The sequence below is a fragment of the Glandiceps talaboti genome, chromosome 2 (assembly GCF_964340395.1).
Source record: "Glandiceps talaboti chromosome 2, keGlaTala1.1, whole genome shotgun sequence".
NCBI classification, from domain to species: Eukaryota; Metazoa; Hemichordata; class Enteropneusta; family Spengelidae; genus Glandiceps; species Glandiceps talaboti.
Window position 1 is genome coordinate 29,998,588 of NC_135550.1, and position 72,089 is coordinate 30,070,676.

At 34.4% G+C, this 72,089-nt stretch overlaps 3 protein-coding genes across 3 annotated transcripts in view; 2 read left to right on the forward strand and 1 right to left on the reverse strand.

Moving 5' to 3' along the window:
- Positions 1-1,887: 1,887 nt before the first annotated feature.
- On the forward strand, positions 1,888-40,031 carry LOC144447450 (BCL11 transcription factor A-like). The gene is made up of 3 exons (XM_078137484.1): positions 1,888-1,984; positions 16,790-17,182; positions 34,634-40,031. Exons 1-3 carry the CDS (start codon positions 1,933-1,935, stop codon positions 37,021-37,023), a joined length of 2,835 nt encoding a protein of 944 aa, XP_077993610.1. The 5' UTR covers positions 1,888-1,932; the 3' UTR covers positions 37,024-40,031.
- Positions 40,032-44,811: 4,780 nt separating this feature from the next.
- LOC144453800 (transmembrane protein 160-like) lies at positions 44,812-49,538 on the forward strand. The gene is made up of 4 exons (XM_078145161.1): positions 44,812-45,188; positions 47,628-47,652; positions 48,046-48,144; positions 49,174-49,538. The coding sequence occupies exons 1-4, from the start codon at positions 45,039-45,041 to the stop codon at positions 49,407-49,409; spliced, it is 510 nt and encodes a 169-aa protein (XP_078001287.1). The 5' UTR covers positions 44,812-45,038; the 3' UTR covers positions 49,410-49,538.
- A 16,990-nt stretch (positions 49,539-66,528) lies between these two features.
- LOC144446507 (photoreceptor outer segment membrane glycoprotein 2-like) overlaps positions 66,529-72,089 on the reverse strand; it is a 5,906-nt gene continuing 345 nt past the window's right edge. Inside the window, exons 1-3 of the mRNA XM_078136284.1 lie at positions 71,869-72,089; positions 68,341-68,575; positions 66,529-66,732 (exon numbers count right to left, since the gene is read on the reverse strand). The exon at positions 71,869-72,089 is cut by the window's right edge and continues 345 nt beyond it. Coding sequence (XP_077992410.1) covers positions 66,529-66,732; positions 68,341-68,575; positions 71,869-72,089 — 660 coding nt within the window. The remainder of the gene's footprint in view (positions 66,733-68,340; positions 68,576-71,868) is intronic.

Here is a 72,089-nt window from a genome sequence, read left to right on the forward strand (position 1 = left end):
AATAGCTGATAACTATTAGATTATCAATGTGATCTGGATTACCAAGTTAACAGGTTAGTAGAGATGATCTGGATTATCAAGGTATATAGAAATGATCTGGATTATCAAGGTATAGAGACATGATCTGAATTATCAAGGTAAATAGAAATGATCTAGATTATCAAGGAATATAGAAATCTGAATTATCAATGTAAATATAGAAATGGTCTGGATTATCAAGGTGACTAGCTGGTATTTGGTAATCAAATTATCAAGTTAAATGGAAAAATCTGGATTATCAAGATAAGTAGATGTTATCAAGGTCAATAAATAAATAGGAATTATTATACGGAATTCCACTATTTTTTGAAAGAAGATATGTTTATATTAAGTATTTATTCTGTTTTCTCCTTTCAGAAACATGTGTTTTGGGCCATCTTAGAAAGAAAGTACATTTAAGCCAGTAAATATTTATGATAGATTTCTCTCCTTTTTTTGTATGAATGGTTTGGATTTATCGTAGTCATCCATTTTTAATAGTTTATGAAAAAAAGATATTTCTTTGTCCCCTCACATATACTATTGGGTTGTTTGGGCATTGTTGTTTTTTGGGGTTTTTTTTGTTTGTTTTTTTTTTGGGGGGGGGGGTTGGATTGGTTGATTGGGTTCTGTAATATTTAAAAGACAAAAATAAGTTTGAAAATCCTAGAGAAATGTTGTGCAACTATTTCTTCTTTTCTCAGTTCTTGAAAAAAGCTGAAATAAAGAATTGAAAAAAGTCTTGAAAATGATCACGTTGTTGTTTGCTGGTGTCTGCCAGAAAAGAATATTGATGACCTCTGTGTGCATCAGGGAAGAAAAATTTCATCCAGGTATAAAAAAGCTCATGTTGTATCAATAGTACACTACAAGCAATTGGACATGTCGGTAGATTATGTAAAATACTTTGAAGGCAGTGCAATGGATGTACTCAAGCAATGAACATATAACAACAAAGATTACTTGGTTTTATAGAAATAATCAGCTGATGTTTGTCTGATGTATTATTGCTGATGTTCTGATGGACAGTACCTGTACCTTTCATGATTTATTCAGCAAGGCTGAGAGGAATGTCCTTCCCCAAGTGAGCTGATATAATGGTCTGCTTTACCATTTTCTGCAACCCTGGAACACATATTTAATGTCAAACCTCAGTGTAGACCTGTGCAGTCAACAAAAAAGACAAGATGCATGACTTTCCAGCCAGATATTGGCAATTAATTGATGCATAGAATCCCATCTTCTTTAGTAGTACTATCACAGAAGGACGTAATGTGTACGCACAAAGGTGTTTTAGCCTTGGTACACACATCACACACACAATAGACTGTCTTCCTCAATAGCTAGCTGTACACAGCTATACTGTATGTGTATGTGCAAATACGAGCGAATCACATTGGTTTAAAATATCAGTCTAACTAGTATAATCATTTATGTTGCCTGGCAACCATTTAAACAATACATCCAACCCCCAAATTTGTGTTTGGAACTTGCCAACTTTTTCTGACTCAACTTCTAGCATTTCCCACAGAGAATAAGTGTGCACAATGAGAAAGTAAATGCACATTTACTGACCAAGCAAATGATTTACTTCTGTACATGTCATATAAAAGCTGTTGATTTATTAAATCAACACTTGCTGTTATTGGGGAAAATAACATTTTTCCTATTTCAAATGGATCACGTGATTGTCGCAATTTACCTTTTTTTTATTTTTCCCCTCCCGGGGGTATCCATTTGCATTTCTCGACTAAGCTAAGGACGTCACCGTGTCCCTATTTTAGCCAAGCTGGGGACTTCAGACAGTCTGCGTGATCTATCCCATCAACCTCAGCATATAGCCGCCATTTTTATTATTGTATTTCTTTGTTCATATTTTCTTGCAAAATATCCATCTTCACCCGGCGTTTCAAAATGTCGCGCCGAAAGCAGGACAAACCACAGCAAGTCAAGAGAGCGCTAGCAGGTAATGTATGACAATTCGAAAATCTTCTAAAATCTACGCAGCGACGGAAAGTGAGAGCGAAATTACGAGGTCTCAGGACGTTGGACAAAAACGAGTGGTCAAGTGGTGTACAGTGGTGTGGGCATAATGGCGTGTACCGTGTCTTACATGATCGTATTTCTTTGTCTACCTGAAACGACACAATTTTCCAGATGGAACTGAATTTTAACAGTTATTTTAAATTTAATTTTACACATATTTTCAGCAAGTAAATGGAAGGGTGATTTAAAAACATCGCCGAGTCAGTGCCCTTCAAAACCACATTTTGGGAAAATATTTCGCTGGGAATATGAGAGTTGTTGTTGTACATCGCTGATGTTATAGCCAATAGCCATTGGACATTTTATGAATGTGTATGACAAATGGAAATTAATTTAGCAAGCGATACATCGCCGTAGCTCGAAAAACTAGTAACGCGAATAACTTTTGCTTACGGTGGAAAAATATGAACGAAGGCTAAACGTGTTCGAGTTATGTAATAACGTTTAGTGATGTATTTTGACAGCGAACGAGCGAAAGCGTAATGGGGAGCATTCCCAGCCTTGACCTCCAAGGTCAAAATAAAGAGTGCTGTTTGGAGAAAATACCAACAAATGGCACTTTTTGTAAGTCTATCGATACACTGTGCTGTCAACAAGATGTAAACATTGCGTGATATGCTCGTGCGATGTGCTCAACGTGGTCAGTAGTATCGTATACGGGTATTTTACTAGAAGTTGGATAGACGGAGTAGAGCGCTAGCGACGGATCAACTGTCAATGCCTGTGACCTTTTGTCAACATAATAACGCATGTTATAAGCATTCAACTTTAGCCATTCAATGAGTAATTTCCTGTCTTGTGTGTCCGAGGCATGTTTTTTTTCTCGGAGCCATTGTGACCTTAGATGACCCCTGGCGTTGTCCAGAAACAAAGGTCGGAACGTTGTTGATTTGCTTGATAAATTATTAATGACGTTGTTGGGTTGTTTAATAATAATGGTATTAAGGTCCTTAGATCAGTAAATTTATAACTTGTATCAAGAAAATATAGCACAATATCCCTGGTTCCATACTAGTGATGTTTGAAAGAGTGGAGTAGAAATAGTGTCCATAGAAAGAAAACGACTCTAATTGCTGACCTTTCCTGTCTGTCACTTTTTGAAAAATAAATTTGAAGTAAATTTGTTGTGTCTGACTGCAGTTTGGGTTTACATGACAATTGTCATAGCTAATTTCTTCATTCTATTGACCTGTGTTGGCTATTCTGTGTTCTATACAGTAGGAGGCTTGAATATGTGCTGAAGGGATGGAATACCTCACACTTCCTTCAATACATTTGTAGAATTACAAAGAAAAGAAAGGCAAATAGTTATTTCTCTTATTGCATTGATTGTGTATATAATGGTGTAGGCAGACATTGTTCAGTCATGTGCAATTTGTCACCAAATTTTAACATTAGTGGTACAAGTGGTCTGTATATAATAAGATGTATTGTTTCACTGGTCCATTCATCTAGTTCATGCTTACCAGCCAGTGTTTGTTCAATAATTGTATTTGCTTAGTACTGCCAGTTACGGTAGGTTTCTGTTTATTTTCCAGTTTCATTGTACAGTTTTATTTCATTTTTATTTTTAACCTTGTCTTTACTAATTTATTTTAGATAATTCACGTAGGTTGATAATATATTTTTAAAATGGGAGATTTAGTCTACAGATAAATATGAATTTATATTTTTACAAAAATATGTGAAAGCTATATGGAAGACTGGTATTCCGTTGAAAGGCAAAATGTGATAAGGCTTGGCCCTTTTGTAAGAATCTGGCTGAAAGCAATGATTTTCCCTCACCAATAGATCATTCTGAGTCATCAAATATCACCTTCCACCATTTTGTTCAATACCGTCATGAATGTTCGACTGAAATTCTAGCATTCTTTAACTAAAATAAATAAAGATCGCTTGCAAGACAGTGGCTTCAAAAGCAATAGCTAAAACAGCAAAAATATCTGACCTGTCAACATGCCAGTTATAGAGTATAGGTCAGTATGAAAAAGCTTGTGCTTCTAAATTACGCATCAAATACAGCCAAGTTTGCTTCCTGCAATATATTTTATTTGAAATATCAGAATGACAAAATGAACAAGAATTAAAATTTGATTATTGCGTATAGTTTTATCTCGGTTGTGTATGCTGCAGCATTTGTAAGCTCTGATTTTGCAATACATTATTAGGCAAGCGTAATGGCAAATGGGGTTTTTGTTTGACTTGCCATCACTCATGGTAGGGAGAAATTTATAGTGCAGTGGTATTATGAACAATGGTCTTTTATGGGGTCATCATTTTCAACATACACGCCAGCAATCAAGAAAGTCTCAGAGATGATGGTAGGATCTATCACTAGAAAGGAGGGAATTGGATGTGATGAATGTCATGATAAGTACAGGCATGATATTAAAATTCACCCACGTAACAGGAGTAAGGTGTATCCGCTGGTCTGCATCGACAAATAACAAAAAATGCTGCAGTGAATACACAATAGCTACAGGGGGGGACACCCACTCCATTTCTTTGGAATTAATTGTAATATCTAACTCAGATGGAGGTGATGACGAATCATTTATCTTCTTCGCTCAACTGACCACTGTAGTATTTTCGTCACTATTTACTAAGTCAATGTAACCATAACGGTTGCAGCTTCATGTAAGAGGGATCCTGTACTACAGCAAGCAAGCCTTGACATTTTTCACCATGTTGCCTTGGCCCCTTCCAACAATCGCCACTCTCCCTTTGCAGAATTATCCTGGCCTTGAGGCTAGCCACTACGGTTACCATGGCTACTGCTATTCACTGGAAAGCAGTATTAAAATGAAAATGCTCTTCCCTTTACAAAACACTGGTCTGCCAATTTATCCACATCCATCACTAGCCATTGTTCGCATCATATTGCTATCTTCAATAGTCCTTTTCATTCAGCCTATATGGCTGTGGGGGTCATATATTGAAAGAAAAAAAAAGTTGCACAGACAAAATATATGAATACTGCTACTTGTAGTCAGTCTAACTATCTGAATCTGTTTAATATTTATGGTGGTAGATGGGTTGCTGTTTGCTCATTTACACTGAATCACTGATAATGAGAATGCATGAGAAGGGAAACTGTAGCAGTGTTATTGATTGCAGTTTCACCCATCAAGTATTCTAAATTATCCAAACAAAGGCAGCTCTTTTTTTTTAAATTTATTTTTTATAACTGTTTCATAATGAAATCAAATTTTGGCAATTTATTTATTATCTGTATCAAAATTGAATAATGAAAATATGAAAGCAACGTGTGCCACCACAGCCGGGGCAGGAGATCAGCTTGACAACTGAAATGATACATATATAGTTGGTCCATTTTACTCAAGCCTGAAGGTAAACTGTGTAAGGTCATATAAATATCAAAACTAGTTTGCAGTACAACTAAGGTGCATGAACTTGTTTCTTTTAACCCATTCCCTTGACCACAGTTAAACAATCCAAGGAAGAGTATGTCAACATGTACCTTAGCACATCCTATAATTCAAAATCAAAGTTATGAGACTCAGTACAATCACTTTATAGCACCAAAATGTGATGATAGCTTTGTAATAATATAAATACTGCATTGTACAATATCTACCCCCCAAAAAAAAATTACCTATACATATATATATATATATATATATATATATATATATATATATATATATATATATATATATATATTTCTATATATATATATATATACATACATACATACATACATACATACATACATACATACATACATACATACATACATACATACATACATACATACATACATACATACATACATACATACATATCGAGCACTGTTTACTCCAGTATTGACATATTACATATACTGAGTTATATATATATATATATATATATATATATATATATATATATATATATATATATATATATATATATATATATATATATATATATATATATATATATATATATATATATATATATATATATATGTATATATATATATATGTACATATATATAAGTTATGCAATTTTTGACAAATATAGATTCAAAACAGTCTGAAATATCCATACTCTCATTGATTTAATCTCGACTTATATTTGCATCACTCAGCTCCCTGTACAGTTATACACTGGCACACACAGATATACACACATTTACCAATACACATGTCGTAAAATAATCACACAGAAATTTGTTGTTGAAGTAGCATTCTGAGATTGCATTTATTTTCTTTATATCAATATCCATGAAAATTAATAATAAACCTGTATTAAAATCTCTGATGGCTTTGGGACTATAAATCCGTCAAAATGTATACTGAGGATTTTGAAAGATTAACAGGACCTTTTGCTACTGATAACAGCAGTTGTGTCTACTGATTCATCCTCTTCTAACATGCACAAATCTTCTTTTCTGTTTTCCTTTGTTTGCTACTTAGTCCACATTGACAATATTTTGTATAATACCACCTAACTGATATTGTAATGATTGTAAACTTTAACCAAAATCAAACTCTCTATTTTCTCCCATTTTCAACATAGAAAATGTCTGTAGCTCAACTCGTTTCTGCATTCAAATCAGTCGGAATGAAATTTTGCTATTCAGTATAATACTCTAATCATGTATAATTTTCCTGCACCCCTTGTTTTCCAAGGAGCTTGCTTTCTATTGGGGTAGCTGCATTTGAAAGCATTATTTGTAGGATCGTGATAATAAAGCCAGTCATTGTGGTGTATAACTGGACAGACATGCTACAGTCAGTACATTTATTTATTTTTTTATTTATTGCACCCCTTTTGTAACAGGGGTTCACTATTAAGCATGATAGGAGCAGCACTAACAGAAAATTAAAATACATACACTACTAAAAAATTAGAGAAGATATGACTAGTATAATCATATACAGAAACAAACAAAACAAAGGGAGGTAAGAAGAGTGAGAGAAATAAAACTAAATATATAAATACGGTTAGTTTATGCAGTTCTCATAGCAAACCGCAATTTCATCTGGAATTAACATCCACACAGGTGCCTTAAATTTGCTTCCTTTATTGAAATGAATTTGTCAAGAGTGTTTGTTCATTGATCAGTGACAAAAGCTGTATCAAATTCTGTAGCTTCCACTACAGTGATTGTGACAGTGTCACTACCTTTGGCAAGCCATGCACCATGGCTGTCTCTCGTAATTGAAATTAACAGCTTAATCAAATGATCAGCCAAAGGTTTGAGAATTTCCCTCTTTCTTGACTACCAGCAGTTAAGAATTTCAATTTAATGAATCGACTAGTCTATATTGTGCTAGTATTTGGCAAATGTATTCACAGAGATGCAGTTCCATCAAAATCCTCAAAAAAAAAAGGAAATTTATCTGGTTATGTTTACGTAATGTTTCCTAACACTTGTATGAAAGTGAAAACGGTTATGAAGCATGTAGTGCTTTCATTCCTTGATATGTTTAATAGCGAAATCATAATTCAGTGTATTCAGTCAAGAAGCAGGTATGATATAAACGTTACGAAACAAAAAATCAAGTATTGATGTAGAATTGACAAATCCTAAACAGATGCATGTAGTAGACGTCCCTTGAGAGACAAACTGTCTTGAGGTGACAATTTTTGCCATACCCAATAATTACAAGAGAAGTGATGTCATGCTTGGGAAATGCATTAAGATTTGAAGTGAAAATGATTGAAAGGGTCACTTGGGATAAGAATGGTTGTGGAGAGAGCATGCCTGCTGATATGCTTTGTTGCTTATTCTGAGGACTGGCATAAAATCCCAGACACACAAAAAAAGTGTTCAGCATCCGTCCTTGAGGGTTGGACTTACTACAGGGTTCTGTTAATGTGAATGGCAGTGAAAATTAGACTGCCACAGATGGTCAGTACAGGTGTACCATTAGTTGCCATAAATGGCCATGATCATAAAAACAACAACTTTGCATTATATACTTTCAGAGAGCGTGTGTGTGACAGTTGTGCATGCCTGCTTGCCTCACACTACTGTGTCCTTTGTTTACTTGGGGTTTGAGGGATTTAGTCTTATATATGGCTAGTAGACATGCACTGGCCCAAAGAGAGGCACCAGGTGCATGGCTGCCAGACAAAAGCACTCATGGCCCTCAATGCATGTGGTCACATTGTGCCCTTTGATGACATGTGACCAGTGGACCATAACTAGCATAAAGCCCCATGAGATGGTGTTTTCATGCAGTATGCTCTTCTCAAAGATGCATGTTTGACATTTAAGCTTGCTAGTAGTATATAAACCATATATTTACTTTCATTGTAACATATAAATTATTTTCACACTCATTCTGAAATGTAGTTCTTAATTTTGGGGGAAAACAGTTGTCAGAGTGGATTCCTTAGTGAGATTATCAAGTAAAGTGTGCATACAACCTATTTACCTTGTACAAGGTTTCAAACAAAGTTTTCATCCTTATTGTTAAAACCACGTACTTCCATGAATGCTTTTTTCAACCTTTCATGTTCTCTATATGCTACCCATGCATATAGAGAACAATAGAGGTATATTTTTATAGTATAGAAGTATATAAGTGAGTGAATTCTTAAAAAATAAGATAAGTGCATAATCGTCCATCTTACTTTCTAGTTTGACAACTTTTATCACCACCAGGAAAAGTAAGTTATGCAATATGAATAGTTACTGATGGGGAGGGGGGAGGGTTAAGTAAAATACTGGGAAACGATTACCAGAGATATGTATTTCCGTGTATGAGGCATAGCAGATATCAACCAGTATTTTCAAAAAAAGTTTTGAGTAGTAGTCAAAGTGTACATTAAGAATGAATCGTACCAATCTGTAGTATAGATATCTATCATTAGTCTATGTGAACTTGACCACCATCAGCTGGACATTATTTATTTACTTTGATAGATAATTGGTATAGTCATAATTTCATATTACAATTTATGTAACTACTACATATTACATTTTAAAGTATATATTTACAAAGCCAATGACATTCTGGCTTTTTGAAAAATGGAGGAAAAACTGGAATTGATATAGATGAAGATTCACATCCTGATGATAGATATTCTTAATGGCAAATAAATACCCATGCAAGTATAGTTTTTAGTTCAGTGTTGCCATCAAAATATATAACAAGCAGTATTTTGCTTTTTCATGTGATGAGCCTTTACTGATTCTGCAAACTGACATTGCCCCCCCAAAAAAGACAGTTGACCTTTCAGGACGAATGAGCTGTGTATAAAGAAAAGTCACTAAAATCTTTATCTTAAGGGTTTGTCATATACCTTAGCACTGAGGAAAATAATATTTGGTAACAAAATTGAAGAAAAAAGGAAGATTTATGATTGAAGTTATGTTTTTCATGTAGAGCAGTTGACTTAACAAACAAACAAACAAGCAGACAGACCACACATGGTATTGATATCATCAAATATGTAATAGTTCTATTTGGACAAAGTGTGTCTGGACATATTGAATTATTGCCCGCTGTGGAATACATTCTTTCTGTAGTTTTCAATGATACATGGCTTGACTCGAAGTGTATTAGACACTTTGATACCCCAAACTTGTTTTCGTATTTGTTGCAAGGTAAACAAAACTTTGCAGTGTTTCATCAAATGAAAATCTATGAAGTTGGTAGAGATGTTCCAACCATTGCCTTCACTCAGAATCCATGTCTGTGATGTACAGAAGTCATTCATAACTTAGTATTATAAAGCATTCAATTTACTAAAAGACTTATACATAGCAGCAGATGATCAATTGTAATAGTTGAGATCCAAAGCTATGCAGATTCAAAGATCTGTATTGTCCATTTACAATTTTCAGTCATCATCTCAAAAAACCGTGAGTGTCCTTGTTGTTTTCAATTCAGGAACAGTAGAGATACTTTATCTTGTCAGACTAACAGCAAGGGTCATTGCTAGTCCAGTCCATGGAAACTGACTTGGCCTGTTGCCCTGTCGGGCCAAAGTAAGCTTGACTGGCTTATTACACACCCTGGATATTCTCATCACAATTAGCGTGTTTTATAGCATACATACCACCTAAGCATGTAATGAACTTCACACTATGTCAAATACTACAACACTAAAATGATGGGATTGTTACCTAAAAAACCATCAGTAACAGAAACAAAAACATGCAATTATTTTACAGTTTTGAAGAAAAATTTGAAATGAACTATGAACTGTTTTTGCCATGGTCTTTGGGGGAGTTGCAGCCAGTTCCATTAGCTATGATCATAGCAGTCGTGTATGTTGAATATTGATATGACGGGAGCTGTGTTTTTCTCTCTCTACTACACTAGGGACAACTGATAATCACCACCAAAGATTAAGTGAAATTCTTTGAGGGGAATATTAAGCTCTTGTCATTTACGTCAGCCTTCCTTTTGGTAGTTTGATGATTTTCAGAGCATAGAACATTAAATATTTACCGCTGTAATTACATTCAATGCAACAAAACAATCACCTACATTCAAACAATGCTGTTGAGTTAGTGAAAAGTAAGTCTTTTTTGACCAATGTTAAACCACAATCAAGATGTAGAGTAATATTTAATAAAAATGTTGTTTATGTAATCAGGAATTTATTTTATAAACTTTTATTTGAAAAGTCTAACAACACTTTGTCCCTAATATGTAAACTTTGTCATTTCATAGTGTAAAATTCTGAGAAAGTCATGTAGATCTAAAACAACATAGTCACTGAAAATTGTCACAAAACATGGTCTAAAGTTTATGTGGAATATTCAAGGTAATGAAAGGGTCTCAAGATTTTAGTGCTGAAAATTTACTGTATGTGCACGACATTGCTGTGTCAAATGTTTGAAATGAAATGTCAGTGAAACAACCAAGTTGTGGTGGGCGACTTTCAAGGATAGAATATCGTGATTGTCATAACACTTAAAGGATGATCTGTCTTTGTAGTACCCAGGAAATATAATGTATCACCAGGGAACTTGACTAGCACTGATAAGTACAACAGTAATCCCACGTCCAACTTTTAGCTTAAATAGTTGTTTCTGCAAGATATTCATGATAAGAAATGGAAATACCTCCATCAGAGACTGTTGTAAGGTGTGAAATGCTGTCCTTCTGTTTTGATCCATTGCTTTATACTTGATCCGACAATTTGATGCCAAAGGTGTCACTTACTATTTGCATATTCTGTGTTTCCAGCATAGGTGTGATGAAAGGCTGAGCAAACAAACAAACAAGTGAACTGTCCTGTAATGCGTATTTTGTATGATGAGATCAAATTATTCCAATTTGATAAAGTCCCATGGTACTGTCACACACCAAGTGGCAATAACAATATTCATATAACTGACAAAATACTGCAACTTTCACATGCATGTAGATGATTGAAAGTCCTCAGTGGCTGAACACACACAATATTTGTTGGACCTGTTTACATTTCATTAGTTATGAATTACAACTGAGTATAGTATTATGGCAGTGATAATAAAACATGTGTCTGTATTGTGTGTATATCTATGTAACACCTATAGTAACTATTTATGCCAAAGTCTTGCGTCATTTCAAATCACAATTTGTACAATTATCATATTTGTACAGTTATGACTTGTTATTATCACAAACTTAGAACTGTGCATACACTAAATGCCAATTTTCTATGTTTTTCAATGTTTAAATTTTTTCATTCATTCATTCATCCTTCCATTTGTCTAAGTCATTCATTCATTCATTCATCCATCCATCCATTCACTTGTTTGTTTGTTCATTTATTCACTCACTCACTCATTCATTCATTCATTCATTCATTCATTCATTCACCCATTTTGCCTGGCACTGACAAAAACACAATTTGTGATACCATGAAAAAATAAGAACTCAAAATATGAATATTTGCAATGCATGAGGGCAAGCTTTCATCTGCCATTATCATACAGATTATGCTACAGATAAGTAAGTGTATGAATACAACTATTTAGTAGTTTGTTGAATGATACAATTTATCATTATCACCCATGGCGTATTTCAAATTAAAACAATGTCATGCATAAGTGAGCTATATTTTCAACAACAACAAAATTAATGGGTGGTTTGCAAGGCATATAAAGTTGGCAGTATTTTTTCTTCCAAGTGTATGTTAGAGCATTGTGAAAACCAGACACAGCAATAGAATTGAACCTCAAAATTTCATACTATACTAAAAAGAATCCCAAAAGCACTTCCTGTAGTCTTTAGATTCCTGCAATGTGAATATGTTACTAGGCTTTATTGATTCTTACATGGTCAATTGTTCTCTGGTCAAATTTGACCTTGCACATATATTTAGTATTGAATGTTGGAGGGTCAATAGCCTCATTTCGTAAAAAATAATCATGTTTTTTTTAACCATAGAGTTCAAGGTTATTATGTATGTGACAGTGTTGGTTGGAGACTTTGGTTGTCATAATAATGTTTATTATCAAATCATTATATGTTCTAAGACGGTATGCATATGTTAATTTTATATATTCAAAGCACAATATATATTGCAGCATATACATTGGGATATACCACTCTCTGATACTTGCACAAAATATTTCATTTATTGCCACAAAAAAGGATAATCATCTTATAGCTGTGTATTACATTGTAAAAGTCACAAACTGAAAGAAAGACAGTCATACACATACGTACGTACATACATACATGCATGCATGCATGCATACATACATACATACATACATACATACATACATACATACATACATACATACATACATACATACATACATACATACATACAGAACTGAAGAGCCTCTAAGGTAAAATGTCTTGTGTGCCTACTTTTGGCTAAATGGGCCAATTTTACAGCAGTTACGAAACAGTGAAATTATTCCCAAATTGTAGAATTGCAATAAAAGTATACAGTAAATGGTTTGTTTTGGTGAAAAATTGAAACTATAATCTTGAAAGAGATAGGGAAATGGGATAAAATCCATTTTCTTTACCATAGTTTTGGAGGAGTTCAACCCAATCATAAGTAGACTTCATCAACTTATCACAGTGCCTGTGGTGAAAACATTCAGTGATTCTCTGTGTGTTTTGGATGAAGAAAATTTCAAACTCAAATGGTAATGCAAGGTAGTGAAAGTCCATATACCTGGATCATATTGAGGGTTTTCTGGCCATGGCATGTATAGTTACTTTTGAGGGGATTGGAAGAAAAGTCAAAAGTACTGTCATGATACCACCAATGTGACCTGGTTTGAATGGGAATATGGCTGTATATGTATACATAAGAGATGAGGATGGAGTGTGGTATAATGAATATCATCAAGTCATCACAACAAAGGAAGTCATTGCAGTAGTAGGAACTACAGCATTGGTGGTAACAATTAACATGCCTCCTTGTATTTACTATACCTAAATTGTCTAATAATGAGGGGGGGGGGGGGAGAAGTTCAAATGACACCTGTGTGTTTATATTTATTTGATTCTTTTGTTGTTCCTCCAGCATCACTCCAGCTAGATAAATTCCACCACTAGAAACAGAAGTAAAGTGCCAAGAGACACATTAAGTTGACAGTAATGATTTCACTGTAAGTCTCATCACAATTTATCATTGGTAATCCTAGCGACTGAGGTACATGGATTTTCTGGTGATTGGTCTCACTATAAAACCATATTTCATTGTGTGTTGGATTATATTGTGTATTTTCTCCAAAGTGCTGTCTCCAGTTGGATTAGTCTTCCTGTAAGTTGCAGTATTTGGGAAATGGAAGAAAATAGACAAAAGCTTGGAATATAACAGGATTTGGTATTCCTTTTATCTTGTCATCACAAAACACCACTCGTCCCTCCTTCTCCATCCTTTTATTCCACACCAAACTGTAGAAAAAAGGTTACTAAGTGAAACCTTGAGCATAGAGTTTTCAACTGTGGTATTGTCAAGAGGTAATTCCCAGTGGTGTTGAAATCTCTGTTTCTTTGCAGCAAAGTAAAACGATAACTGGCCCATCCACATAATTGATAGCTATCATGCTGCAAACTGAGATAAGAATTCATCAATGATACAAAACAGTCTCTCACAAAAATTTCACTCGCCCACAAATTCAGCTGGAACATCATAGCCAGTATCGAAGACTTGCATTTCAAACATCAATCCTTTTTTTCGTGCAACCTTTTTTGTCATGATGCATAGACAGTTTCATGCATTCCTCAGGGAAAGGGGTGTGTTATATCTGTTCCCAGATGTATTGCCACTGACAAATACAGAGAAAATATCCAGATTGTGACTGAAAGCAGTATTTTAATATCTGAGACACCAGTGTCTGTGAACTCCGCATAATGCCATATCACAAATGGAAGCTCATCTCTGAAATGATACAGTCATTGAAGCATTTAAGTACTCTACCATGATATGAAAGGATGTATGAGGCAAAATAATAACAGCCAAGATGAATTTTTCACCATCATGATTGTTCACTGAATGCACCCCAATTGTTGGTTGCAGGCAATTTTTTATCTGAGTGTATGTGTCTTTCACGGTTAAATGATCCGAGAACTAGCATGATAGCTAACCCAGGCAGGGCACAACCATGCATCATATTTTCAACTTTTTCTTTGTTATTTTAACTGAGCAATTTTTTTTTGTTATCTATTTGAAACAAATTATTAAAGAAAAGAATTTAGCTGAAAGTACTCGTATAACAGCTTTCCAGGCTCAGAAAATCCTGCTAAATATTACATCACCTTTACCCACCCTTAGGCATATCATGATCATGTATCAGCCATCCCATTGCTACAGAAACGCTAACTGGCTCTACGCTTATCATACATTTAAATCGTAGGTTTTCAGCTTAGATATGCCTACGTTGTTTCTCAATGTTACCAGCATAATAACAGTGTCGTTGAAGAGAGTCATAAATTTGAGGGATAATTTCAGATAAGCTCACATCACTGGACGTGCATGCTTGTTGTAAGATGTATCCTGACATTAAATTTCCATCAACGTGTAATTACAAAGCCATGGAGTTTGGATGTACCAGGCAAAGAATCTCAATTGGCTGAGTTTCGATTTTGTTGGTCGATTGGTTCTTCCATGCCAGTGGTTTTATTAAGCCTCCCAAGATAAACCTAGCAGGTCATCTTTGCTAATATTGAGGAAGCTGAGGGATAAAAAAACCTCTTTGAGTGCCCTTATAAACGATGTTTATCTACTGGAATAAAAGTACTGTACATTAATTAGACATCTTTGTATGTATAAAATCAATGTCATTTGTTGTACTACTTACTGTATTAGTACAAATTTCAATCGGGGTAATTTTCAGTCAAGTAAACTTGAAATTGTATTTATATTTCTTTTTTGTTGTTTGTTCTAATTTTTGAATAACAGGGAAGAGAAGTAGACAGAAGCAAACAAAAAAATCACTTTACTGAGAAAAATTGTATTGACTGATATTATCTGAATGAGTGCAGAGTGAAATGTGTCTACTCTGGATACTTTTCCATCCAGTAAAGAAGATAGTTTAGAATTTCAATCAGTTTCAATATTCAAAGGTGATGTCTGGTCTGCGTTCTCATCCTAGTCATTTTACCCTGTGCCCTGTTGTTTGCAGCTGATGATCTGCCTTGTTCTTTCTAACAAACCCCAGTGGGCCAGTAATGTTGAATTCTATTTATCTGCATATTCTTTCATGCACATTCTCATATGACATCACTTTGTAGTCTGCCAGAACCATTTAATTATAACAACAAATAATTCATACTTAAATAACACAAGTGATGGCCAATATTGTCTTTTGTTTTGGCATATAAAATGTTGCCTTTACTATTGCAGTTGGTAATTTATTGATTAACACAACATAAAAATATGTATAATATAATATTTACATATTTTGATACGGATATATTGTTGGAAGTTGTTTTATTGGCAAGGTTGCATTGCATTGTTTGTTCAGTGTTTTGAAAGTTTTGACATGATTTCCATCACCTTAGTACTTCATAGTGCTCTTTGAAACTATAAAAGAATAAACAATAATTCAGCAGGCAAAAAAGATTAGTCTGTGAGTATAATTTCTATAATGGGAAGTTTGTCTTATTTTCCAGTATCTTTTGTTCCAACACTTCTCTTTTGTCATTTCTGTATGCCATGTGAATTTCTAGCACACTGCCCTCATTTCTAGTAACCACATTTTTCTCATTTATTGAAGTAGCACAACAGGCATATATCAGAAGTCTGACATTATTGACATGATTAAGTGATACAGTGTACAGATATTGCAAGCTTTGCAGAATAAAAATCAATGTTGTCATTTAGAAACTTGTGGTATATTACTTTAAAAACAGTTTTAAAAAAATCTCTTGCTAAAAAGTGTTGGGTTTCTGTGTTGTAACTGCATCACATACAGTATTAATTGTGGTATTCCCTGTTGAATATGAAACAGGATCTGTAAAGATGCCTTCTGAAGATAAACGTCACCCGGTTATTAGACACATATAAGTTTTTTATTACACGTGTATGTGCTAAAATAAGCCCAAAGGTGTTATGCAAATCGTAACTTTGGTTGAACTTTTACTACTGTAGTTGCAATTTTCTATTCAAATCAATACTTTGAACTGATTCAAATTTTAATTTGTGAATTATTATTCAAATTTAGGACTGATTCACACTTTATCTATATATGCAAATTTATAATTTATTTATAATGTATACCACTGATTCAAACTTTAATTTGTGAATTTAAATGCAGTGATTAAAACTTTAACTTGTGATTTTCTCTTTGCAGTGGATGAGGATGAATCCACAGGTATTTTCACATCACCAGAAGCCTTGGAGGACGACGAGGAGGAAGACGATGACATTGATAGAGAACGTTACACACCTAAGCTGCCAAAACTAGACATGCTAAAATGTGGAGAGTGCCAAATGGATTTTGCTCTAGCTGACATTGTTATATTCATAGAGCACAAACGAAAGGGTTGTAAAGGAGGCATAGAAATTATGGGTGAAGATGGAAGTCTGCCAGATGATGAAGTCATGGTCCTGCGTACAGAGAAAACAGCGATAACCACGCCAATCAAAAACAGAACACCAAGTAACAGCAATTTTAACAGAGAAACTAAGGAAACTACATCTTTAAAGTCACAAAATTCACCCAAGACAAGTGATGCAGAAACAGGTATGGTAGCAAGACAAGGGAAATTAGTTGTAGAAAATATATTAAAAAAGAAAGTATACATCTTCAAATTGCCAGGTTTGGAATGTGTTTGGACGTTATTTTGATTTTGTTTAGTTTGTCATTTTTTAACATACAATATATGGTAACCTGGCATAGACATTAAATATAATAATTAGCCATAATTGAGCAAGAATATAGTCCTAAATCCAGCATATTTTAGAGTTTCATTCACGTGTATAAACATTTAATACCATCATTATGGATTCACTTTTACTTTTGATGTACAACTCACATTATTGCCAACCTCTTTCGTAATAATTCACATTGGAATAGAAATAAGAAGAGAAAGTGCACATACAAGTTCAAACAAAAATAATCCAGGGTAAATATTTTTGTAGATTATAGGAGTGAAAATCATATTTGGAGCCTACGTCAATTTCATAACCATGGCAATTGATGCAACAACATCTTCACCAAAATATAACATGTACAGTTATATCAAATGTCATGATGAGCTTGTGTAAAATCTTTGTTCATATTTACCTCATGTCAATGAACACCTGGATTTAAAGTCTATGGTCTCAGAGGTTATGAATATACAATTATCTGTACTATTTTGGTTCTCCATTTTAATATAACAATTACAATATTTTTTTCTGTTTTTAGTGACCATATACATATCAAATTTATCGAGAAAGGAAGAGATTCAAATACTAAGGGAGGGCATGGGCCATACACATTAAGTTGGTTTGAAAAAATAATTAATAAGTGAATGAAGTCGATGTATGAGTATTAAATTTCCTTGTGTAGGTCAATGCTGTATGTCAACCAATGTGATTGGATAGCATCCCTATATGTACACCGTACTGTGTTAGTGTACACATGACTGTCCTGTACTTGTTCTGAGTGTCAAATAATTACATTAATCAATAGCAGTGCTGTCATCAATAACAGACCTATCAAAAGATGTTGAAATGATGTATCATATATAACACTAAGTAACAAGCTGAAAAAATGTGGTCTATACTAGTAGAGCCATGGTCCAGTCAGCATAATGTACCATATGTTTGAACATAATACATTGTATGCATTACATTACCGCTGGACCACCAATACATGAAATGTAAGGTGATGAAACAGCTATGTGAACTGTGAAATGTCAATTTTGCAACATAACACAACAAAAATCGAGGTTTGGCCCTGTTTTTGCACTTTGAACCATGATCAAAACTGTACCTTGCATTTGAAAGGTCATAGGTCACCATATTTGTAATATTCGTTTCTCCAGAGGGAAGCGAGTGTAGCTGTATCATTTACAAACAACCAAAAATAATGTGTAGTTGTATGAAAGAATGAGAAATGAAGAATGGTAGTTTCATTACATGTCATCAAACAGACAACTCCTTGTGCGTCAACACTTGGATAGGTTATCTGCGTGACAGTGATTAACTTTATTTCTGACATGAGAGTGAAATTAACATGCATCAGAGACACGTACGTGTAGTTTGCTTCATTACAGCTCATTCATTTCATGGTATCACTCAAACCTGATAGTTGCTCATGGCAATAAGACGACAGTATTTGCATACTATGCTGGCATGTGTCTAGCTATAGTGTACACTGATGAAGAAACCAGAATATAATCATACCATGCATGTATACAGTATTATCAATATCTGTACTGAACTTCATACACAAGTGTACATGTAGTCGGTCAGTCTGTTTTCTAAAAGCAAGAAACCAGAGTGTAGTGAAGGGAAAAGTATGCATATATGTACCAAACTTCTTTTGCCCAGCTATCGTGAACATGTCCTTGTAATGCAGTATGTTCTGTATTGTGCTGAAGAAACCAGATTAATGTGAAATAGTCAACAAATATTATTTATTCCATATCAATATAGTGCATAATTTGTTTCTGATTAAAACATTTACACACAAAAAACCCCCACTATATTGTGATGTCCAAAAATATTTCTACCACACATCAATATCAACATATATTTACTGATTTCCATTTGTCCAACTATAGTGTACATATGTAACAGGGTACTTGTATATTCTTTATTCTGATGAAACCAGGACATTATGAAATAAACACATTTGTATTCATACTATAGATATACAATATATTACAAATATTAATCATTTATACTAATCTGTCTTGACATGGTGTACTTGTATTATAATATTCTGTTTCTAGTGAATGAAAACAGAATATTCATACTGTGTATTATCAATATCAATATACATACTGTGTGTGTAGCTTGTCATTAATATTGTACTACAATGTATATATCTGGTATTGTCATTTCTGGACATTTCTTCCAAAGCTTTCCTTCTTTGTATAATTCATCATGTGCAATCCAAGGACATTAAGTGATGATGCAAATAAAAACGTGTATTAGAGTAGACAAAATGAATTAGAAGTCTATATGGCTAGATGAGATCCTAATTAGATTATGTACACTGACCATAGAAATAGCAAATAGACCAAAATTGAAGTAAATATGATGTTTTCCACCACTACATAGATTAGTCAAGTTTTCACCGTGGGCAGTGACTAGACAGTTCAATGTGAGTCAGGTGTTCACCCATTCATACTGGAATTCAGATGTTGTGAAAACCTGTGACAGCACTTATTTGTCATTTGAAACTTACCAATGTGTGAGCTATGTACAATCACAATATCAACATGTTACTACCATTAACAGAATCATTATAAACAACAATAAGAAAACAGAGTACCTTTCATCAAAATTATCAACATTTTGTGTTATAATTTTCATGAAACATGCAAAAGTCTATGATGATGATGATGATGATGATGATGAATATTTCAGAAAACAAGATATTTTTTTATGTTTTCAACATATTGTTAAACATAAAAAGAAAAGGAGGCTATAGATCAACAAATCTCTGTTCTTCCTTTGGTAGTTATTATTCCTCATGGTAAATGTATTATACAGAAAAGTTAAAATAATAACACAAGGAAAGAAGCTTATAGAAATATTTATATAACCATTATTTGGAACAGTGAGTGACTAGTTTAATCACTGGGCTGGTAAGTGATATTTTTTATGTAAGATAATACTATAACATGTCAGAAGTTGTCATATAGTATTAGGGTTAATTGAAAAAGACATGGAAACATACATAACTGGCACAGATGTGTGTAAGACATACAAAAGTTCAGGTAATGTGAAATGTGTTACATGAATTATTTCATTTTTAGCACAACTGAACTTGTTCAGTAGTGCTATAGGGATCGCCCGGCGTCTGTCTGTCTGTGTGTGTGTGTGTGTGGATGTGTGTGTGTGTGTGTGTGTGTAAACAACTTAAAGTCAAAAACCGCTGAACCGATTGCCACGATATTTGGTGGGTCCATTACTTTGGGTGTCTAGTTGGGAAATTGTTCAAATCAAAATGATCGCATCACAGGTGTGTGATTTGGGTCAAAAAATGTGATTTTTGGTCAAAAATCTTAAACTCAGAAACTACTGGGCAGATTGGAGCGAAATTTGGTGGGAACATTATTAAGGGGGTGTAAAGTAAGATTTGTTCATGACGGGATGATTCCATCAGTGATATGCAAATTAGGGCTAAAAATGTGTCTTTTTGGTTAAAAATCTATAATTCTAAAACTACTGAGCAGATTGGGCTGAAATTTAATGGGAATGTATCTAGGGATGTATGGACGAAGAAATATTAAGCATACCATGATTCCATGAGTGATATGCAAATTAGGTGTAAAAATGTTCATTTTTGGTCAAAAACTTATATCTCAAAAAGTACTTGGTCAATTAGTCTGAAACTTGGCAAGATGTTTCTGAAACTGTTATTCTGCAGATTTTCTTAAAAACATTTTGACAAAATTGGCCCTAGCGACCATGACCACGCCCTTTAGCAACAACCAAATGGCAGTATATTTTGGTCAAATAACAACATCATCTGGTAAGCAAGTGAGTAAACATTCAAAAAATGTATGCAAATTTGCATAGCAACAAGACCACGCCCATAACAACAGCCAAATAATCATGTATATTGCAAAGATAACAACAGGAATAGAAAGACAGATGAATAAACATTCAAAAAATGTATGCAAATACCCTAGTAACCATGACCACGCCCATAGCAACAGCCAAACGGTAGTGTATTTCACAAAGATAACAACAGGGTTTAATAGACAGTTGAATAAACATTCAAAAAATGTATGTAAATTTTCCTAGCAACAAGACCACGCCCAAAGCAACAGCCAAATGATCACGTATATTGCAAAGACAATATCAGGAATTCATACACAAGTGAACAAAAACATACACAAATGTATGCAAATATATCTAACAACATGACCATGCCCATAGCAACAGCCAAATGATAGCATTTATCGTAAAGATAGCAACGTGGTTGGATAGGCAACTGGATAGTTATTCAGCAAATAAACACCTATTGTTAGCATTGACTAGCATATGGATAAACATTTTTAAAAACTACAGTTGTGCTACAACGCCATTGGCGGTATTTTTACAGTATGTTGCAACAACCAGCCTGTTGTACAGTGATATTCAATATAGACACTTAGAATAGAAACAAGGAAGTGATCTCAGACTCTTGTGTTTTGTTTAGATTGTTTATCCATTTGACAAAAATAAACAATATATGCCAATGTCATTCAAAACTGTCAGTGTGTAGGATTGATGATTCTATGGTAAAATAAGCATAGGATCATTCAAAATACTAGTAGTACAAAATACAATTTTATATTATTAAATTCCCTATCAAAAGTCATAGTAAGACTAATGTCCCTAGTTGACTTCTCCCTAAATACCAGAATTTTGACAGTGTTGTAGTCTAGGCAGTGGAAGTTTATTGTTTATCCCTGTAGATTTCAAATATATATATAATGTAATACATGACAGCATTTAAAATTTAACTGCTGGTAGCAGTAGAGTGTTGGCTGTGGAGAAACCATACTTTTTGTAAGACCTATTGAACCCGAGATTATGAAAATCAAATAATATCAGCAAATTACTCCTGTCATTTCTTTTAATATTTCATATGCTCCTATTTTTAGCACATTTTTACATGCTCCTCCAGAGTGTTAATTGTCATAACCTTCAATTAGTCAGTCGACAAAAACATTAATTCAAAAGTATCTAAAATCTACTTCCTGTGGAACTATCTCTCTTGAGGTTTTCACATGTAAAAAAGATTTCATTTCTTTGAAGGGAAAAAAATGAAATAACTTTGCCAAAGGTAGCTGTGAAGTGTACATCTTCACATTGTATACTCCTAGTGAAATGTGTATTTCATAGCTTTTAGTCATTCTGGAACTCTTAGTGTCATCTCCAATACTCACATTAACTATGCATGCAGCTTGCAATAGCACATCTACGGCCTAGCTGACAACTCAACCTATATTTTATTCACAGAAATATATGTTTGCATTTACAAACTTGTTAAAAATACAGCAGTACTTTACAAGTAACATTGAAAGTGGACTATAAAGGGAATAGATATATGTACAAGAAAACCAGTTCTCCATCTCAACTTTATAATATATTTATAACTATATAATGGGCAAGTGAACACTGACAGATGAACAAAGCAAAAAGAAACCATATCTGTTGTACCTTTCTCATCATAATTTTAATTTTATTTAGCACAAATAAAATTAGTTGATACATTTACATGTATCCAATGTACTTTGGTTGATAACACAACCTGGATGCCTAAAGAAAGGTTTGTTGGTCTGTCAACCTTAATGTTGCATTCTACTACACACAGCTCACTAATATAGACAGTGTGCCAGTACCACTTGTAAGTTTAGATAAGATGTATGTCTGTATTGATTGTCAATCTCTGCTATGTTTGCATTTGTTTTGTTTCATAGTGCACTTACCCAATAAACCTAATGAGAGTGAACAGTCAATATTGTAATTGACTCTGAAGCCTTATCGTTTCAATTTCAGATAGCATTGAACAAGTAAAAACTTTTGTGTCGGCTTTGCGATAAATACCAAAGGCTTCAAAATTTAGCCAAGGATTACAAAATATTATGACGAAATCATCAATTTATAAAAAGGATGAATTTACAAATGATAGGAATGTAAGCAGTTTAGTATTGAGACTCAGCTGTTCAACTGTACATATCATCTTTATCCTAGGGAGCCCTTTCCTGCTCCTCATTCCCTAGCTTGATTAAAAATGTGTTACTATTGTGTAACAGATCCACTAAAATGTCGTCTGTCATCATCGTATAAATAATGTTGAAACTGATGTTTCTCTTGAATCTAGGACATGGTTTTTTGAAAAAATGACCATTCACATTATTTTCCTTGAATTGAAACTTTGTAATTACATTTGAAAAGTAATAATTAAACCGTTGAAGCATTTGTGACCCAGCGATTGATATCAAATGTTGAGTAGCGTATAATCTTTGACATTAAATGGTATTATGTGAAAAATCCATGATGACAGCAAATAGCTCTAAGCAAGCGGATTACATATGAAGTACTAACAACTTGTCTTTGAAATTCTTTTCTCCATTGTTATAAATGAATATGAACAAGATTAATTTGGTACAGCTGTCAACAACAATTTTGTGTCTAATTGCTGTAATTTACATAGAGTTTTTTGTGAAGGGTTGTAAGTAGATAAAAATCTATTTGAGTCCCCAAGGTTATGTACCAGGTAACTCTCCAAAATTATCTATGTAATTTAATGGGACACAATTTTAATATTATCAAATTAACCCTTTCTTAGTCTCTTACCAAACTTCACAGAAGATAATGTCAGCATACCAGCGCAACTTAAAATATATTGTCACAAGCAAATTCTGAATTTTTGTATGATTTGATGTGATAATTTTGAGCCATTGTTTTCAACAATGGAACATATTAGTGTCACTTAAAAGCAGCAGCTTGCATAAATTTGAAATAAAATTTCACAAAACTCAGCTACATTTATGTATTGTAATAAAGTTTCAGAAATCTATCAAAAAAATAAATGTATCTATGTCAAAGTGAAATTTATTTGTACCTGTTTATTTTACCATGGATTGCTGAAAGTACTAAAAATCCAAACATTACTTTTATGAATTAATAATGAATGTACTACATCAAAACTGAGACTATTTTACATGACCGTACAATCTTTTAAAATCATAAACATACTTGTAGGAGTTATTTGTAGATAGCTATAATTCAGTAAACCATTGTTAAGTGTTATTACGTTAAACACCAATTTCATTACAATGAAGTGATAAGGAGAAGTACTGTTCACTGCAGATGAGTGACATTACACTTGGAGACAAGCTGCTCTAATAATCATACTGTTACAATGTCTAGAAGAAGAGTGATGTCACAATTGGGAACACATCGCTCTTAATCTCATGATCATAGTGTCAATGTCAAGAACAGTTGCATCAAACTTGTCAACACACTGCTCTTATGATGATACAGTGTCAATGTCAAGATTAGTTACATCAAACTTGTCAGCACACTGCTCTTATTCTCATGATCATCAGTGTCAATGTCAAGAACAGTTGCATCAAACTTGTCAACACACTGCTCTTATGATGATACAGTATGAATGTCAAGACTAGTTACAATTGTTATTGATCCCCATGGTGTAACTTCAATGGTTTCAATGGTGATATTATAGTCACCTATTAAACCCTGTGACTTGGATAGCTAATCATATTATCATTATTTACTGTATAGACTTGTACTGGTTCATCCTAACATGTGATCTAGGTATATTTGATAGGATTTATTGAGGCACAACCCCATTGTATAACTACCAAGTACATGAACATTCAACACTGATAATATTAAACACAATGTTTACACACCACTTGCAGTTCTGTTCAAGTTTGTGATATACGTAGTGTTTTTGTTAGGGTGGTACAGGGGTTTATTCTACCTGTGTTGCAAAGTGTTTTTATCAGCCTGTGGGTTCCAAAATCTTAGCAAATACACTGTATATTGTATACAGAACAACGCAAACTAAGACTCATGGATAATGTTATTGTATCCTGTCCATTCACTCAATGTATAGCCACCCTGTCCACAGGTGAAACTGGAAGTATCAGGGATTATTTGCACATTTATGGTAAATAATACCACAAAAGTCTGACTTTTTTTGTGTCAAATAGGAAACAAAACATATGTTTATGACAATACTATATACTGATATTTTCAATTATCACTTTCATACTTCTTTTTAATTCTACAGACATATCGGCAGGTCATAAGCTTCAAACAAAGACATGTACATGTAACGTGTCTACTTGTAAATTTATTGTTGTCTGTCTACAGCTAAAACCCATGCATCTACAATCTACATCATATCATTTCCCAATAGATGGAAACATTTAAGTTTTCGACAAGAAAAAATAAAAAGTAGCAATTTAATTGTTTTCAAAACAGCAGAATTGTAAAATCATTCTGGACATGCCGAAACAGTAAACACTTTAAGATATACTCATAAAAAGATTTTAGTGCATAATTACAAGTAAATTTTAACATGCAAAATATTACCCAAATTTAAACATATGCTAAAGTGTTTTTATAATACCCTAAACCAACTGTGATAACATGAACAGTCCCAATAATTGACAATGATAACATATCTCTCACAAATGATGAGTACTCAGATAATTATATCAAAGCGGAGTATATCCATTGTGAAAGGTAATCTTTTCAATGAGCAAGGTGATAGGTGGAGTAAGAAGGTACTTTACTTTTGTAATCCTACAAGAAGAGTTGTCTGAAATTCCTTCTATTATTTCCCCCAGCTGATACTGCACAATAGATCATTTATCCTTCTCAGGACAAAATTACCATTACTGTAGTATTTGAATTATATCAAAAAATGATTTTTATTGTCCAGCTGACTTAATTGTAACTTTACAAAGGATGACAGATTTGAAATTTCCTCAATTTTTTTTTATTGGTAAATAACTAATTTTCATTTGTGATGTTGTAATTGCAATTCATTATTCAAACAGCAATAGCAAGTTTGCAGAGGATACATATATTTAAAATGTCAGGGATTTTTCAACTGTTTGCTGATAATGTCTATTTGATATTTGTATTGTAATTGATATTGTATAGGTTTAATTGCTAATGTGCATATATACAACGATATTGGGTTAAATAATTTAAGGATTTCTGTTACTAATTTGAATATAAGATTATGATATATTAAATATTTGACTTGTAATTATGATAGATTTATTTGCTAATTTGCACATACATCTTGTTTATATTTTGAGCCTTTCTGCTAGTTGTAATTTGCATATACAAGTTAAATATTTTGAGCCTTTGCTAATTTGCATAATCAGTATTTGAATTGTAATTGATATTGCATAGGTTTATTTGTTAATTTGCATATATACAACAATTTAAAATATTTTGAGGGGTTCTGTTATTTTCTAATTTGCATGATCGATGTTTGAATTCTAAATTGATATTGCATAGGTTTGTTAGCTAATTTGCATATATACAACTTTACTGGTTCAGTTTTTTGCACATACTGTCTCATTACAAACTGATGCAAATCTGATTTGTCACAATTTTTTTTGCATTTCCAAGAGTGAATAGGGGATATATGTCATTTGATATCAAAGTAAGGATTTGATCCGTTTCTTGTAATTACCTGTGACTAACTTGAAGACAAATAATAAAGCCCACTACACAGTCATACTGATAATGATATATGTGTGAAGATAGAGCTGGTAACCTCTGGATTGTGCAGTGTACAAAAATGTACTCTATACATGGTAAGACCCAAGTGATAAGAGCTACATCTAGTAAGTTGTTGTGAACCCAAAATTAGGAATTTCCTACTTTGTAATATTTGGTGTTGATGTTGTTGTTTTTCAGTATCACAGTAGAAATACAATTTTCAAATCGTTATATCTGAGCTATTGATATATTGATATGAATTTTGTTGTGCTGTTTTTGTCAAATTGCAAGGGTGTTTAATCAAAATGGAAATTTCAATTACGTTTTTACCTATATCACTTATCTGATCGACTAGGTTTGAACAGTCCCTGATCCCTGCTGCCATGTGACAAGAGTTGAAGCAGTTACTCGTAACCTGTGTAAATTACATTTAATGAGATCTGTTCTGGTATTCAAATTTAATGATAATGACGTCCTTGGCAGGGAACCTTAATACACCATGATTTTGGCACTATATAATGTTTTATATATGCTATAAAGTCTGATAACCCTAAAGCCAACAGAAATAGAGTTGTTTATGTGCCGTCAAATACAGTCAGACTGACAAGTTACGTTGTCCTCACTGACTCATTCTGTTGTACTCATTACATGTGAAACCTTCCAGCATTGTTTAGTTATTCAACTTCTAGTCTAGCTCATAAATACTATTTTATAGTCTGTCTATAGTCCCTCGATACATTGAGTTCCATCAAAATACAACCTGCAATGCCAAGGAAACATCACATTTCTTTCTATTATTCATAACCAGTAATTTATTACTACATATTATGCTATATGCTACCAACTTTGAACATATGTAATGACTCTTTCTTCGATCTGTTGTGTGTTTTTATGTAAATGAAAGATATGCACAATTCTATTTGGTGAAAAATAAAGAATGTTCCACCTGTCAGTGTACTAGTACCTTGCCTCACAATAACCCTGAATTGTGTATACATCTGTCTACACATGTATGTCAATTAATTTGAATTATCTCCTGACATGCACCAAATACCTATAGGTTTAATATGGATGAAAATATAGGTTAAAAAAATAACATGTCAGACTTGCGTGTAAACAGGTCAAATTTATATCTCAGTATTCATGCAATATATCTCTTTCACTTTCTAACTAGTTGTTCATTTTAAAATACTACAAGGCCAGCAACTGTGTATTTTGTGTATTTTTGTTTGAATAGTATTTAATATATAAGACTGACTATTAAATCAAGTTTTGTAGTGAAATTTGAAGGCTACAATTTTAATATTCCTTTTAAGTTTTAGGTGTGATCACATTGTGACAAGACATCATTGTAGTCTTGTAGATGACTAAATAGCCATAGGGTAAATATAACCATCCCACACCAATCAGTGAATCAATACAAATTTTAAGACTCAAATTCAGACAGACTTAATCAAACTCCTACATGACATTGCCATAAAGCAGTCTACACTAACTCTTCCTGTGTTCCACTATTTCAACAGCAGCCATATTTGATTTGTCATAAAACCATAGGGTTCAAGCAGCAGTAATAAATGGTAGGAGAAAAGAATGTGTGTGAATTTGTCTGCAATTGCAAGACAAATCATTAGGTGTGTTTGGCTACAATGTTGTGTCATACAAGATGGATTTGGCAAGTTGTACACCAGAAACTGGTTGGGTTACTGACATATATAACTGCTAGCTTCCATGGCCAAGATAGGGATACTAATGTTTTGGTTCTGTCTGCCTGCCTGCCGGCCTGCCTGTGGGTGCTATATATTCCATCAGTATTCAAAATGGCTGGCTTAATTGATTTGAAATTTGGAAAAAAATTGTATGAGGTGATAGTTAGTATTGATTAGATTTGAACAAAATGTATACATACTATACTAATATAAATGCATGACTGACTGCAAATTTTTTTTTTTACTTTTGTGTATGAGAATTTTAGATACTGTTTTGAAATCTAGAAAAAGTCTTCATAAATTTTTTAATATATTGTTTAGCTTGTATTTGTTTACTGAAAGAATATTTGCAGTGATTGTCAAAAGAGGGCATTCAATTGAGGCTAGAACCATCTAGTTATAGTGAGTACATGTACCCTAAAGTTCATATTCAACCATAGTGATTATGTATCAGAGGAAGTCCTGTATGTAAATTCAGCACTCTCATTAGGTCAAACATGGCCAGTGGTGAAGGCAGGAAAATCTGTTTTGAGATATCATTGTGCTGGAGCTTGACAACTTAATATATGGTGGACTAGAATGGAGACTTAATCACATTTAAACTATTTTTCAATAGTGCTTGACTTGTGAATGTATCCTTTGGTACTATATTGACCTTTGACCTGAAGAATAAGAAAAGGGTTAACATGCTCATTATGCCTCTGAGCTTGTAATGATACACTGTCACCTATGGCGATGGTGGTATGCCTTGTCAAATCATGTCCTGATATGCTGTTGACTGTGATAATGGTTGTACACCTTTTTGTCAAATCATTCTCTGACATGCTGTTGTATTTGATAATTGTGGTACACCTTCTTGTCAAATCATGCCGATATAGGGTATTCTGTATGATAATGGTTGTATGCCATCTTGTCAAATCATTCTCTGATATGCTGTCATATTTGATAATGGTGGTACACCTTCTTGTCATATAATGCCGATATAGGGTATTCTGTATGATAATGGTTGTATGCCATCTTGTCAAATCCTGTCCTGATTCACTGTTGCCTGCAACTGTGATGAAAGCACCTTCTTGAAGATGCTTGCCATGACACAGTTGTCTGTATCATGCTCAGTAAATATGCCTTCTCCACAAAGCATGCCCTGAGTGATAGACTGTTACCTACAACAGTTGCAGTGATGCAGATGAATGCCCACTGTGATACATACACAGCATGAAACCAGTTGATACATGAAATACTCTATTGTGAAGCAGTACTGTGAAAAGAAACAAGTGTTAAAAATAACCTTTAATGCATATATTAAGGTGTGTCTAAAGAGTTGACCTGTGCAAATTATTGATCCATGGATGTTGTTTTTTTTATCCTATTGAGAAGGAAAATTAGAGACTCCATCATTTAAATCAATGAAGAAAAAGATTTGAATAGCAAGGACGTTACTCAGCCACAGTTTTGTGAAAACATGACTTACTCTTAGTCATTGTATTTTAATGGTTATGAAGAAAGATGAAGCCAAAACACCAAATAACTGCATGTTTACAATTATTTAGTGCTTGCATATTATAAATCAATTCAATGTATATGATTGCAATTCTAAATAACTATAACATTGGACCATTTCAACATTTCAGTATCATGTAATTTGGTGGTATGTTTTAATCACTGCATACATGTATATTCAGATATTAAAAGTATAGAAACCATGTATGTATCTTTCTACATTAATCTACTGGTACTATCAAGACTGTATAGCATGTACAATATGGTGGCTTTAAACAGTTTTTGAAAAGCATTGTACAACAAATTATAGAACCATCTGAGTTACCCAGAAGTATTGTGCTGCCATCCTGTCCAAACCATGTAAATGCTACCAGATTTTTACCTTTCTTTCACTCTTAGACCTTACAATAAACACCGAACCATTAAAACCATTCTCCTGCCCTTGCAAAGAATACAATCAGACATTAGTACACAGTGACTGTAACATTATGGCAAAAGTGGTACACATAATTTGTAAAGATTACAATAAATGCCAGGACCCAGTGAACTGTACATACAAGATAGATAAAAGGTATTATCATAGTGGATAGGAAAAATCAGATGGTGACCCTGCAAAAAGAATAACATTAAATCTGTGGACATTAAGACCTATTTTTGAGGAGTGGTTTGCTCAAATGCAACCCTTTGATGTTTATCATTCCAATGCTAATATAAAAGACATGTGGGGACAGGCCAAGGCACAATGGAAATCAAAAACTACTATTACACCAGATGGATCATTGTTACAAATACGAAAAGAAAGTAATATCTCAACTTGTTTTGTTGACACCTTTTTTAAAGTGAATCGTCAACAGACATATAGTTTGACCTTTTGCAAGGTATACTATGGCATTTCTCTTTCATTTAGTATGAGCTTAAAGAATGTCAGTTTTATGTTGCAGCATACAAAAAATGAAAATAATGTAAGAAGTTTCCTGCGAGTGACAATTGCAAATTGTTTTTAAAACTTTTACAAGAATCCCTGCCAAATGTAACCATAGGAACAGGTCAACATATTATCTGATTTCCCCCCATCTCTGATCGCTCCTTTTCCATAGGGGATTCATATTAATGAAGTGTTCATTATTAAGTTTAAACATATTTTAATGAAGTCTGTATTTCTTTATAGCTTTACTATGTTGTTGTACATATATCCTATACAGTTACTGAACATTGTTTGAACTTTAAGGTAACAAAACATAGTTTGGACAGGATGATATGGACAGGATAATATAGACAACACTTGGAATCTGAAACATGGTAATCAAATATATCAGCAAGTGATACATATTTTCATTTGATAACATCATTGATACATTGGTCACCTTCTCAGAAGTCTATGGCTACATGATATGGCCATTCATTAGGAAGTAAAGCAGATCTGACAAGAAACCTCTTCTAGAAATCACGGAATTTTTAACACAATAACACTACTGAAAATGTCAAGGGTTCTATAGGCATGGGAAGGTACCTGGATGTATCTTATCAGTTTATGGACTCGATGACTTGAAATGAAAAAGAGATCACTCGGCAAATTATATATTATTTTGATTTGATGGCAAATTATATATTATTTTGATTTTATGCTACTTTGGGTTTACAGTTTTGGGAATATTATTCAAGGTATTAAATTCAGGCTAACAAAAAAGTGATTTTGGTCAAAAAGAATTGCAGTAGATCAGCCCATGTTTGGTGTAAAGAGGGGACAATATGAAAATATATTCCGTGCCAGATACTTGCAATTTGAAAAAAATGTAAATTTTGATCCAAATCTTTCCATTTAATATAAGTGATACTTGACAGTAACTTTTGTGAGCTGTCTAGATGAAAACTATTCAAAGCAAGATGATTTGATCAATTTTGTGCAAAATGACTTTCAAAAGGCCGAAACACTACAAATCTGCTGGAACATGTTATCCCACTATTTAGTATTCCTAGAACGAACATTTTTTTATGATTATTCCACAGCAACCATGACAACAACTATAGCAACTAATTGAATAATGCCATAATGTAGCAAAATAAATTGTTGTGCTACTGTGATAATGCCTTTGAAATTTTTCAGAGATAAAAATATGAATTGCTTTGTGTCATGATGGGTGTGGTGTGCACAATGGTGTGTATATTGCAAATGTATTTTGATGAGTGTAGTTGCAGCTAGTGATATCAATGTGTAGAGTTCTCAGAATTTCTAATACCATGATTTTTTTAGTTGAATATTCATATTGGCTTCCTGGGCATTGAAAAAGACAACACATTCCTGCAATAAATTAGTGTTATATACTTTTTCAGTAATGCACTGTTCAGATTGACCAAGCAAACTGTCTATCCTGCACCATAATGTTATCAGTCACCACTTACGTATTAATGATGATTTCGGCGAGAACAGTATCTTATCCCAAAGTAATAAAAAAGCATGTCAAAAACATCTGTGTTCCAAATTTTGACTCTGTCTCATTAGTCATTACCGTCAACAATTAGTCAAAGCTTTGATAGATAGTCATACATTCTTTGGTTCATTTGTTTATCTTTTAATGTACTGGTACTTACATAAACCTTGTACAAGTGTGTTACCATTTAGTACACTCAGAGGGTGCCACAGTTTAAATAACCAACCATTTAGTATACTTCTGCTCATCTAGTGTTCTTGTTAACAGAAGCATAAGATGAATTATTTATGCTGTAGGTAGTATACATGTAATGAGGCAGCTAATAAATAAAGCAGAGAATTAAGAATAGTATGTTTTATTTTAATATATCACATAGTGTGAAGATTACAATGTGTAATCTCTTACAGTGAAAATTATTATTTACATCGTTGATGTCACAGAACTTCATTAATAATACATCTATATTAGTAGAACAGACTGCCTGGTTTAAACACTGTTGAAATAAGACATCGTGTATAGGTGTAGTTCACTCATAATTTACTGAATCCTGTCCCAACACATCATGACCCAGTATAGAATACAACCTGTTTTCTGTTTTCACAATGAGATATGTTATGGACATGTCAATTGTCCTTTTCATCAAGTTCAAACAAATATTGTGAACATCATCCAAAAACTCTAAATAGCAATGTTCAAAATGTACCTTCTATACCAGCTCAAATACTTAATCTAAAATGTTTAAATTATATAAAGTCCAGTTTTGGACTAAAGTACTGTTGAACTTGATAAATAATCCATGTACACATCCATCCATCCAAACTTAACCTGTTATCAGTTTGCCCTACTGTGACGACAACATAAGTTGTCACATCATTATTTTAGAGTAAATAAATATGTATTTATTTATTCTGCTTAATGTTAAGAAATCCTAGGGGGTATGCTGATGGTTAAGTCTACATCTTCAGTACTCTTGTGAAATCAAACTAATGCATGATGATGTAATACTGAGTACAAACATTTGTAGAAAATTTGAATGCTATCAATGTGCAATGAAAAAGTCAATTTTTAACTGGTATGAAACATGTCATACGGTGTAAATGAGTGAAATGAACTTAAGACGTGTGCTCTCTCTCTAGTTTTCTTCTTTCATCAACTAGTGTTTGAATGAGTTGATATGAAAAGAGATAACTACATTTTATTGTATAGTCGTCATGATTTCATACTCAATCCAAGTGGTTTGCATAATTCAACTTACAGGATGGCACATGGAAAAATTCTTCATAAATGCAAAATAAACAGTTATTTGACAAGTTCACAAAATAGATGGCCATGAATTAAAGCGAGAGAAAAATTAGATAAGTATGTGAATATCTTATGATGAGCACAAATTATACTGATAATTGATGAGGTGCCTGTTCTCTGCAAACGCTAACAGAACTCCACACACAGTGGATTAGGGAATCGTTTTTTTTTCCATATCTGGCGGCACTTTGAGTTTTACTTTCCTTGCGGTAGTTGTTGATCAATTGATTATGAATAAAGGAGGTGGTTTAGCTAAATATTATCAATCAAAAGTGAAATATTTTATCTCAAATCTTACTGTATTATGCTTGCTAACATTTGATACCACTCTTGGTTTTGTTGGCTGGCATAGTGCCAGCTTTAAACAGGGTGCTGTTAGCATTGAGGGAGGGTAGGTATGAGAAAAATAGATGTTGGGAGAAGGGCAGAGCAGTTCTTTTGATGAATGATTGAAATGGGGTACTTAGCGGTGGTCAAGCAAATTTTAAAGAGCACATTGAATATTAAAAATATGTTTGATAGAAAAGAAGTTTTTACATGGTATTACAATTCATATACACCTTTACCTGAACAAAACTAAAAAATATATAAAGAAATAAAAATTGTATAACTTGATTTGTGTTTAGAAATAGAATTTTATTTGTATCATTATTACACAGTATGGAAAATTAATCAAATGAAATGTGTAATGAATTTAGTTCCTCTGAAATGTTTTCAATTACTTCTAACTGTGGTAATTTCATTTTCCTAGTTGTTTGAAGTAGTGAAAATAGCCTATGGATGAAAATAAACTCATACAGGAATCTTTCTTTTTAATGTTTGCAGAATCAGCATCATCAGAACCAAGTAACTACACGTGTACACAGTGCAAAGAGGAGTTTAGCAGTGCATGGTTTGTTTTACAACATGCACAAAATGTACATGGTATGAAGATCTATCTTGACAACAACATGAATCTTGCCAGTGAGACTCCCCCGAGCCTGCATCTGGAACAACCTCCACAACTTGAGCTACTGTCACCACATCACCATCAAGAACAACAACAGCAGCAGCAGCAGCAGCAGCGACATCTGCAACAACATCAACAACTGCACCTACAGCAGCAACATCAACATCAACATCAACAACTGCAAATACCAACACTGCCTCCTCTTCCTCCTCTGCCACCAACATCTCAACATACCCCAAGTCCAGGTCTGCCCATGGAAAGTCATCATCAGCTAACCATTGAGACAAGTCCCATTCGTCCACCAGTGCCTCCAATAGAGAACAACCCATTTGCTTTGTTTCTGAGGCCACCCATGAGTGAGCCAAGTATTATAACTAGCCATGAGCCAACAATATTTCATCGTCATGCTCATCATAATTCTGAAATATTGAGAGATGCAATACATATGGAAAGAATACGCATGGAGAGACCAATGGAAAGAATGGGTGAACATTTTGGCATACCAGAAATGTTTGACAGAAGACCTATCATTTCAGCTCCACCACCACCGCCGCCACCACCACTGCAGCAGCCACCACCGCCTCCACCTCCACCTCCCCCACCACCGCCACCACCACCACCGCCGCCGCCGCCACCACCACCACAACCGCCAACACAACTTTCAATACCATCGGTTCCTGTTGTATCACCACCACAACCTGCTCCACCAACTTCATCTGCTTCACAGACATCAGGAAATGGACCGCAATCTGTCGGCATTGAACCAAGTCTTGACTTTTATTCACAAAGACTGAGACAGTTAGCAGGAACCACAAGCCCAACTAGCCCACCACTGTCTCCATCAAAGAGAAAATCTAGTATGCACCACAGGCTATTCAATTTCACACCGATGAAAGCAGCGACCCCATCAAATAAAATAAAGTCGTGCGAGTTTTGTGGCAAAACATTCAAGTTTCAAAGCAACCTAATAGTCCACAGACGTTCCCATACTGGGGAAAAACCTTACAAGTGCCAACTTTGTGATCATGCATGCTCACAAGCCAGTAAACTCAAGAGACATATGAAAACCCATTTCAATAAGAACAATAGTCCCCGTTCATCTTTAACACCTGGTACCCTATCACCTAATGAAGATGCATCACCCACAGGAGCTGCTGTAGATGTACCAAGCGCCAGTTCAGTACTCAAGTCAGTAGTTGATCAGTACATTAACGACAGCAAGCAAGCATCTGTATCAATCCATTCTCCTGTAGCTGAAGACCTTGAAGACCTAACAGATAATTCTGGAGCAATTGATCTTTCAGGATCCCGATCAAGTCGCAACGGTACAAGAAGAAATTCAGATGTCAACAGTGGTAATGGTAGTAACCATAACAATCACTCTCTGTTGAGTGAAGTGATGGAGAATAGTGGGCTAAATGAAATTCAGGCATACAATGAAGCTTACCAACAAGCTATAGCTGAAAGCTCTGCATCAGGTAGTAAAGATATTGATGGCGATACAGCTTCTAAAGCTGACACAGAAACTGAAGATATGGAGACTGATACAGAAGTCGGAAAGGCTGAAATGAATGCTGTCGATGCTTCAGATACCAACAGCATCAACTCCAAAGATCTCATGTTTGCATCTGAGAATACCAATGGAAGCATGGAAGGGGAACCATTTGTGAAGAAAATCAAAGTAGAGCCATCATCTACACCACCACCACCTTCAAGTGTGGATGGTATGTATACTTCATGGCTGCCAGCTGATACAAGTGGTGGTTCTACCAAAGATCTCTTTGTCAACTCACCAGCAACATCTGAATGTTCCACTGCCAATGGAGGCTCCAATGTGTTTCCTCTCAGCAGGCCTGATTCTGATGACAGCCCAGTGAAGTCAGAAACAAGTAACAGGGCCAAATCTCCAAAAGGGGGAGGAGACAAGAAGAGTGACACCTGTGAATTTTGTGGTAAAATCTTTAAGAACTGCAGTAACCTGACAGTGCACCGACGTAGCCACACTGGAGAAAAACCATATAAGTGTGAATTATGTAGCTACGCCTGTGCACAGAGCAGCAAGCTGACCCGCCACATGAAAACTCATGGCAAAGGTGCCAAAGAGGTGTTCAGATGTGAGGTGTGTAGCATGCCATTCTCTGTGTATAGTACATTGGAAAAACACATGAAGAAATGGCACTGGGGTGGCGGTCCCAAACCTACCACAAATACAAATAATGCAAACAGTACCAACACCTTAGCAGACATCACAGAAGGAAGTGCATAAATCCAAGTCACTTTGCAATTTGTAAAGGCACATTCCAACTTCTTGGTTTCGCATCAAAACAAAAGGTCCATGAGTTTGGTCACAATCAAACGATTGAAAATCAAAAAAAAAATCAAAGTTTTGCATTTCCTTCTTATGATGGAGCATTCATTTGTGAAAAAGAAATCTTTTATCATTCATTCATTTTTCATTCCAAATTCTTTATTATTATATTTATATATCTCTCTATCACCTTTAATAAACTCACAGAGTTCTGAAATAATAAAAGGACATCTTTTTATTGTTGGACACCTACAAGGTACTAATTCATTTGTAATAAAGTTCAATGTTTAAGTAGCACTTCAAAAGTGCCATCTTATTGAGTGCTGTATGATCAACGTTAATTCAGAAGTCATATTCAATACATTGTCGTCTCCGTATTTCTAGGTACATTTTGTCCTCCAGGAGAATTTTCATGTCAATGTTCCTTGCCAAATTCCTATGACTCGAAATTCACAGAGTGAAATTCGGTTTAAGTTAACTTTGATAATGGTATTGTATTATGTGCAATATTGTATTGGAAGTGCAGAGTTTATTGTGTTGTTGTTTTTGTTATTTTTACATGTTCACGATTGTAGAGACATAAGTTTATTCAAGCTTACTTTAAGACACTACTAGATTACAATATATTTATCAAAATTTGCTGATTTCCAAGGCTGTCAGACAGCACCTTGCAAGCCAGTGTACTGTGCAATAATCACCAATTTTTATCCGTCTTGTGTTTAGTGGCATTCAGAACTACAGTTCTGTCTGTGATCTTGCAGAAAAAATCTATACCATCCTTATTGCATAGCAATGTAAATTCACAGCCTAGCTGGACAATTAACCTGTACATTCATTCATTCATTCATTCATTCATTCGTAGAGTAGTTAATAACTTGCCAAGCAATTTAAAGTACTAAAATGTCATTTGAAATGATATTTCCACACATTTCTTCTTGCCTTGAACTCCTACAGTCAGTTCTTGCCAAGTATTACTATTGTACTCTCTGTGACTCAGAACTTCAAGTTCGTCAGTGTTTTGTCAAGTTTGTGTAATTAAAAGGTTTTTCAAACCATGACACTTCGGGTCTCCACATATAGGCATGCATTTACTTGTCAGAGTTTCTTGTCTCGTGTAATACTTTGCCTTTTTTCCCCTTTTTTTACACTTTGTACCTCAGTATGTTTACTAGAATCATGTGGTATTGTGTATTACAAAGCGTAGTTTAATACCCTTTTTCCTTCTTCATTCCTTTTATCATGTACAAAATCGAAATACTACACTTTAGAGTGATTTGTCATGTTACTGTTAATCAACTTAGTTTCTTTCCAACCAGTTTTAGTCAAAAAATTTATAGAGGAATAAATGTCAGTGATGTGGTGTGTAGTGTGTATAGACTAATACTATTTCAGTCTCTTGATGTTTGTAGTTGAGGATTCCAGATGGGAAACTTGTTATTCAACTAGTTGTGAAGAAAACAGATTCTGCTCAAAAGTTCTTGTAATTGTCTTGCAATAATATATATGGTGATGACGGCAAGTGATAAAAATAGTAGTTCAAGTTAAAGGAGCAGTTTCTTGAAGTTGAAAGCTGAACATTATTTTTCAGTTATTTAAAGAAAAGAAAAGGTGTCAGAAGATTGGTGTCAGTGTGTAATTTTCTACACATTGTAACTGATCTTTTAACTTTTAGATACCTAGTGCCAAGAGTAGCTTGGAACCTCTGCTGTCTGCCAGAGCACTATCTTTACGTAGCATGTAGGTTCTAGGTTACACAAGTCAGTGTTGGCAAAATCTGGTTTTTAAATACTCCAGTACTTTATTCACTGCCTGTTGTGTGTTTTTTCTTGCTTTTTTCGTGTATTTTGGAAAGATACAACTGCCATCATTGTATTATTACTGGTATCTTGTCTCATTGTAGTAGTGCCATAACTTTCTCTTGTGCCATAAGATTACAAATCGATTCATCATTTTCAATTCCATTTAAAAAGTACTAGTTTTTTAAGATTAATTAAGAAAATAATAATCATCAGCCCAAGGCTGATTTCAGTGGTCATAAATACATTTTTTCATCTGTAATATCAATTAATAATCATTAAATTGAAAAACAAAGATATATTTTCAATCAATTTGTGTCATCAAAAGAAAAAAGTCTTTGTTGGCCACATTGAAATTGCTAGCAGATGTCCAAGACATCATTGTAAGAAAGGTTATTATCTTGTCATTTGTCAAATAACAAAAGCCCCAGGCTGACTGATAGTTAAAAAAAAATAATAGATAGACAAAAAAACAAATCAAACTATCAAAAAAGTACATTTCTGTCCCAAGTCTGTGTGCTTAATAATTGAACATAGTGATTGTATCGCAGCTTAGTGGCAAGCATATCATTACAAATGTTACCAGCTCCACTTTAATTTATATGTATTTTGTGTCAGAGGCATTTTGAAAAAAAGTATATGTTATTTATTGTATTTAGATACAAATTATCTATTTGTGTGTATCTTTTATTTGATTTCTTTTTACTTTTTTCCACATTTGACAAGTCATCTAAGAGATGATAAAGTTTTTGTGGTACAGTGGATATTTAATTTAATGCTATTTGAACCCTTAAAGAGCCGTTCCTTTGTACATATATGTGATATTTTTAAAAAAAGGTCAGCATGTTTAGTAGTTCAGTTCAATAGAGAAACTCCTAGAGTTTTTTCCTATGAAATTGTTACAGAGTTTGTTTTTCCATGCATCCTTATTTTGTCCTATTTATTGTTCATATTATTATTGCTATTGTTATTAATATTATTACTGTCAAATCACACACGTGTATTGAAAGGACAGTAGCATATACTATAGGAACCATCGTGGTTTCCTTCAGAAAAAAACGACGCTTCATGTCTGCCTTCTTTTTTGCCTTGTGAAGAGTCAGTCAGTCAGTCAGTCAGTCATTTAAGTCAGTCACTGAAATGTGCTCACTTTGTCCTTCAATTTCTCTTTTTTCCTTAACATCTAGTGATGGTACAGTTGTTGTTAATGTATCTAGTGCAGATGTATATATATATATCAATAAAATTCTTTAAAATGAAAACAGAATTGTGTTGTCTCTATTATCTATAAAGTCAGATTACAGCATATGAAAAACTTCTTGATATATCATAATTTGACCCAGAATCGGAGTCACTCAAATTCTGATATTTCAATGACACATTGACATTCCACATTTAGTGAAATACAAAGTCAATGTCTCATGTCAATATATATGTTTGACCCTGCAATTCCTGCCAGTTGTTATCAACTACTGTCAGTCATCATGTACCGTATCAGTGTTTGTGTTAAGGGTGGTAAGCAGGTAAAATCTACCAGGTTCCCCAAACCAAATTATGGTAGATTGTATGGGAAACTTTCTGTTACCAGGGTTTACCCAACTTGAGCAAAAACTGGGTATTGTATGTAGTCAAGTTCAGTCAAATGGCTGGGAATGTATATGTTTACTGCATATTAAAGATGTCTGTATTCCACTTACTAAAGACCATCACTTCCTATAGGTTGAACTCAAACCTGGTATTCAGGTGTGAGAAACAAAAATACAATTTAGAATATGAAAATGCCCCAGGAAGTCTTATTATGACAACAAATGTACTATTAAACGACATCAGAAGACAGCAAAAGCATACAGCAATATTACAAGTAAAACATTCTAATATATAAGTTAGAATAATTTAACCAAGGTTCTATGCAAGTATGTTCACCCTAGCTAATGAAAAGTCTTGTGAACTCAGCTAACTAAAATGTCCAACATTAATTGTTACTCTGTATTAATGAAACTGAAATGGTGTACTTGGCTGGATTTTCCTTGCAGCATGTATACATGTATAGCTTATCATTACTGTAGATCTATGTTAAACAATGGAGAATGGCTGCCTCTACTATCTGTCATTGTCAAATCACAATATCCCCTATATTGTCTATATTGTCATTGTCAAATCACAATATCCCCTATAGTGTCATTGTCAAATCACAATATCCCCTATATTGTCTATAGTGTCATTGTCAAATCACAATATCCCCTATATTGTCTATAGTGTCATTGTCAAATCACAATATCCCCTATATTGTCTATAGTGTCATTGTCAAATCACAATATCCCCTCTATTGTCTATAGTGTCATTGTCAAATCACAATATCCCCTATATTGTCTATAGTGTCATTGTCAAATCACAATACCACCTCTATTGTCTATAGTGTCATTGTCAAATCACAATATCACCTCTATTGTATATAGTGTGATTGTCAAATCACAATATCCCCCTGTAACTGTCTAGTGTCATTGTCAAATCACAATATCCACTATATTGTTTATAGTGTCATTGTCAAATCACAATATCCCCTCTACTGTCTATAGTGTCATTGTCAAATCACAATATCACCTCTATTGTCTATAGTGTCATTGTCAAATCACAATATCACCTCTATTGTCTATAGTGTCATTGTCAAATCACAATATCACCTCTATTGTCTATAGTGTCATTGTCAAATCACAATAGTGTCTATAGTGTCATTGTCAAATCACAATATCCCCTCTACTGTCTATAGTGTCATTGTCAAATCACAATATCCCCTCTATTGTCTATAGTGTCATTGTCAAATCACAATATCACCTCTATTGTCTAAAGTGTCATTGTCAAATCACAATATCCCCTATATTGTCTATAGTGTCATTGTCAAATCACAATATCACCTCTATTGTCTAAAGTGTGATTGTCAAATCACAATATCACCTCTATTGTCTAAAGTGTCATTGTCAAATCACAATATCACCTCTATTGTCTAAAGTGTCATTGTCAAATCACAATATCACCTCTATTGTCTATAGTGTCATTGTCAAATCACAATATCACCTCTATTGTCTATAGTGTCATTGTCAAATCACAATATCACCTCTACTGTCTAGTGTCCTTGTCAAATCACAATATCACCTCTATTGTCTAAAGTGTCATTGTCAAATCACAATATCCCCTATATTGTCTATAGTGTCATTGTCAAATCACAATATCACCTCTATTGTCTATAGTGTCATTATCAAATCACAATATCCCCTCTATTATCTATAGTGTGATTGTAAAATCACAATATCCCCTCTATTATCTAGTGTCCTTGTCAAATCACTATATCCCCTCTACTGTCTAAAGTGTCATTGTCATATCACAATATCACATATCTATAGTGTCATTGTCAAATCACAATATCACCTATATTATCTATAGTGTCCATGTCAAATCACGATATCCCATCTACTGTCTATAGTTTCATTGTCAAATCACAATATCACCTATATTATCTATAGTGTCATTGTCAAATCACAATATCCACTATATTGTTTATAGTGTCATTGTCAAATCACAGTATCACCTCTATTATCTAAAGTGTCCTTGTCAAATCACAATATCACCTCTATTGTCTATAGTGACATTGTCAAATCACAATATCACCTCTATTGTCTAAAGTGTCATTGTCAAATCACAATATCCCCTCTACTGTCTATAGTGTCATTGTCAAATCATGATATCACCTCTATTATCTAAAGTGTCCTTGTCAAATCACAATATCACCTCTATTGTCTATAGTGACATTGTCAAATCACAATATCACCTCTACTGTCTATAGTGTCGTCAAATCACGATATCACCTATATTGTCTATAGTGTCATTGTCAAATCACAATATCCCTTCTACTGTCTATAGTGTCATTGTCAATATCCCCTCTACTGTCTATAGTGTCATTGTCAAATCACGATATCCCCCTACTGTCTATACTAAAGCAATTGTACTATCAGGTGACACCAAAATTTAACCCATTAAACCAGTGTATAAGTGGCTATAATGATCGCAGTAGCTGTGTATGCAAGCTTTTTCAACCAGCAAAAATAACCCAAATGTTTAATGGAAAATGGTTTAATTTAAAAAAGTTTTGTTGATTTCAATAATGAAAGAGCTATTCATGTATTCAATGACATCCTATTTACAACAACTATTATATATATGATATTGAAAAAAAGTGTTACATTCACCATATTGCAAGTACTAATAATTACTACTACAAATGATGTGGAAACAGTACTGACTTTTTTGCCGCAAACCATTAAAGAACAATGAGATATTGACATGTATTATGTTGTTTTACAGCATGCCTATGATACATTTTAATATTTTCTAAATTACTGAGTAGAGAGATAGTCTGTAGTTTGAATGGTTGAATACATCTAATGTAAATCAAAACTTGTACTGGCTTGGTCATCAGACATGCAAACTCTATACAGGTGTTCTCTTTACTAGTGTGCTGCAAGCTAAAAAGCTACCAAAATCAAAATATTGAGACCATAGCATAGTTTCTTCAAACTTTGTAGTGATTTATGCACTGATGCAGCTATTATATGTCTATATATAAAGTCTTAAAACCAAACTTTGTCACCTATGAGATTAAATTAATTGATGCATAGATCCTGGAGTGAGCCAAGATGTAGTGCTTCCTGAGACTGCTAAGTCCAGAATACCTGAGACCATGTGACACATTCAACTTACATGTAATGATTGTTTGTATTCAAACATATGACACAGTCCATATCTGCCCTCTAGTGTTTCTATAGATATATTTCACCAATAGTGTCAATCAAGAAAAGAGCAGAATGACACTTTCCTTGAACTGTATATTATGTTCATATGCTGCAGCCCTTCATTCTCGCAAACCAGAGTTATTATTTCTACCACTATGCTTCAAAATAAAAGTATGGACTGGCTCGTTAAGAACAGTACCATAAAGCGGTCATGGTTTGTGACGCTGCAGCCCTTATAGTTTGCAAAAGAAGTCTGACCAAAGTTTCACTAAAAAAAGTTCAATATTCCAAAAGTTTTACATTTTAATAATTTACTGCTACACCCATGGCATTAAATGGATACACAAAATGTTCACACAATCCTTGTATATTTTGTAATTTATGTAATTCTGAGACAATATAGTCATCTTACAGAAAAGTTATACCATAAGTATACTAACAAAGATGTGATAAAAGTTACATAGCTACTTCTGTAACAAGTGTAATATGATATCAATGAATTCCTACAGACTTCTGAAAATGAAAGGTTCAGTCAAATAGGCATAAATGTTTAGTATATAGTATTGAATACATTCCTAGGTATCTGATATTCAAAATGTCTCAGTTTTAAAAAATCTGTAGTGATGCTATAGTACATGTACATTTAAAATTAACTTTTTTTCTGGATTGCGAACCAAAGAAGAAACAAAATACAATTAATTTAGTTCCCACATTTTTGCTAGGCCAGACATCAAATCATTATTATATTGTATGAGGCATACAAATATAGGTAATACAGGAATTCGGTAAGAGTTTTACCGGTATCTATGATGCACCATTGATGTATCGTCCCAAGTTCTATCAATGCAGATTTTACGTCAGATTCTTTCTAGACTTTATCGACTACTTGTCTTTTAAATATGGGCCTTGTTATTCTTTAGTACAAATTCGTTTGTGTGAACAAGTTTTGAACATGTTACATGTAAGCGATCCAACAGAAAGGATTACTTTGAGTATGGCTGTAACTATACATCATTACCTATTACACTCACGTACACAGTTTATCCCGTTGTTACAGAAACAGAGAGACGACCTACTTTATTCACTAGACGTCCGTTCGTCATTATAATTAAACTACGCATGCGTATTAAGTTCCAGCCCACAAGTGTAATACTCTGTCATGGCTGCGCCCTTACAGCTACAGAAGGCGCTGTTCGCGTGCGGAAGACAATTCAACCAACTTCCAAAGTTAGTTGCGTGTAGACAGCTTTCAAGAAGCTTTCAAAACTTGTCATTGTCTAGATCTGTGTTGGCCGGCGGTAGATTGAAAAGCTCGCTTGCTTGTTCAAAAACATGGCCTTGTTCACGACAGCTGTTTTTGTTGACACGTCCTCTCGGAACACCTGCTTCGGAAATGAACGTAAACACGATGTCGGTTTCGAAGCAGGCGTACTCGACTAGTTCCAGATCAGTACAAAAATCCAGTCAGACAGTGACAACTCAAGATGTGAAGAAGTTGGAAGAAGAGTTGATGGCAAAGACTCAACAGGAGAGGGCTCTTTGGGTAGGTTGTGATTTGTTTACCAGTTATTTTAAGCTACATAACTTTTGGTGTTTTGACCTCATTTAGAGGTCAAGTAACAGGGAGGGGGCGTTCGGACTGAACGATTCTTTAATATTCTTTGGAAAAGCTAAAGGGTGTTTCCTCGTATATGTAGTTTTGTAGGTAAGGCCAGGATCTATAAATTTGTCATTTGCTCAGTGAATATTTAGATCACCCCTGTGAACATGAATTTACATGACCCATCACATACCTTGTTGCATAACTTGAATAGTCTATAGAGATAATGAGGCATTGTTACATAATTGCAGAACGTAACTACCAGCTCAGTGATGTCAATGACCTGAGATTAATAGATGCAAAAAGCTATCAACAAGTAGAGGAGTGGCCTCTATAATGGAGAAGGGTGTTGTTCTTTACAATACAACAGATGAAAGAAATCAACAATTTACTGCCATGTGAATGATTGATAAATCTTTCAGTTAAAAAAAAGGATGGGGTGATAATGGAAAAATTGATGATTAACATTAATGATTCTACTCAAACTTTGAAAAGAATTATGGGGGGGGGGGTGGAGTTGCTATGGATCAATAGAGGCACAATGTATAATTGTTATGTAGGCTTGTATAGGTTGGTACCTATACTTAATTGGTAGCTTTGTTCCAAACTGACAAAGAAATAAAAGTACCACATACTACAGTGGTATTTTGAAGTTGTAAAAGGCATGGTAACTTTAATTAAAATTGGATATAGATATTTTCTCTCTTATCATTTGGCAATGATTGTCAAATCACTTCATCCCAATTTCAACTCATCCCACTTACAACATCCCCTCGTCAGCCCCCCCCCCCCAATTCAATTTGTGCATCTAAGAAACCAGTCTTCCCTCAGATTGAAACCTACTATAGCTTATATAAGTTTTACTTGTGAATTTTACAATGTTCTGATTTCGTCTTGACTTAATGCATTTTCACTCATTCAGCAGCACTGCAGTGAGCTCTGCAAACTCTGTCAGTCTTGGGAAAACATACATCAGTTGGCCATAGATGTCACTCTGACCATAGACCATAGGTTCAGATTGCACACTTAATGGCATTTTGAAACTCAGTTCAGCTGTCCCTAAGAGTGTATTGATAAAGAGTGTTTGTCATGGAGTGGCAGTTTGAGATTGAGATGGGTTATAGCTGGATATGTTGAAATTGGGATGAAGAGATTGTGGATCGATACCTCAGAGAACTAAATTAAGAAAATCATTATTGTTATACATGTAGCAGATGAGTGAAAATCATTCTCTCCTTTTCAGCTTCTTTAATATTCCATGTATAATTTGATAGGTTTGAATTTAACCTGTGTTTTCATCAATCAATATCGTTCATTTACATTTATTTTTTGGGGAAAGATGAACACAATATGGAATATTCAATATGAATCCACATAGAATACTATAGACTTTTATTAGAACTTCAATTTATCAGCAAGAAATCTTATTGAAATGTTGTATATAAAGAAAGTGTACATGACATAAACATTTCCTTTTGATATTCCTAGAAATGATAAAACTCATTAATCATAATAAATCTTTGTGTCTTGCACTCTGACATGTGAGCATTAAAACCTTGATGATAACAATCAGAGAATATATATATACAGACACTTTGTTTTTTTACAGGGAGTGCAACACTGTGTTTTTACAGGGAGTGCAACACTGTGTTTTTTACAGGGAGTGCAACACTGTGTTTTTTACAGGGGGTGCAACACTGTGTTTTTTAGGGGAGTGCAATGCTGTGTTTTTTAGGGGAGTATGGGGAGTACAACGCTGTGTTTTTTAGGGGAGTATGGGGAGTGCAACGCTGTGTTTTTATGGGGAGTGCAATTCATAATAGTATTACCATTAACCTAGAGTCCAATCAGGAATTTATATCATGTCCCCTCTTGCCTAGCATTTTCCTAATGGTTGTGTATTAAAACCTGAAAATTAGACACAACAATATTCGTGATATGGTAATCATGTTGTTTACATGGTACTGCTCCATGCACTCTCCTCATTGGTTCAAATCACAGTGACAATATTGATATCATCTCACAGCAAGCAAATAAGAATTTGTGCTGACTTCCTTGTCATTAAAGTAAACAAACGATAAAGAAAATGCTGGGTGAGAGGGAAGTACAAAAAAATGTAGATACTCCAAATCCCCACATGATTTGTCTGTAGGGTATAGTATAAAACTAGTAGTCAACACCCGTATTATAATTGTAATCAAATTGTCATATTTTTATGAACTTCTGGAATCCACTACTCTTTGGAAAACCACATAGACTGCATTGTCATTATTTCCGTGGGAGAGTAATATTGATTCCAGCTCCCCTGCATAGAAAATATATAATGAAAGACATTAGATGATGGAGATTGAACTTACTTTTTATTTTGTGTTCATTTTTCAGATTCTGAGAACAGGACATGAAAATAGTAAGTTGACCAAAAGTTACATAGACATCTCTGAGGTACCATCTTCAAAAGTTACATCGTTCTATCTTAGTCTTGTATAGAAGTGTATCAACCAATCAGAACTGTTTAGGTTTATCCTTACACTATGTATAATTTCAATTAGTACTAACATTGTTTTGTGTGTCTGACTGGAGAAAAAACCTACCGCAACACTCCTAATCTAAGCAGTAGGAGAGGTGGATTATTTCGACCTTTGACCTATACTGAGTGAAAATAAATGCTTACACAGACGTTATATATTGTTCCATCTCTGTCAGAGTCAATGACAAAAAGGAAATACATACATCATTCTTAATTGATGAGAGATGATTTAAACCATTTATCTCTCTTTATCGTATTTGTTGTCTACCACAGCATATTTATCATGGGCAAGAAATGCTATCATAAGCTGTGTTGGAGGCTATACAATGTATGGACAAGACCAAATTCCATGGAATAAAGAGGCTGCGCTAGGTAGGTTGGTTGTTGTCATGGGGATAGTTGGCATGGTAATAGTTTCCCAGTTTATACATGTCCAATTCAATACAGTTTTCCCTCTAGCAAAGAAATTTCATGTGTCCAATAAGAGCAACATCTTTTAACAATATAATACAGACGTATCTCAAATATAGGTCAAAATAAGTGATTTGTCATGGTGTGGACGTTTAATATTCAAAATCTGAAAATAATGTCCTCAAGATGGTTTGGGAATTTTCCATCACAAAGTGTTTGAGCATCTCTCCAAACTCACCATGGTTGACATTTGTTAGTATCACTGACATCTTTCATTTTTAGCGAAAGTTAGCCAATAACATGTACAACAGTCACTCAGGTTTAGAACTGTGTTACAATGTAACAAAGGAGAAATCGTTTATCATTATATTGTCTACTAGCTATAGGACATGTAGATTCTACTCTGGGCAAGGAATGTTAATAAAATATTTCAGGTATATTATATTTTCTTACCATCCTGAAGTAAGACATTGACAGTGTGCAATGCAGTCATCTTTATTGTTTATTAGACTAAGTATAGTTTGATACATATTTTTATTTGTTCATTTATTTATTTGTTTGTATATATGTCTTTATGAATGTATGGATCATTTGTACGCACGTAATTTGAAATGCACACTTCAACATTTTTACATTTGTATTGATGTACTCTGTTATTTCTCCTTGGTGTTTTATTCATCTGTATGGCTGTGTGAGTAAAGGTCATTCATATCATGTATACATCACTTCAAATGATTTCAGTTCTTTATAGTACAATTCTCAGTACTTGAAATAGAATATTACTTCCTAGGCGCATCATAAAAATAATGAATTCTTGGTTGACACCATAACGTCCACTCCATGCACTTCACATGCATTACTATAGGCATGCGTGAGAATGTCAAACTTTTTGTTCTATTTTGACCCTCTAGCATGAGATAAAATGCTATGGCAGGTACTGAGAATTACAAATTTGTACAATGTATTTTACTATTCCTTGTTGTTTTACAGGGTTGTTTCTCCTAGGTGTTACAACATTTACCATTGGTTCAGTCAGTTTTATCATATCATCCATAACACTGCGGAAGCTAATCAGATTGTCCCCATTGTTTATACTATGGAACTGTGTACACGCCACCATCAGTCTGTGTCTCTTCTGTACAGCCATTGCTATCTACATTGGACTTGTGGCGTTTGAACCAAAGGAGCAAACAGAAAAACAGGTTTCATCTGTTCAAGAGGTTTAAACTTTGACACATCTAGTCAACTGGGTCTGCTCCACACTGGCACATCTAGTCAACTGGGTCTGCTCCACACTGGCACATCTAGTCAACTGGGTCTGCTCCACACTGGTACATCTAGTCAACTGGGTCACCTAAACACTAACACATCTAGTCAACTGGGTCTGCTCCACACTGGCACATCTAGTCAACTGGGTCTGCTCCACACTGGCACATCTAGTCAACTGGGTCTGCTCCACACTGGTACATCTAGTCAACTGGGTCTGCTAAACACTGGCACATCTAGTCAACTGGGTCAGCTCCACACTGGCACATCTAGTCAACTGGGTCACCTAAACACTGGCACATCTAGTCAACTGGATCTGCTTCACACTGGCACATCTAGTCAACTGGGTCAGCTCCACACTGGCACATCTAGTCAACTGGGTCAGCTCCACACTGGCACATCTAGTCAACTGGGTCACCTAAACACTGGCACATCTAGTCAACTGGATCTGCTCCACACTGGCACATCTAGTCAACTGGGTCTGCTCCAAACTGGCACATCTAGTCAACTGGGTCTTCTAAACACTGGCACATCTAGTCAACTGGATCTGCTCCACACTGGCACATCTAGTCAACTGGGTCTGCTCCACACTTCAAGTGCACAGTAGACCATTTACAGCATACATTATCAAAACCATACACTGAGCTGATAAGGTAGATCATTCACAGAATACAATGATAGTGCAATGTACTTACCTCCTATATGAAGTACAAAGCCCCAATACAAACCATACTGTAGATGTCACATATGACATTTTATGTCTAAACTGAGATGATTTTTTTATAATACAAAAATACTAATACATGTAACAATACGTAATCCTACCTGAACAGGAAAGGCACTTATTTACAGACCTGGGTCAGTCATTTTTATAGGGGATACTAAAGTTAGAACAAGGTTAGGCAACAAGTAATGCAACATTCTGTCTCAGTTACATAATACTATCAAACTAGATCTAATGTCATATATTTGCATAGTTTACAGAAGCAAAAATGATAATTCTGTTTTGGGATATTGTCAACTTTCATATGTTATACAAATCTTTCATCTATTAAGTCAGTTCTCATCAATGTTTTCAATTAATGGTAAATATGTCGTCATTCTGTTGATACACACATGTAAGGACATAGTTATGCCATGGCTTGATTTTTGCCTCTAGTTGTGATGAATCAAATTTTACAGCAATAAATACATTTTGATATCCTTTTTAATATTGAGTTAGAAATAATGATCAATTTTACCTTATTCATTTAGGTTTTGAAAGAAATTAATCTTGTGGATTTTAAAAAATAATGCAAAAGTTGAAGCTCAAGTAAAATAGGAAGAGTAATGAAATAGATCATATGTTGAAATGGCCATGACATATACATCACACACAGATACAGATACAGATACAGATACAGATACAGATACACACACAGACAGACACAGATACAGATACACACACAGACAGACAGACACAGATACAGATACAGATACACACACAGACACAGATACAGATACATAGACAGATACAGATACAGATACATAGACAGATACAGATACATAGACAGATACATAGACAGATACAGATACATAGACAGATACAGATACAGGTACAGATATAGATACATAGACATACAGATAAAGGTACAGATACAGATACATAGACAGATACAGATACAGATACATGGACAGATACAGATACAGATACAGATACATGGACATCACACACAGACAGACACAAATTGCAAAATATTAATGTAGCAAAAAATATGATAAACATGGTCAGAATGAAATAAGTAATCAAATAGAAGATTTAGAAAGTAAGAACTAAGGAGAGAGATTTACAGAATCACAAGTGATAATAAATATGAATTATGATGTCAAAGTATAGTGCATTTTACTGTGACAGGGAGGTATCAATTTAGTGTAGTTTTTGTACCTTAAGTTAATATGGTGATTCAATAAATTATCGGTAAGTGATACAAAACTAGAAGTTGCGGTTACAGGCAAGTCTTATCAGTGTTATGTGTTCTATGCAATGACTTGATTTGGAGAAATTGCCAGAACGTAAAATTAGTAAGAATTCAAAAAATGTATTATTACACACTTACCCTAGTTGAACTGTTTGACCTGTGTACTATGTGTTCATAGGTAGGTCTACTTCATCATATATTGTACACAGTTTCTGGTAAATGGTATGGGTCGTAGGTCATGAGTCAAAGGTCAAGAATGCAATATCACCAAACGTGTTCAGTCACTGGTAAACAGCTTAGGTCATACAGTATGGACAGTACAAATGCAATAATACCAAAATATGTATGTGTGCAAACAATAACTAATGTGTAGTACAGTAATAAAAGCTTAATTACTATCTGTAAAGTGAATTGTTTGATATTTATCAATTCAAAACATCGGGATCTTTTGTCATCCTAACATATTTGTTGCCTTTGATAAAAAAAAAGAAAAGGAAATCGTCATTGTCTGATGAAAATAATATACGTTTGAAATATTTGGTTATCCAAAGTTCAACTTTTTCATATTTGACTTTCTTTAACCAGATGAAAGTCTTTTCAAAGCTAGGATGATACATATATATCAAAGTTCAATTCCCCATACTGGTAAATTGCCTTGCAATGGAATAATCCCCTTACCTTTGTGTTTTGAAATAAAGAATCAAAATGTTATTTCTTTAACAAAATGTCACTTGATATTGCTGAAGTGTCCAATCATTCATCAACTGTTATTGTTGCAATTATTAGATGTATTTTAATTAAGTCTTGTCAGTAATTGTATATCAAACTTTTGAATATATATTTCTCTGCTTTTGTTGTTAACAAATCAAATTTTGGGCATTTTTTTTCCAAAAATATTTTAAATTCATTTGTATGGAATGGGTCACTAGATTGAGATGATGAAATAGGAAGTGCAATTATAAAGTTTCTTCTAAATATACAAACTGATTTTTTGGTAGTAGGTATTTGTAGATATGAAAACATTTACATGACAACGTGGCTTTCAGTTGAAAAAATTAAGTAACATAACTGCCATTTGTCAAATTTTACCACAAGGGACCATTTTCTAACAATACAATGACATGCCCAGACAATTTTTTTAGTCGTAAAACAACAAGAGGCTCACAAATATAATTTGTCATAAATATTATTTCAACTCACTAACATTTGAAACATACCTAATAGTTGTAATATTCATCATGGCAATGCATTTTTTTAAAGCATATTTCATGTGATTTAATGTAATAACTGTAATATTGTTTACAGGGGAAATTTAGATATTTTGTTTATATTATTTGTGAAGTTCAATCAACGTTTTGTTTCTGTTGTTTGTAATAAGTATAAAGTGTTTGTATAGTACAGTCTGTTTTTTTCTTGTAAAGTTTGACAACCATAACAATCATACAGTCATTTAAAACAATCTTGATATTGTTATAATTTACAGTGCAACTTTTACATCCTGGAGTTGGCAAACAAAACACCTTCTCAAAAACTTAGATTTTTCAGATATCGTATTTTGAGTAGTTAAAAATGTGTTATGTGAACATTAACACTATAAACCTTCAGATAACTTCCTTACCTACTGTCTGTTTTTTAAAGTGCTGAAAAAGAATCAGTTGTTCATTTTTCAGTTTTTATGACAATGTTCAGGTTTCCTCTTTTTATATACCTATTTTCTGTACATTATTACAGCACTTGACATTTTCTTATACAGAGGCTGATTGAGAGTTTGCTATTGTTTACCATAGAATGCCTTGTTGGTCAGTAGTTTATTGTGTAAATAAAAGTTAAAAAGTAGGACATTTTTCATCATCTTTGAAAACCCATGCACAAATTATTAAAGTTGTATATTGTTTCAGGTTAATAGTCATTAGAAACTCAACTCACACATGACTTTCAATATTTGTATACTTTTATTCCATAATATATGTTACAGCTAAAATGATGTAGGCGTGGTGTTTCACTAATGGTGACACAAAGACAGACATATTTCAACTCTAGTGACTAAAATATAACAGCGACACAACAAACACAGCAGGATCCTTTGCCCAATCACATTGAACACTGATAAGCATTGCTATTCCTTCACGGTGCAGTAAAAACTGGCTTCCAATGAAAATATTACACATGGACTCGGTTATTTTAATGGCTCCAATTGTTTATTTTCTAACTGATAATCAACATTTCAACTTGACTACTTCTACATCCCCACTGTGGATGGCACCTATGTAATTGTTTCTTTTGCATTAGAAGTTGTCTGAGGGTGTGTATTAAATATCATGTTACATGTGTGAAACACCAAGCCTACATCATTTTAACAGTAACATTTGTACTGTACCGTCAATACAGTGTTATGTCATGTAATATTCTGTAGCTTACTTTGCAATTGTTATAACTGTATATTTTTATATGCGCCTGTCTCTATACCCTGTAAAAAATAATGCTTTAATAGGTTGTTTTAGTCTTAATTTGCATACCATACAGTGTACAGGTATGTGGAGATATAGAAAACATAATGATAGAATTTTTGTTTTAAATTTTGATTGTAGTTTAGAATTTATATAAATTTACTAACCATTTCCTGATTTCTACAATTTTATGTAGCTTTAGACATACAAAATATTTGTATTCCTTGTCTTCAAGAAATTATAAATTCTTTTTTTAATCTTTTAATACGGTGGTTCATTATTACATTAAATAAAATTTAAAAAAGGCATGCATAGAATCAGTCATGTAGCACTGTCACCTCAACTTATGCTTTGACAATAATGAAAGCAAAATGATGAAAATTACAATACACTGCAATCAATCACTATGGGTAGTCATATCATATTCTATGGCAAGGTTTTTGAATGGGTTATTATAACAATACTAAAGTTGTCTGTACCCAGTACATTTGAGTAATGTCATGGGTTAAATCATAGACAATAGAGATGGTGCTAATAGTCATATCACAATTTACATTAATTTTGTTAATAAAGTTACAAGCTAATAAAAGTCCCTTGTGTCGTCTTTTGTGTTTTTCTTGGTTTGTTCATTCCAAATAACCTATGTACCTCTTAAGATTCTTATGATCATTGTTATGATTATTACACAGATCAGCTATTATAAAGGATGTCTTCATTTAGTAAAGCTACCACTCCTAATGTACAAATGGGCATGCTGGAGACATACCCCTATTATCTCCATATTTACTTGTGTATATTGAACCATTTGGGGCACACAAGTAATGATTAAAGTCTAGATACTGAGTTAGTTAGGAATAGGAACGCCAGGAATAACTTGGCTATTATACTCAAAATGATAAAAATCAAATAGAATATATTGCCACAGGGTCACTCTGTCATAAGCTTATAAAGCAATCTAAAGCCGGCAAAAAGATCCCACTGATTGGACACCATATCCTACATACTTTGATATTCTAGACAGCAAATTTCATTTGCCATTGTTTTCTAACTAATCAGAGTAACTCTTTTGAAAGTCTTTGTCATAGTGCAGGTTGGAACTATGCTAACACTTGGTTTATCGATTTACATGTTTGTACATTTATTTCCTTTGTCAACAGTCTTATGAGTTTATATAAAGTCACATGATAATGGTAACAGGCAGGGAAAAAGATGGCATGAATGATACCATAGATAAATCAATGTACTTTGCATATTAATGTAATCATTTAAATATTCAACTAACTTAATGAGTCATTTGCATAATCAGTTAACAGTTGACTCTGAATGAGAAGTTTCACAGAGCTGCCAGATAACCATTAATGGAAAGCACATTAAAATGTTGGCGACATATATTGCTGAGTGATGATTTGTACATGCGATAACGGAAAGCCGTCAACAAAATGTAGAATCTGACAAGTGACATTTGACTTTAACATCGTCACTTTTCTAGTGATATTAAAAACGTCGCCAGGGGACATTATGTCACAAATAGTCTACATAGATTCTCTTCCGGTTCTTTGTATGCATGAATTTCAATGTGTCATTATGAATTATGACTTCTTTGTTTATATATGATAACCTTCCGTCATAAAGCTCGTCAAAATTTATAAGTATAATCGTATAGAGACATCAATGATGTGTCTATAAACGTGTTGAATATTAAATGTCTTTTCAGTTTTATCACATTCTCGAGAAACCCGGGTTTATATTCAACATGATTGTCACTTTTAAAAAAATCATTATTTTCAGTGATGTATATTGAACTCGACGGAATAACAAGAAGTTATTATAATATTTGTTATGTGTGTATATAATGAGCCCCACTTGAATTAGTGCCAAGGCGTGACAAAACACTCGATGTGATAAATGTCGAAGAATAAAAAAAATTAGTCATAAAATATCTTCCGAGCTACTACTACTTGTTCTAGTTGTTTTATCTGAGTGGATTGTACACTTCAATACCGTAATTCGTAGGCTGTGGCACATCTCGATGTCACTTGGTCCACCTTAGCTTCCCATACATTGACAATTTGTATTTCGTCCAAAACAAAAACGACACGAACAAAGTCTGTACTCTAACATCTTTATATATTTATATATTTTTAATTTTCCAAACATTTTGAAGATTTGCCAGACTTGTATGTTTGCAAAGAATACCGTCGCAACCTATTAATGTAAGCTAATGTTTATGTTGTCGGAATTCTCGAACACTACCCAAACTCGATGATTACTAATTTTGCAATCAAATAGGAAATTAATTCTTTCTAAGTTTACACCGTCATTCTCTGTAAAACTGGAAAATAAGACAAACAATAACAATTACCCATGATGCTTTGATACATTTTACTATTATAGTAAGTAAAATTTGTGTCGGTCGAATTATAACAGTGTAGAACTATATGAAAGATATATCTCTCATAAAAGATATATCTCTCATCTTCCATCTGGAAAATTTACAGAGGATGTCACGTGATTTTTGTAAAGAAGAAATGTCTCGAGAAAATATGATGATGATGATGATGATGATGATGATGATGATGATGATGATGATGATGATGATGATGATGATGATGATGATGATGATGATGATCACTTTTGAAATCAGAAAATAGAGGATTTGTAATTATATGCGATATTTGTCTTTAAAGTATTGCATCAATTGTTTCGGTGTTATTTCATAATCTTTCTTGATGTGTCTCATGTACTAATAGCGCCACCAAACATAAGGATTGGATTTCATATTGTAACCAGTGACGATTCGCTCGTTAAGAGAGAAGCATGGAGCGTCTGTCGGTCGATCTGTCTGTCTGTCTGTCTGTCTGTCTGTATGTATGTATGTATGTATGTATGTATGTATGTATGTATGTATGTATGTATGTATGTATGTATGTATGTATGTATGTATGTATGTATGTATGTATGTATGTATGTATATATATATATATATATATATATATATATATATATATATATATATATATATATATATATATATATTTATTTATTTATTTATTTATTTATTTATTTATATTATAGGAATTGTCACAGGCGTACATTTAAAAAGTGGTGGTCCAGGTTTGTAAATAATGATTTGATATTTACATGTAAAGATGTACATTTCACCGGTAGTAACATGACGTCAGAGACAAACATGAACAGATACAAGTTTCCACTTCCCACTGATGACCACCGACAGGATAACTATCCGAATATAAAACTACGATTGTTCTAATTGTTCGCCTCCCTTTAATTTCCGGTAGAGTTTTACCGCCACCTGTTAACATGGATCATGCCTAATCGAACCCTTAATATTCCGTCATTCAATATTTTATTCATAAAGGTTTTTTGACTCATATACTTGTGGGCGTTTTGCTTTATTTTCAATATCCTGCTTCACTTAGATAGCCTGTAGGCTGATACTCCTTGTATGGTATAGCAAGATTCCATCATGCAAACCTTACAATGTCTACGTCTTACACATATACGGTAAGTTTATACGGACTACTTGGACACTGGAATTGTAATATCGCCACCAAATGCAAAAAAAAACAATTATTAAATTTATTTGAGCAAGAGAATATCTGAGGTGGAGATTGTTTACAATATTTATATTAATCTAACAATTCTTACCGTAAATACATATAAACTCTTGCTTACAACAAAATGTGAGAAAGCAACTCAGCTGTATGGGAAATCTTTCAAAATTAATTTGCAAGTTATCAAAAATAGTAAAGATGCTTCATCTATGATTCAGCTTGTAGTTCAGAATCAATCTATATTAAAACATAGTTTTGAGGTTCTCGGCATGTTTACATTTTATTTTGTTTTGGTATGTGTTGTCTTTAATATTTCATTATTTATCGATCCTGGACTATGTATATGCAGTTCATTTCTGTATGAATATTAAATATGTTAATAGTATGTGTGTGTGGGGGGGGGGGAATCTGGTCAATTATTAATAAAAAGTAAGTTTCTGACACCGTGCTTGTAACGATATGTTTATTTGTTTATTTGTTTGTTTGTTTGTTTGTTTGTTTGTTTGTTTTTCTATTTAGATCAGTCAAATCATAAACAACGACTGACGTATATTGTAGTTGTGGGCAGTGAGCCCTAATTTAAGTGTAAGTCTAAATACAAGACAAAGACATACGATAGATAGATAGATACATAGATAGATAGATAGATAGATAGATAGATAGATAGATAGACAGATAGATAGATAGATAGATAGATAGACAGACAGATAGATAGATAGATAGATAGATAGATAGATAGATAGATAGATAGATAGATAGATAGATAGATAGATAGATAGATAGATAGATAGATAGATATTGAGATATTGAGATATTGAGATATATATAAAGAACGGAGAATAACATATAGGCTATGTCAATCACAATAATTTGATCATTCCTGAGACGAAATACCATTACATTGTATTTATATGGAACCATTCCAACCCCACCCTTTTTGCTAGCGACATGGCACAAAGAATGTAACTCATAAAGAAGAAGGGTTATTCCTGAAATGTTACCTTTCATATACTTAGACAACTAATACTTCAATGTCTATAGTCCAGATATTAGTTTAATACTTCAATGTCTATAGTCCAGATATTAGTTTAATATTTTAATGTCTATAGTCCAGATATTAGTTTAATATTTTAATGTCTATAGTCCAGATATTAGTTTAATATTTTAATGTCTATAGTCCAGATATTAGTTTAATATTTTAATGTCTATAGTCCAGATATTAGTTTAATATTTTAATGTCTATAGTCCAGATATTAGTTTAATATTTTAATGTCTATAGTCCAGATATTAGTTTAATATTTTAATGTCTATAGTCCAGATATTAGTTTAATATTTTAATGTCTATAGTCCAGATATTAGTTTAATATTTTAATGTCTATAGTCTAGATATTAGTTGTCTATACAGTTTATGAAAAGCTAAAATTTCAGGAGTAACCCTTCTTCTTTATGGTTACATTCGTGACACTTAACAAACATTTACCACAAAATACATAATTGTGTTACTTTATCTTCTCTAGAGAATTGCATCCTGTTGCTTACATAGGATTATTTTTAATTTTGGTGTACTATCACATTTCATCCTACGTATGAAAACACACTCTGAACACTGATAGGTGGTAAAAATACACTATACATATACATATACATATACATATACATATACATATACATATACATATACATACATATACATAATACATATACATATACATATACAAATACATATACATATACATATACATATACATATACATATACATATACTATGTAGCATGCTACCTCACGTACCAATGTCATTAGATTTAACACACCATACACGATGAGCGTAGCTTTTCAAGTACGCTTTCCATTTCCTAACGTAATTTCGGACTAAATAAATTATCGCCAATGTAATTTGTATACTAGATAGATGTATGACAGTTGCAATAGCTTCAGTCAAACTAGTCGATCTGCAGAATCGGGAAATGAAACTATAATGTTATTTCCATCATCAAATTGTTGGCAGTTGAAGGATTGAAAGTTACAAGATCCTGTCACACAGTTCCCTACCTAAATAAGCTTACGCCGTACACGTGAACATTTCTCAATTCCTACTCTGCTTCGTCAAGATTGGACCGTCGCCTATTACAAAGACTTTTGGTTTATGGAACGTGACTGCATGAAAGGAAAAACATAGCATTAATGTATTTATTCCGATGGTAGCCAAAATTTAATGACATATGCATGAACATGTTAGTTCTCTACGCTCAAGAGCTCAAGCTATGTATAAAAGGACGATAGGCTGTTACCTTTCAGTTATACCTGCGATGATGGAAGGTTGGGACTGGAAAACTGTGTCATTGGTGTAGTGTCACTTTGGGAGCCTAATTTCAGTACCAGAGACTTTGTAAAGGATGATCGAGTGTTGCATCGACACATGATCAACATTCCCTGCGTGTCTACGAGTCATTTGTTATATCGTATATCCACGGGAACGTATCACGTAGTACATGCGTACGTAGACTTCGATTACAACCATGCCTGAAGGAAATCGGCCCTGATGTCTTCTTGCCCGCAGAGTTCCATCTATATTAATGTAGCAAACAGTCTTATTTGCAATCCTGCTAGGAGTTGGAGTTTGTGAACGACCGTGCGTTAAAACTAATTTTTAATTGTACGGGAATGTTTATCGGGTGCTTGTGATAGGGTCTCTTCGTACTGGACAAGGATTCTTTCGACCACGCGACGACATTTGACCAGGGACGTGTATTTTACATGTGTTAAATGTCCCTGATCTGACTGTATAGTGACTGTGCACGTATGGTATATTTTGCTAGTGTGAGTTTACAAATTTAGAAATAATTAACGTTTCTGGTTTATGTTTCTGTTATGTGAAGTAATACGCATGAGCAAAAGTGTGTCACTGCCGAAAACTGAACTGTTTATGTTGTTGGGAACGACTATCATTTGGAGAAGTTCTACTAGTATAGTAATTCCCTCCAGCCATGTTACGGAGAAGTCGTACTGTCTCCTGTCCATCGGAACTCGAACGGATTGACTTGTCTCCGATATTCAGTGAACCAAAGCATATATCTTTTCCTGTGGATGTTCACTTTCATTCAGCCATACAAAGTGAAGATATTTGGGAACTTTATCGGATTCTAACGAAACAGATTGACGAAATTGACATTAACGCAGCCAATCATATGGGAATAACTGCTTTACATCAGGGAGTACTTAGCAAAAATCTCGACAATGTCAAATTACTGCTATGCCATGGAGCTAATGTGAACGCACAAGACTGCAATGGGCACACGCCACTTCATACAGCATCGGAGATTGGTTGTTTGAATATTGTCAGCATTCTTATAATATTTGGTGCCGATTTGTTTCTCCAAACAAAAGAAGGTGAGCTTGCTATGGATTTGTCCAAAACTTCCGTTATAGCTGACATGTTAATGATGGAAATGTGTGCACAGATTCAACGAAAAGAAATCAAAGAAAGATATTGGCTACTATTCAAACTGATTGAGGTATGGGAGTTGGCAAAAGACAGACTTTTAAGATGGCACGATAAAATCTTTCGAGTTGTTTTAAGAGGGTTAAATTACGTCTTTATGTCGTTAAATGTGCAACTACGTTTCTCTCTACGAGACGTCCTTGCTGACACCTGAATAAATGGAGGTATTGGAGAAGTTTGATGAGAAATATAAACCAGCACAAAGATGAAACCGTCACCATTAGGATGGAATCACTGACCTTATACAGAATGACCTGAATGCATAACACACCTGGGGAGAAATGTCATTCTCTCAGCAGGAGAAGATAGTGAGGAGAGCCTAGTAATTAAAAGTACCAAGTCAGGGGTCTGTCTGTAGGACTTGCCTTGGAGTGAGATAATTGGTATTGTTGGTGGCATTTACCGACTGAACATAACTTGTTTGAATCGATAATTTATGTTTGTGACAACATGTGATTACTGTAAAAGTGTAATAAGCTTTAATTACGTGTAAGAGGTCACTAGATGTTGTTCTGATCTGATTCCAAGACTTGACAATTCCCTTCAGTAGACTATTTAATGGAATACAGCCTGATAGCTTTCCATGCACATAATGTTAATTCAATCCCCACTACACACTTCAGTTCGTTACATTTTCTGTAAATTGTGACTTCCATCTTTGAGTCCACTTGTTAATTCGTGAGTAGACAGTACATTTATGTTTGTATTTTGGTGTCACGGTATGGAACAGCCTACATTATTATGTAAAAAAAATGTCAACATCATTCTCTTACAACTTGTAATTGATCATTTTTATCAACTAGCTAATTCGTGCTTGTTATGAGCTCTCTCGAGATGGCCAAACTTTTCACGTATTCCAGTTATTTGCACAATGCATGCAATTCGTCTTGTACTAAATTGCGTGGTAACCCTGTCAACAATATCTTATGATGTCATAGAAGTGAAATCGTGAACAAACGCATTATTTGCTGAACGGGTGAAGTTATCACGAAGGGGATTTTGTGACTTATATAACGTAACATTTTGAAAACATTAGCAAACTCGGATTGCCTTCGTTTACATTGCATTGTAAATACATATCATTGGCGTGACCTTGTCCCGTTACTCCTATAGTTAACCTCTGTGTGACATTCAGATATTGATAGATGGGACCCTTACAGTGAAATCAACCAAATGTCACATAGTTTCATCTTCCGGGTTTACAACATACTAAATATAATTACAGTGTATGTGCCAGTGTGTTTGACGACCTAATTCCTTAATTTGTTTTACTCCGCTATTTTAGCTAGTTTAATTGCTATTAAATAGAATATTAGGCAAGTTGATGAAAATGATAGTCTTAAGATTGCTATCTGAAAAGAGAAATTATAATATTAGACTACAGACACTTTTGTTCTTCTTTTACTTTTTTTTTCTTCTTTTGTAAATTGTAACAAAAATTCCGTTGTATACCCCTCTTATCATGTACCTCGAAATTTACACAGATATGTGTCTATTACTTGGTATAATGTACCGTGAAATTGATAGATTAGAAGTGTGAATTGATCTATCGATACTTGACGGCAGGGGGTTCAGACTCTTAACCATACCACCAACCGACTATCATAACACTAGCTTTAGTAAACCACTGACCTGAAAAGTGAAGGGTTTTTCAACAGTTCCCGAAGACAACCGATGAATCATAATATTTCCGGTAATGTTTATACATGTTATAGATAACCATCCATTGGGGTCAATCGGAATGGCACTGTGACAATCTTTTTTTCATAATACCGTAAAACGAGACACCCCATTAAGGAAAAACTTTGAACGCCTAAGTTATACGTTCTAGCTTGCCACTCTTAGGTTGACCTCATTAACAGTACAGGTCGAACTTTCATTTGTTTAAATTCAAAATACTAGTAGTCCAAAATGTTTTGACCAGTATAATCATTGAAGTAACAAATCATTCACAAAACTAAAATTGATGTCTTCTGAACTGTAATGATACTGATTGTAAATTTATTAACACATGTACTTTATATTAGTATTCTTTTCATTTTTTTTGTCATGCCAATGAATCTAAATTAACAATATGAAACACTGTAAGACAACTTGAATGTAGAAGATGTGTCACACTTTAACCCGGTTACATTAAACACGGAGCTGGCAGAGTAATCAATACGTTAAACGAGCCTGTACACTATACAGGAGAAATAAGCTAAATGTGGTCACTTCATTTATGTTAGTTTTTTTGTTGTTGTTTTTTTATGTAGCGCTTTCCCATATGTTTTTAGACACACTTTATAGAGCTTATCAACCAAACAAAGATGTATTATGGCAAACTACGATATAAAAGAACACTATTACATGTAAAGATGCAAAACTAGGAAGATTCAAACCGTTGTGTACTCAATTACTACTGAACCTATGATATATCTACATTTATTGCTAGTAGGTATAGTAGATTCCAATTATTATCTACATACATGTATCAAACATCCCTAGGTTGTACAAAATTGACACTAATCAGATTGGCACCAGACGGTAAACGACAACAGAAGATATATGCAAGTGCCCACTAGGGTACTGATATCCATACATGTGTAGTTATAAACACAAACCACAAACTCGTTGTGTAATCATTGTAAATAAACATTGTTGTAACGGTGTATGAATAGTCGTTACTGGAAACACACGCACACACACACACACACACACACACACACACACATATATATATATATATATATATATATATATATATATATATATATATATATATATATATATATATATATATATATATATGTGTGTGTGTGTGTGTGTGTGTGTGTGTGTGTGTGTGTGTGTGTGTGTGTGTGTGTGTGTGACGATATGTTTCCAGTATATATATATATATATATATATACGCTCTACTACCCGTATTGAGCACTTTTATGTGGTTTTATCTACATCCAGTCAATTATATATATATATATATATATATATATATATATATATATATACATACATATGCACAAACTTGTGTCCTAACATAATATTCATCTCAAATTGGATTCTCGGTATCGTGATTAACTAATCCTTTTAAATTGTGACTTTTAATCTATCGGGGGGGGGGGGGATATTGTAACACGGTAACACTGGGTTTGAGCGTTCAGTTAGTTTCGATATTTCATATTACACGTAAAAAAAATATAAATAAAAAAGTGGGGTGTTAATTTCATGGGTCTTGCGTGTATTCTCATTTTGTCCAGGGCCATGTAATTTACGACGATGTCTGTGTCAAGGTCGTTGTTTCCATTCAAAGTACGGATAATCGATGATGATTGGGACATTTGTTAATACACCGTAAGGTAAAACGTTACTGTGACGTCGAGTCTTGTATTGACACTATTTCATTAGAATGCTGTTCTAGGCTTCGTTGCCATTAGTTATATGGTCGTTTTCATTAGAAAGACAATTCGATGACTGTTTTAAATATACCCAGGGGAACAAAGACAGTGGTCAGAGAAGACATTCTGTACAAGCCTGTCTGATATATGGTCTCAATTAATACAGTCCAGGATTAATAAAAGATTATCTATAGCAGATCTATATCTTGGCAAAACACGATAATAGATTCAGATTCTATCAAAGCAGACATACGAAGTGTGTAAGTATCTCAGTTGAAAAAATGTACTGAATGGAAATAAAACAATTGAGTACAATCCACCCACGGAAATACAATGTAATACAATAACTTCAGTACTCCTAGTATAGGTTCTACAAATATCAAAATCTCATGTAGGAATATGACTGTTTTTGTAAAAGAAATGGTATTATAAGACAGTCACTGTATGACAACACATGGAAGTGAACATTGCTACGACTTGAACGTTTAAAGTGTCTTTTAAACATTGTGTGTTTACGAGGTCACATGCCCTAAAGAAATGTTTGTATATCTACATAATTATACATCAATCTTTCAATAGACATCCATTTGGACTATCAGACCTATAAATTTGTCAAAACCATGGCCCAGTAATAGTTACTGTGTTCCCTGAGGGGCTATATATAATAAAACAAACACAGTGTGTTGTAGACATGTTTGTAAGCTTTCCGTCATTACTTCAGCACTCCTAGTATAGATTCTACCAAAATCAAAATCTCATGTAGGAATACGACTACATTTCTTTTATTTTCATAGTATTGTTGTCATTTGTTTTTTTAACTTTGTTTAATTACGGTTCTAGTCATAGTATTCCTACAGCTATGGTATTCTCCAAAGCCAAGTATTACATTTTGTCAGTCGTCACTTATATGCGTCAGAATGCATTATGAATAAAAAATACCAATCGTAATACTTGACAAATTATGTATGAAGCACCTTCCTACTCTCACTGCAATATTCCGTCATTTTGACGAATAACGAGCTATGTAAACGAAATACGTGTAAATGACGGCAGTGTAGAAGATTATACAGATACACAAGAGTATGCTCCAGGATTTTGATTTATGAATACTAATGATTCATATCAAAGCGTCACATGTGCACGACAGTTTGAAGAGCTCAAATTTGTAGCAATATATCGATATAGGAATGTTGATTTGACTAAAATGAAACCCTGTCTCTTGAGTGCCATGATTTAACATTGCTGCAAAGTCACTCGTCATCATATAGGTCTGTCATATCGTCACGTACATCTGTCATTCTACTCTTCACATCTGTGCTGCTCTTGTCACATTTCCTGTCACGAGATGGATCATGTATCTATCGACGTCAATTAGAATACTATAGTCCAGATGTATCCCGGTTACCTCTTCACAATTGAGGAGAACATTTTTTATAAGTATAAATTTGAGTCATGTCTATATTCGTCAAATTAAGGAAAGAAATGTTTTACAATGTTCGCCTTCGTTTACTCTTGATATAAACATAACATTGTGGGATTGTTTAAGGGCTGGAGGTTTTACTTGGCTAGGAGCTGAAAACGTTTTGACTTTATGCAAGTGTGACTCATGCACCACCATCAAACCTCTAGCTCTGTGAAGTCACGGCCGTAGAGAGGGGGTCCTTAGGAGGTTATATAGATTTAGTTCACATCTTATATAATAATCTTTATTTATACTGGATAGTTCTTTAAGCATATAAACACTTGTCTCCCAAGAAGTCCAGTGAGGGCCATCCCTCATGGGTTCAGTGTTAATGCAGGAGGAAACCGGAGTACCCGGGGAAAACCTGCGTTGTTCGGTAGAGTCAAACTGAACGACACTCTTCTTACTTACATCGCGGTAAATTTAACCGAACCCTGAATGGGGTTCGAACCCCGACCGCAGTGGTAAGAGGCAAGTGGTTTAACCACTCGGCCACCGACAACCCATCATGGTTGACTTATGCTATGACCTTAAGGTATTCGTCTATTCCGGGAAAGAATTACTCAAAAAGTTGTCTTGCTTTCAGTGTTGTTTTTATTACATGACGGTATCCAACTGTTCTGAGTACATAGAATACGAATAGGTCCATACTCTTGTTAAAAGGTCAACCGAAGCTCAGACAACATGTGTTGGTTGTCTGATACTAACGCCAGCTGGACTTTGCATCTGGAAAGTCTGCAGTAACTTTAAGATAGTAAATATGACTACTTGGTTTCTTGTACTAGACACTTTTCAGCTTCTGTTACAGTTTCTTTGATTCCTTCGTCTCTGACACTTTTCGAAATGCGTACGCAATTCAGTGGAACATCTTCAAATAGCCAACCAGGTGAAGGAAGGGTGTGGTTGTCCGCTGCAGAGGCCGTGTAGATGGATGTTTGTAAGTATCTCGTAGCAATAAGAACAATTAACTGAGAGAGAGAGAGAGAGAGAGAGAGAGAGAGAGAGAGAGAGAGAGAGAGAGAGAGAGAGAGAGAGAGAGGAGAAAAGGAGGGAGGGAGGGAGGATAGGGAGAGGGATGGAGGAAAGGAGGGAGGAGAAGAAAAAAGAGAGAGAGAGAAAGAGAGAGAGAGAGAGAGAAAAGGAGGGAGGGAGGGAGGATAGGGAGAGGGATGGAGGAAAGGAGGGAGAAGAAAAAAGAGAGAGAAAGAGAGAAAGAGAGAGAGAGGGAGGGAGGGAGGGAGGATAGGGAGAGGAGAAGAAAAAAGAGAGAGAAAGAGAGAGAGAGAAAAGGAGGGAGGGAGGGAGGATAGGGAGAGGGATGGAGGAAAGGAGGGAGGAGAAGAAGAGAGAGAGAGAGAGAGAAATTCATCAATTTAAACATTAAGAAAAAATTATTAACTTTGTGTCAAACTACCAAGTAAACTCTGGGCATGGTTGACTTATGCTATGACCTTAAAACATTTAATTCAAAAGTCTAGGCGTGAGGTGAAAGGTCAGAGTCGAAATCAACCAAACCTAGGAGCCAACGCTAGCAAGTAAAAATAAATACAGGAAATAAAACATGACTGTGCACAGGATTTTGGAGGACTTTTGTTAACTAAATTTGTATTGGTGGAGGAGGGGTTATGAAATCCAAACATTAAATCTTTTTTAGAAGTGAGTTAATGATAGTGATGCCGAGGAGCAATAACGTCCCTTCATTGCTGAGAAATATTTAACGTTTTCAAGTTTGCGGTGATTGTTGCTATATATTCGGTAGAAAGTCAATTTTGATTCGCAGCGTAGGAGCACCGAAATGTTGAATTTCAGTGACTTTAATTCACTGAGAATTCTCGTTTTTCGCCTTTTAAATTCATATTGTATCAAATGGGATATCGTAGACTCGACGTCTGCAGCAAATCTCGGCTGAGACCGGGGGACAAACTCATATATTAAATCATGACTTTTCAACTTATAACGATCAGGATGCATGTGTCCCTTCAATCTACCAAATATCGTTTACTATTACTGTAGGAGGCGAGACGGTAGATTGGACTCGGAGCTAGCTTGCTGTATCTATTTTCGGGTAAGGCTGAACAACTTAGCGCGTAGTTACCCCCGGGTTTCTAACCCCCCCCCCCCCCAACAAACTAATTAATCAATTCTGGCTACTTACAATATTCGATTACTATGTGATTAGATTCATTTTCATAGGCAGGCCACTAATTTAAAAAACATATGTCACATGACTTAGAGTTAGTAGTATTCCAGATGTACAGAATACATAATTTACAGTGTTCCTTTTCTCATCATCATCATCATCATCATCATCATCATCATCATCATCATCATCATCATCATCATCATCATCATCATCATCATCATCATCATCATCATCATCATCATCATCATCATCATCATCATCATCACTGTCTGGTGGACCATTCTCGCAAACCAGAGCACACATTTCTGCTGACGCAACGGTACGTGTTGGACAGTGCCGTAAGAAATGATGTATTAAAAATTGAGATTTGTTGTTGTTTATCAACATTGCAGCTTACAGTGTGAAATATAATGTTATTATTATCCCTCTTTACCTGAGCTACAAACATACTCATTAGGATGCTACCCATAATGGCCAACCTCCGGGAAAAATATTCCGACAAAGCCTGTTTACAGCCTCGCTGATGTATCGTCATGGCAACGTTAAAGTCGTAGTTATAGTGTTCATTATTGTCGGTAACATGATGATGAATACATGGTCTCTTAGCTCTAGGGTCACAGCAACTGAAAGGTACGTCGTCATTTAGGTAGTGACCAGTTGACATTTTCCTGTAGGAGTCAGAGAAAGAAAAAGAAAAAGAATGAAAGAAAGACAGACAGACAGACAGACAGACAGACAGACAGACAGAGGGGTGAGAGAAAATAAGGAAACGGTTTACGAATACATGTACATCAAAACTATTATGCAGCGTGAAGTGTTCGTGATAGTCTAATGATCACAAAGCAGTAGAGCAATCAAATATTGAAGAGTAATTAAATTCGACGTAGAATCACGCGAATCACAGTTCAAGTAATTCTGTGTGCTTTTAGGCTATACGATAATTTCTAGCACGCAATTGCATACAACTGTGTTCATAACACATGTCTAACTTAGCGTGAAATTAATCACGCAATTCTTCTCTGGTGTTTTCACAACCTTATGCAAAACGTTTGTCATCAGGTAAACCATTTCATTACACATTAAATCCATGGTGTGTTTAGAGTTCGAGTGGTTTTCTTTATAAAGTTGTCACGTAACAACAAATCATCACAAGAGAACGAAAACATATTGCCAAGACGCTAACTCAAATCGACATTTCAATACGTTCTCCGGGATCTAGTTCAAATGCTTAATGTGATTTTCCGCATCACAGAAGATATAAATAGAAATGGTACACTTCGGCGGACACTGCATATATTGATATCGTGTTCGATACACACTATATAAAATGTGTTTTGAGAAACTGTGATCGATTTATCTACACTCCCACGCATCAACAATTTTACTTATTACATGACTACGGTACAATCCGGAAGATAAAATTACAAAATAAATGTCACAGTGCCAATCAACTTTAGATCCACTTCTGTTAACATGCCACCATCGGCATCATTCGTTGTAAAACTAACAAACCACCTTGCGTTCTTAAGAGTGGAACATTAAAAGTGTTTGTAGTCAGAATCAGCTGGATCTTACCCCAAGTTTGACCCGTAATGAAATAGTGTCCAAGGATGGGAGGAAGTGGATTCTTTCCTGCTTTCTTTAAAAAAAATACATGAGAGTAGATGCACCTGAGGGGGTGGGGGGTGATTTACCTGGGACGGAGTGGGGTGGGCAATCAAGGTACCTTATAGGCGGCAGGAAGATATCGATGTACCCAAGACGTAACGGTGGGGAATATCAATGTACAGAGAGATGGAAGGGGGTTATGTTCCTCTCATGTAACAGAGGTATCACACCGCCACCTGATGGTCAGTAGTATATAGCCAACAATCGTATTGAAGGGGTCCAAGCAGGATAGATAAAAAAAATCTCAATAGTATGCACTTTACCAAGTCAAACCAGAGTCAAACTGTCTCTGAAGTCAAACTGTGTCAAATAAAGTCGCAACTCATTTTGTAAAGACTAAAATAAAGTCACCAGATGTCATCAACATGAGTAGTATATACCGTCATACGCACGACTTTATGCAGTTCGTAACAACAAATTACAACAGTGCGAAACCTATCTAGACATTTGTACATACGGGCGTGTAGTATTTCTTAGATTGTTGTTTTCCTTGTCTACAATCTCAACATGTAATAACGTTGTGGTTTGAATATATTTCTTTACCTGTATCTCAAAGTTGTATCTGGAAAAGACATGGGATGACACCGAGCCTGTATAAACTTCTCTGTAGTATAGAGTGTATTGATACATTTGTAGTAGCAGGATTCGTGAGATATTTTCCTAAGGAAAACAGCAATCCAAGCAATACTACGTGTCCCTGTTTGTTGGTATGTTTCGTACAACATCAGATATCTAACACAACGATGTCATTCAACAGTCAAGATCGATGTATGTAGTCAGGTTTTACCGATATTCAGTATCAATGATTATCCAATGTCGTAATTCAAGTACGTACACAAGTAAATGTAGGTACACGTGTTTCAACTTAACTGTCATGAAACTGTGTAATATCAACAAGGTTAGGCCGTGGGTTAACAATTAATCTAAATATTTCATAATAGCAACGACATTTACTTTGTCTACGTTAAAGCTTATAGTACTACCTTTAAATAACCATAATACATTCTCGCAAACCAGCAGAGCTGTTATTTATTCCGCTACACTTCGGAATAAGTGGGACGGCGCATTAAGAAAGGTGCCGTAAAACAGAGTGTGGTTTGCGACGATGCAATAATAATATTTATTTTTACTAGATAGTGCTGAACACTTGTCTCCCAAGAAGTCTAGTGAGGGCCATCCCTCACGGGTTCAGTGTTGATGTAAAACACGAATTATGTGTATTGGAATTACAATGTAGTGGCTTCAGTACAATACCATACGTCGATGATAATACATATCACAGTGTTAAATACGTGTACTGTTATTCATATTCAGATATCGGAAGACTGAACATATGGATAAAGAAGTGAAAACCACTAGCGACAAAACTAGCCGTGATTCTAAATACAAATAAGATACAGATGAATGAGTGTATAGTCCAGGACAGAATATGTACACGTATTTGATAAAGCCCGGATAATTGTTGTTGCTTTGATGGTGTTGTCGGGGAAACCAAGTCATTTTAATACCGCATTGCTAGATCCAAGAGGCTGGGTACATGCACACAATACTTAGGCTAGATATACATATAAAAGACTCTACTTTCGATCAGCAACATATTTCAATAATGAAGTCCATATAGTTACATGTACCAACAAATCATGTAAGTTTTAACCGTAACCGGGGCTTGTGGCTAGTCGTTTTAAAATGTTAATATTTTCAGCCCTACCCTTGGATCTACTCGGTACAAACTGTGTGGCCTGACGTATTAAAACTTAAAAACATATATTTGACAGTTGCGATGATATATGAATATAATTAAAAAGTGCATTAAAGTACAACAGAAAGCACTAGGCTGCTCAGTACTTCGTCTTTTCCGAAAAAGCCAAGCCCCGTATGTGTACGCGTAAATTATGCATGCACATTGACGTCAACTCCGCATTTATGAGTTTGGTGACATCGACAGCTTAACTATTTTAGTCGCCCATTATTGCAGTACATAGCAAATAAAAACAAAACAAAGTGAACGAAGTTCTTCCATACACTGATATGAACGGGGTAGGATTTTGACAAGAACATCCTTGATTGAATATCTTGTACACTTTTCTTCGACAAGCATTTCAAACACATTACATAAGTTAGACTGATACATATCATATCATGACATAGTCAATGGCTTGATGGTTAATTGAATCCAACGAATCAGAATTCAATGAAAGGTGAAATTAAACTTCAACCAAGCTAGGTGAGCTAGATATCGGAAATTGTGCACAAGTAGAATGAATAAAGAAACTTATTACAATTGATATCTTACGCTTTCACTTCAGCATCGTCCATGTTGAGATATTTATTATTTATCCATGAAACTGCAAACCAATCATCGTAGTCGTTATTACCACAGCACTCGAAATCCATCTGTAGGTAGTCTATTTCTGTCTTGTACGTGCTGTTATCTTTGTATCGTTCCATTGCCTTTTCGATACCCTTTCTGAGAGAGTGTTGGAGATCGTCACGGTGAGCGAAACACATGCTGCC

Bases quoted from the DNA above. Each gene is read 5' to 3' on its own strand.
- LOC144447450 (XM_078137484.1), top strand. From the start codon at position 1,933: ATGTCGCGCCGAAAGCAGGACAAACCACAGCAAGTCAAGAGAGCGCTA. The intron at 1,985-16,789 runs GTAATGTATGAC...TTCTCTTTGCAG, and splicing joins AGTCAAGAGAGCGCTAGCAG to TGGATGAGGATGAATCCACA. The intron at 17,183-34,633 runs GTATGGTAGCAA...TAATGTTTGCAG, and splicing joins GACAAGTGATGCAGAAACAG to AATCAGCATCATCAGAACCA.
- LOC144453800 (XM_078145161.1), top strand. From the start codon at position 45,039: ATGAACGTAAACACGATGTCGGTTTCGAAGCAGGCGTACTCGACTAGT. The intron at 45,189-47,627 runs GTAGGTTGTGAT...TTCATTTTTCAG, and splicing joins AACAGGAGAGGGCTCTTTGG to ATTCTGAGAACAGGACATGA. The intron at 48,145-49,173 runs GTAGGTTGGTTG...GTTGTTTTACAG, and splicing joins GAATAAAGAGGCTGCGCTAG to GGTTGTTTCTCCTAGGTGTT.